Source organism: Nannospalax galili, unplaced genomic scaffold, assembly GCF_000622305.1.
Source record: "Nannospalax galili isolate Female #2095 unplaced genomic scaffold, S.galili_v1.0 scaffold833, whole genome shotgun sequence".
Lineage (NCBI taxonomy): Eukaryota > Metazoa > Chordata > Mammalia > Rodentia > Spalacidae > Nannospalax > Nannospalax galili.
In genome coordinates, this window is record NW_008333374.1 from 463,761 (window position 1) to 533,930 (window position 70,170).

General features: G+C 48.4%; 3 protein-coding genes across 5 annotated transcripts in view; 1 reads left to right on the forward strand and 2 right to left on the reverse strand.

Moving 5' to 3' along the window:
- Positions 1-28,298: 28,298 nt before the first annotated feature.
- Dmkn (dermokine) lies at positions 28,299-46,330 on the reverse strand. Of its 2 annotated transcripts, XM_029561088.1 has the most exons (20): positions 45,687-46,330; positions 45,367-45,543; positions 45,218-45,274; positions 44,977-45,027; positions 44,692-44,841; positions 43,592-43,636; positions 42,908-42,964; positions 42,663-42,713; positions 40,298-40,345; positions 38,773-38,823; positions 38,585-38,632; positions 38,443-38,490; positions 35,325-35,381; positions 34,305-34,349; positions 32,706-32,744; positions 32,547-32,597; positions 32,085-32,153; positions 30,123-30,146; positions 29,967-30,014; positions 28,299-28,610 (listed from the first exon to the last, which is right to left on the reverse strand). In XM_029561088.1, the coding sequence occupies exons 1-19, from the start codon at positions 46,158-46,160 to the stop codon at positions 29,967-29,969; spliced, it is 1,590 nt and encodes a 529-aa protein (XP_029416948.1). In that variant the 5' UTR covers positions 46,161-46,330; the 3' UTR covers positions 28,299-28,610. The 2 variants fall into 2 exon arrangements, with proteins under 2 accessions (XP_029416948.1, XP_029416949.1); XM_029561089.1 differs by lacking the exon at positions 43,592-43,636.
- Positions 46,331-57,099: 10,769 nt separating this feature from the next.
- Positions 57,100-61,550, reverse strand: Sbsn (suprabasin). Of its 2 annotated transcripts, none has more exons than XM_008828020.3 (4): positions 59,771-61,550; positions 58,454-58,519; positions 58,286-58,330; positions 57,100-57,272 (listed from the first exon to the last, which is right to left on the reverse strand). In XM_008828020.3, exons 1-4 carry the CDS (start codon positions 61,397-61,399, stop codon positions 57,249-57,251), a joined length of 1,764 nt encoding a protein of 587 aa, XP_008826242.1. In that variant the 5' UTR covers positions 61,400-61,550; the 3' UTR covers positions 57,100-57,248. The 2 variants fall into 2 exon arrangements, with proteins under 2 accessions (XP_008826242.1, XP_008826244.1); XM_008828022.2 differs by having other exon boundaries at positions 61,046-61,486.
- An 8,036-nt stretch (positions 61,551-69,586) lies between these two features.
- The window catches only part of Gapdhs (glyceraldehyde-3-phosphate dehydrogenase, spermatogenic), a 17,767-nt gene continuing 17,183 nt past the window's right edge, over positions 69,587-70,170 (forward strand). The window contains exon 1 of the mRNA XM_008828019.3: positions 69,587-69,653. Within this exon, the coding sequence (XP_008826241.1) occupies positions 69,587-69,653 (67 nt within the window). The remainder of the gene's footprint in view (positions 69,654-70,170) is intronic.

Genomic DNA, 70,170 nt, shown 5'->3' on the forward strand with positions numbered 1-70,170 from the left:
ATCTTGGAATGTAGCTAGTTTGGCGCAGGACAGCCCCCAGTGAAACGTGAAAGTCAGGGACGTTGTCCCAGTGAGGGAAACAAGACTTGACCCCAGGAATCACACAAGGTCCTCAGGAGACTGGAATGACTTCAAGCTTGCTGTGCAATCCTGCTGCCCAACTTGGATTCTGCCTGCCCCCTCCTGGGCGGATAGGCTATTACGCATCTCAACAGCGAGGAGATCAGGCCCCACCCAGACTATTGCTCACATTCAGTCACAGATAGCTCAGACGCAGGTACTTAGGGAGGCAGAGGTGGCAAGAGGTCTACCTCCTTAATCCTGCATCTGTTCAAGATGATCTTGATGCTCTGGTTTGGATAAATGCCCCCAAGAACCATGTGCCATGTGCTAAGGGCTTGGTCACCAGCCTCTGGCAACAGGAAGAGGTGGAACTTTTAAGACATGAAACTAGGGGGAAGAAGTTAGATCACTGAAGGTGTGACCTGTGGAGACATTGAGACTCCAGTCTCTCTCTCTCTCTCTCTCTCTCTCTCTCTCTCTCTCTCTCTTCTCTATCTCTATCTCTATCTCTATCTCTCTCCCCCTCCCTCTCTCCCTCTCTCCTCACCACACCCCCAAAAGTATCAGGGCCAACTGAAACATCTAAAACTGTGAGACAAACTTTCTTTCTTTCTTTCTTTCTTTCTTTCTTTCTTTCTTTTCTTTTCTTTCTTTCAAGTTGATATTCTCAGGTATTTTGTCACAGTAATGGAAAGCTGACTAACGTACTTAGTAGAAAAAGAGGTTCACAAGGTTACAGTAAGCTACAAAAGCAGTTTCCATACAATATAAAGAAAACAGTACTGTCTATAATCCTAAAATAAGCATATATAATAACAACAGATGAGTGTTCTCGAGACCTTATTGTGTGTGAGTACAGAGCTAATCCCTCTGTACACAGCACACAGTGATTCCCTAGCAAAGCATTGTGAGGAAGGCATGGCCATAACTTTTCTTTTGTTGTGTTTTTATGTTTTGTTTTGTTTGAGATAGAGTCTCACTTTGTATCCGTGGCTTGCCTGGAACTCACAAAGATCCGTCTGCCTCTACCTCCCAAATGCTAGGATTAAAGGTGTGCACTATCATGGCTGGCATAACTTTTCTTTTTATAGTAAGAAATGTTGAGTCTCAAAGTGATATCCGAACAACTTTCCAAATATCTCACAGCAACTGGGACTGAAGAGATGGCTTGGCAGTTAAGAGTACTGGCTGCTCTTACAGAAGACCTGGGTTCAGTACCCACATGGTGGCTAACAACCATCCATAACTCCAGTTCCAAGGGATCTGACACCCTCTTCTGACCTCCACGGGCATTGCATTCATGGGTGCACTTATATACATAGAGGCAAAACACTCATACACATAAAATAAAAATAAATGAATAAATAAAATGTTTAATCTCATAGCAAATAAGTAGCAGAGGTAAGATTCAAATCTGGATCCTCATGACTCACATCACAATTTACTCACGGAGAACATGAATGGGCATGGAGGCTAATGGATTGGATGTGCAATTTTGAAAGGCTACTCGGTAGTCAATAGTAGGATTCCTTTCCCATTGATCCTGGGGATCAAATTCAAGTCATTGTGTTTGCATGGCAACTGAGCTCTCTCCAGTCCAACCTTGAACTCCTGATCCTCGGGCCTTCACTTCCCAAGTTCTGGGACTACAGGCGTGTATCACCACTCCTGGCTCAACATTATTATTTAAGGAGTCGGGGAAAGGAGAGAGTGATGGTTTTGTTACAGCCACAAGAACAGTAGCAAATTCAGAGAGACAGGTCAACTTTTACTTTCTACTTTACATAATTCTGTACTATTTAGATTTTTCCAGTGAGCTCATAGTCTTTCATAAGAAGATAAAGACTTATTAAGTTGATTACGATTACCCAATATCCTGCTAGAAATTTTCAGTTATTCCAGCAGTCAAATTGTGTTGACTGAGCAATGGCTAGGGACTGTGCTGTGTTGGGTACTTGGCATCCAAGAGGTTGCTGAATCCTCGCGACCATGTGCACCATCTGTCTGGCACGCAGCACAGGGTGATAAATGACAGATCCTGGGAGCGGAAAGCACCACCTATAAATTTATTGCAGTGAATTGGGACTATAAGGGCACACGAGTGTATTAAAATCACATCAGGAACACCAGGCCCAAGAAGTTACTAGACACACCAGACCAAGGGAAGGGCAGAACTGCCTCAGGTAGACATCGTAAAGAAGTAGACATGGGGGCTGGAGAGCTGGCTCAGAAGTTAAAAGCGCTGGCTGCCCTTGCAGAAGACCCAGGTTCGGTTTCCAGCACCCACATGGCAGATAACAACCATCCATAACTCCAGTTCCAGGGGAATCCAACACCCTCTTCTGACCTCTGTGGCATTGTACAACACAGGTGTGCTGATACAATGCAGGCAATACACTTATACACAGAAAATAAAAATAATAAATAAAAGAATTTTTTTTAAAAAAGAAGCAGACACCCAGCACTACAACAGCGATGGCCCCACCAACCTGTCATCTGACCACCCCATGTGGGCATCCAAGACCAACTGGCGGAGGACTCCCAATTGTCCCAGAGGCTTCAACTCAGCTTATCCCCACCGTTGATGCCACCTACTCAAATTGTAGTCTGCCTGTCCATTCATCTGGACCTGCATTCTATCCATCCACCTGTTCGTTTGGGACCCATCCTGTTCTTCTGTCTCTGCACCTGGATGCAACTCTGGAGCTCAGCTCTGCCCCTGAAGCCCTGACTCTAACCACAACAGCTTCAGCATCTCATCAATACAAAGGCTCTTGTGTTCCTAGCAGTTGGCCATCTTTGAGTTCTCAAGCCTCTTTGAAACTCCTTAAAATTCCTTGCCACTTTAACTCTCTGTGGCCATTCTGTAACCTACAAGCATATATGAATATAGATATAATTACTGTGTGATGTGTGATCTGAGAGTTAATATAAATAATTGAGAATGGAGTAAAAGATCCCATGTCTGCCTCAGCCAGGGCAGTCATAGAAAGAGGGAGGACTTGGCAAATTGCTGTCAATACAACTGCCGTGCCTTACTGTTCTAATTTTGTTTCTGTTGACGAAAAGTGACTTAGGGGAGAAAGGGTTTATTTTAGCTGACGATTCCAGTGACAGTCCTTTATGGAGGGAAAGTCACTGCAGCAGGAGCTTGACACAGCAGATTGTAACACATCCATAGTCCAGAAGGATGTGAATGCGTCAGCCCTGTGTGGTGGCAGACACCTTTAATCCCAGCGCTCGGGAAGCCGAGGCAGGCGGATCTCTATGAGATCGAGGCCAGCCTGGTCTACATAGAGAGTTCCAGGCTAACTGAGGCTACAGGGAGACCCTGCCTCAAAAAGACCAAAAAAAGAATGAGTGAACACACAAACGAATAAATAAATAAGAAGAAAAACTCAGAGGAAGAATAAGGCATTTGCAAGAGCATGGGTGCAGACTTCTCAAAGAAGAGCCACATTTTATCGAAGACAATTTTTAGAAAAGATTTATTTTATTTAAGTGTGTATGTGTGTTTATATACATGTGTGCTGGTGGGCCAGAAAAGGGCATCAGATCCCCTGGAACTCGAGTTACAGATGGTCATCAGCTACTATGTGGGTGCCTTCTGGCTTGAAACTTACTATGTAGACCTGCCTCTGACTCCAGAGTGCTGGGATTAAAGGTGTACACTATCACTCACGGCTCCTCAATGACATTTTGAATCTAGATTTTAAGACCGGGGTTATGAGAAAAAGAAATACTCCATGAAAGAGTAAGACACACCACATGTGAGGGTGGGCCTCTCAAGGAAATCTCATTAAGTCTTAGCGGTTGACGGCTCTCAGGTTACATCTCAGAGTGCTGCTAAGAAACTTATTTTTCCCCTTTCTCTTTCTTTTTGGTAAATGGGATTATAGGGTGGCTCGGGAGGTGCCTCGGTGGAATACAAACGTGCTCAAGTAGAACCAGGAGCCACTAGACTTGCACAGGATCTGGGACATGGCTAGGACTGTAAAGGGGTGCCTGGGAAACTCCTAGAAAATCACGGGCTTATATCTGTAAAAAGAGAATAACTTTATGCAAATGTCATTAATCGTATGAAATTCTTGCTTCTCAACTGGTGAGAAGTGTCAACCAGATTCCTGGGTACGGGGCTCCTTTCCCACGTCCTCGTAATTTTCCAATTTTCTTTTCTGTTCTGTCTCAATTCCAAAACCTCAGTAATCTTTCATTCTCTCTCTCTCTCGGAGGCAGGGTCTCACTATGTAGCACTGGCTGACCTGGAACTTGTTATGGAGACCAGGCTGGTCTGGAACTCACAGGGATCCACCTGCCTCTGCCTCTGCCTCTTAAGTGCTGAGATTAAAGGTATGTGTCAAAGCCAGATGTGGTGACTCATGCCTTTAGTCCCAGCACTTGGGAGGCAGAGGCAGGTGGATCTCTGCGAGTTCGAGGCCAGCCTGGTCTACATAGTGAGTTCCAGGCCAGCTAGGCTACAGGAAGACCCTGTTTCAAAAAAACCAAAAAAATTAAAAAAAAAAAAAAAACACGTGTGTTACCACACCTCATACTCTCCATCTTCCCAATGCTGGAATGACAAGTGTGCACCCCCTGCCTGGCTCTCTGTCTTCTTCCTTCCTGGGCCTAATCTGTTGGTTCCAGTTGGCTCCCACACCCAGCTACCAGCACCGCAGTGGAAACCACTTCTATCTCTCACCTGAACCACCATGAAGATCTCCTCACTGACCTCCCTGCCTCTCGCCCCCTGCCTTGATAATGAAGCCCTTCAGACAGTGGTTTGACTGGCCTCGGTTTCCCTAAGGCAGGCCCTTTCTGGTTCCATCCTCCATACAGCAGTAGACAACCTAATTCATAACTCCTCATGGATGCCTTCTAGTCTCAGGGCTCCATACTGCTAAGAACTGGGTAGAGACAGTTGCAAAACTTTTGATCCCATGTCAGAGACGGGGGATCCTGAGAGCAAGCTCACTAGCAAGACTGGTGTGCTGGATAGCTTAGTTGTCAACTTGACACACCTGACCTTGGGATTTTGGGGAGGATTGTGAAAGTGTTTGGAAGCATTTGGAACTTTGGGCTGGAAAAGCCATTTGCTTAGCATTTGTTGTTGTGGAACTTGGAACAGTTATGATGAAAACATTATAGACAGTGGAAGCCTGGCTTGTGAAGCTTCAAAGAGAAGTGAAGACCATCAGGACTGCTTGTGTGATATCTTGAATTGAGAACCTATGGGTTCTGGTCAACTGGGGCTGAAGAATCAGCTGTGATTAAGAAGAGGCCAGAACCTGAAGTAAAATCTTTGTTTTACTGGGACAATTGATGCTGGTTAGCTGTAAGTAACAAAAGATCAGCATCACTGTGGGAAAATCTTCTGGGAAATATTTCCTCAGAGTCGGCACACAGAAGCTATGGTCCAGAGGGGATCTGAGCCTCCATCTCAAGCAGGAAGCAGGATTTGGTAATGCGTAAGTCTCCTGCATGGTTCTGATGTTGAAAGCCTGAAGGGGTCACAGAGAGCAGCTGAAGCTTGGCACTGTGAGAGGCCAGGAAAGGCCATTGGTGAAAGTGCAGCCTCAGTTGTAGTGAAGACCTCCAGGATCAAAAGGGTCATGGAGAGAATCTGAGGCTCTGCACCACAAGAGGCCAGTGAAGGTGCAGCCTCAGTTTCAGTGGAGACCCCAGCTTTTTGAAGATGTCAGGACTATGGGATGACACATGGAGTTCCAGCAGGTGTGGAATGGAGCCGGCCTGGGTTTGTGAGATGAGCTGTATGTGCTGTGGAAGGTAGTCAGAGCAGTGGAGCTGCCAAAACCCTTTGGAGCCCAGAAGATGGTGAGTGAATCCTAGATGTCCAGCCTCGAGCTACTTTTCTCGACCTAGATTTTGCTTAGGTGTGCAAAATCTTCCCTTTTGAAATAAGACAGCACTTGTTTTGGATTTTACAGGAGCCTGCAGTTAAGAAACTTTTAAAAGAGACTATGGACTTTTAAGTATTTGGATTTTTTTAAGGACTGTGGGACTTTTAAGGTTGTACTGTCTTATGTTGTGATATTGTTAACATCATATCTTGGGGACAAGAAATGGGAAGGTTGTGGTTTCATAGTGATGTTGTGTGTCAAGCTGACAAGGGGTCAAGTGTGCTGGATAGCTCTAGTTGTCAACTTGACACACCTGGGTAGAGGGAGACTCATTGGTGTATTGCCTCCATTGGACTAGCCTGTGGCCATGTTTGTGGGGCATCTCTTCATTACTGAGTGATGTTGGAGAGCCCAGTCCACTGTGGGTGGTGCCATCCCTGGCAGGTGGGTCTATGTTGTATAAGAAAGCAAGTTGAGCAGGGGCCAGGGGAGCAAGCCAGTAAGCAACATTCCTCCATGGCCTGTGCTCCAGCTCCTGCCTCCAGGTTCCTGCCCTGAGTTCCTACCTTGGGCTCCCTGATGAACTCTGACCTGAGAGATGTAAGACCTATTCCTCCCCGAGTTGGTAGTGGTCCGAGTGTTTTGTCTTGGCAATGGAGAAATAAATTAGAACAACTGACCATATCGGTGAGCTCTGGGTTTAATTGAGAGACCTTCCTTCATTGAATAAGGTAGAGAGCTATGGAGGACGATTCCCAATATCGACCATGAGCCTCTACATGTGTGTCCACACATGAATACCATACACACGAAAAAGAAAAAAGAAAATAAACTAGCTCATGTATTTTAAATTGAATTTAAAATTTTCCTTATGCATTTTAAGCTTTCCTTCATCTTCAAACCTTGTTACAGATTATATTGCTCAAGGCATCACCTGAAAGAGCCATGCATGAGCCACACGTTAATAAATTATGTGTGTTGCTGTCTTTGTCACCCGAGTGACTTCTCCCTTGAGAAGGCCACACCCATGTCTTGGGCCTGTGGCTGCCGTTTTCCTATGTGGCTATCTAAATACTTAATAAATTCACTGGCTTGGCTTCACTCTGGCTCACCCTGAAATTCCTTTTGTGTAGTACAGTAGAGGAGCCAGCTTGGCCTGAGTGGAGGGCCCTACCAAAGAGCTATTAGTGTGCTGTGCTGGACTGTGTCTGCTGGCCAACACTGATGATTTCCTATCCCTTTTGCAAGTAAGCAGTGCCTTTTCTTTCTGTGACAACAGCACTTCATTCCTCCTTTGGGCTTTCCCCTGTATATTCTAGGCTGTCCAGAGTCAGTTCCTTCTGTCAGTCACTCAGGTCTCCAAGCTCAGACAGGCCCTCCTCCACATCTTAGTTAAAGTGACATTGCCACCCTCTCTGGTTCCATTTGACAGCTTCTCTGGTTCCACTGACAATCTCTCTGGTTCCAAAGCTCTTGTTTCCTTGTAGCACGTAATTATCATGTTCTGAAATTTCCTTCTATGTTTATTATGTCTCTGTGAACTAAAGTTCTGAGAAAAAGCCACTCCTGTGTTAAAGACTCTTCATAGCCGATTGACTGATTAGAACGTCCTGATAATGGAGAGTTGGAGTGTTGCAGATCCAAAGCCAAAATTATCTAGAATTATCTTCATTTCAATAGCCATTTATTGCCAACTCTGTATCTGAACTAACATTTCTTTTTTTTTAAAGACTATGTCTCACTATGTAGCCCTGGCTAACCTAGAACCTTCTATGTAGACCAGGCTGGCCTTCAACTCACAGCAATCCACCTGCCTCTGCCTCCCAAGTGCCGGGATTAAAAGTGTGTACCACCACACCCAGACAATATCTAACATCTTTTTGACTATCACATGAGACCTTTTGGGTTGTATTATCTGACCACTAGCTTCCACCAACCCAAAGGCTAAGAATGTCATCAGATAGCCTCTGAGGCTTGCTATAGATTTCCCTGCTCTGCTGCAACCCACTTACCTGATGTTTCCACCAATGTTTTTCAAAAATGTCTTGATTTACGACTTTCTTTTGTCCTATAATTGTAAACGGTAAGGAGAAGTTATATCCTTATAAGCAAACTGTGTTCTTATATACTCTCCTTTCAAGCTTAAACTATTTTGTAGTTTCCTCTCGTTTTGCTTCCTGGGTGGCTATCTTGAAACACAACCCTGTGCGGTGATGCTTTATTGCTCTGTGACATCTTTTCTACCCTGAGATGTTTTATTGCTCTTCAGTATCTTGAAGCTCTGAGATGCTTTGCACTCGCCATGTCTAACTACTGATAAAGAGACGAAACTAAAGCAATGGGAAGTTCACTAAATGGTCTAATAAGGTAGCTGGTCCAGTTAGTCTAAGAAAACTGTAGATCAAACATGACAGCTATCTAAACTTCCTCCAGTATATCTGATTTTGTAAACTGCAATGACCATTTGACCGATTTCTAGCCCAATTAGCCTGGCCTAACTATAGATCAAAAAGCAGCAGATGCCGTGATCCATGCCTGGGATATCTACGTTGTAAGCTATGATGACTGGGTGAACTCAGGAAGGAATTTTTCCCGAGATAACATGTCCCATCATAAAAAGCAACATAGAACCCAGGTGCTGCCCACAAAATAATGATGTGGAAAGGGCTCTATAATGTCACTTGTATGCTGTTTTTGGCCTAGAAAATCTTGAAGCCCTTGTTGCTAATCCTGGGACCACATGCATGTGACAATAAATGATCTCTCCAACTCTCTCCTGGGCAATGTGCTTGATCTCTCCACTGTTCGAAGATTTTTTTCTGTAACATAAAAACTTGATCAAACTGTTACCACATTGGAACCTGTTTTCTGGGGCAACCTCAATCTGTGTTTCCAGGTCATGGTCACTCGTATTTGGTTCCAGAAAAAACTCTTATTCCCTTTGAGGCGGCAGGTGTGTTTTTGCTTTGACATCGCCATCATTAGAATCAAGCTCCAGGAGGTCACTGCTTTTCATAGGAAGCAATCTGTAAAACATGTTTACACAGTTTTATCACACATTCATTCTGGTCACTAGGTTAAGAGCTCTATAATGTATCCTTTAATGAAGCCCAAACCTGTGCAACAGAAATTCAATGTAAGCCATTTTTAAATCTTTGTCTAACAGTCCTATTAACAGATTTTTTTTTTGAGACAGGATCTCACTATGTAGACCAGGCTTGCCACAAACTCACAGAGGTCTGCCTGCCTCTGTACTGGGATTAACCACCATGCCTGGTTAACATATTTTTAAAAAATGAGATGAAATTACCATTAGTGATATACTTACATGCTCAGAGGTTTATAACTTCAGAATTGGTAAAAAGCTATTTTGAAGCTGAGCAAGGTGTTATATCAAGAAAGCCAAATAGGAGGCTAAAGAGTTCAAGGCCGTCCTGGGTTACAGAGTAAAGTCCTGTCTCCAAAAAAAAGCCATTTCACAGAGAGAGAGAGAGAGACAGAGAGAGAGAGAGAGAGAGAGAGAGAGAGAAAGGGTGTGGATATCGATACCTATATGCACTGTGCCCCCACAAGTGTCAGGGCTTGCCTCAAAGTCAGGATTTGCAGGACCTCAGGGCCTGGATAGCAAAAATGGGGCCTGTCCTTGAGTAAGGCTTCAAGTTCCTACTCAACCAGAACAGGTGCCACTAAAAGCCAGCAGCATGGCCCCAAGGCCAGGGGAATGGTGTTAATGGAAGTGGCTAGGAACAGGAAGGAAGTCCAGAGCTATGCTCAGCTGGAAGTGGAAAGGCAGGAAGTGCCCAGTGTAAATGTCAGGAGCTGAGGTGTTGCTGATAAGAGTCATGGGGACTGGAGGCCGGGGAGGGGGGGGCTGTAGTTTTGAATGTGAAACATCCTGCATAGGTTCATGTGTTTGAATACTTAGTCTCTAGCCAATGGTGCTGTTTTGGAAGGCTGTGGGACTTTTAGGAAATGGAACCCCACTGGAGGAAGTGCATCACATCAGGTCTCATAGCCAGGCCCCATTTCCTGACCACTCTGTGCTTCTTGACAATGGATGCAATGTGACCAAGTGGCCTCCTGCTTCCATTGCCATGCCTTCACCCCCCCCAGATGGACTGTATCCCCTCAAACTGTGAGCCAGAATAAACTCTTCTGCCCTTAAGTCAGATATTTGGTGATGGCAACAAGAAGATGAAGAAGGCGTGTGCTCTGAAAGCAATGGGAAGCCAGGGGCAGGTGAGGGGAAAGGGATGTACAGTAGCACTTAGCCATCGAATGGGACATGATCAGGTATCCTGTGGGGGATGGAAGGCTGAACTGTGAACATGGATCCCCTGGGTACAGAGGGCTGAGTTTATTTACAATAGAAGTGGAACATGGTGTCATCTAATCTTATGCCACACTCTCAACCCTACTTTCCCATGGAGAACTCTCTTACAAGTTGGTAACCACCATCCTGAATTTGGGGAGAATCAGTCTCTAACCCTCCTTTCTTCATGGGCTTCAAGTGTTAGTACAGACTCATCTGGAGGACTTGTTAGAACAGATTGCTGGGCTACATCCCAAGTAGGTTCAGTGTGGGGCCAAAGAAATTACATTGCTTGAAATTTCCCAGATGAAAGCTGCTGGTTCTGATGTCACAGGGACTCTGAGACTATGTTTGTCGAAAACACAGACTCTGCATTTAAGCCTGCAGATGTCTAGTGTGAAATAAGGGGAAGACAAAAGCTTGGTATTGTGCTATCTTTTGCACCTGCCTCCTTCACTACCTTAAACTTTGGGTCAGATTCATACTCAACTCTGCACATAGAACTGGTAATCATTTTTTAAAAGGCTTATTTACTTTTATTTTATGTGTATGAGTGAGTGTGTTGCAGACATGTATGTATGTACACCATGTGCAATGCCCACAGAGACCAGAAGAGGACGATACTTAGCATGCGTGGGTTTGATCACCACCACGGAAGAAAAGAGGACTAGAGGGGTGGCTTAGTGAGTAAAGGTGCTTGGTGTCAATACTGGTGACCTGGGACTCCTGGTCTCTGGTTACCAATTCATGAATGAGGAGTCCGCTTTCTTGCTTACTGTCCTTTTTAATAAAGTTTGGCTTTGCAAACCTACAAAACAAACAATGAAAAAAAAAAACAAAAACAAAAAAACAAGTATCTTCTTGAAGTCCCTCAAATTAAGGTAAAGAATAAGAACAAATCATTCTGGAAGAACGCAAAGGAAAATAGCTTTAGATAATTAAGTGACAATTGAATTTATTCTTATAATTGTTTTAATAGCTTTTGTATAATCTTCATCACTAAGGGAGGGGGAGAGAGAATTTTGTTTATTATAAACAAATAAATAAATGTAATTAAAATATTTTTGAGATAAGTTCTCACTATGTAGATCAGGCTGTCCTGGAACTTACAGAGATCCACCTGTCTCTGCCACCTAAGTGCTGCCATTAAATGTGTGCACCATCACACCCAGCTAAGAGGGGTTGTTTTTGCTTTTGTTTTTAATAGAATCTCTGCTGTGAGTTCAAAGCTAGCCTGGGCTACAAAGTGAGATCTTGTCTAAATGACAGATCATTCATCTACAGCTGGCGATTGTCCCCTTGAGGCTGGGAGCAGGGAGGATGGTAACTAACAGGCTTTTGAGATTTGTAGAAACATCATAATCAGTCGACCATAACTGCCATTGTTTATAATGTTCCATCCCAGGAGCTGCAGAGATGGGTCCGACCACCTGCTACAGGAGTATGAGGATCTGAATTCAGACCCCAGCACCCATGCAAAAAGCTGGCTGTGACTACACGTGTTTGAAATCCCAGCAGTGTGTGGGATGGAAACAAAGACCATGGGGTTTGCTGGCCACCAGCCTAGCTCCAGACTCAGTAAGACATCCCATCCCAAAGGAGTAAGGTGTAGAGTGATAGAGCAGGGCACCCCACATCCTCCTCTGGCCTCCACAAATGTGTGCTAAGATACACATATCTGCACACAAACATGCACATACACTGCATACACACACACCACACTCACACACGTGTATTCTCATTGTCTCTCCTCTGTCTCTGTCTCACCAAACAACATCCAAACCCCATGCAGAGCACAGAGCACTGGAAAAACACCAGCTCTATCTACTCGTTGCCTTCAATCTAGAGGAACTGACCTCACCTCACCTTTCTGACTCCTTCTCTCTGATTCATTCCCTTACAGTCATCTGGAGTCCAGGAACAATAGATCTGATGGATAAAGATCTCATGATGAGTCAAAACTACCCTAAGGCAGCAGTAACTTTCCCATTCCCAACAAAGCTCCACATGACCGTTCTGAAGTCATGACCAAGCAGACCACAGTTGATGGAGACTGCTGGCCTCCACATGCTTCTGCCTAGCTTCCTACTGTTCCTTTTCTGTATAACCATGAAGCTCCTGTCAGCTCCTAGACGTGGCTGAGGATGCTTGGTTTTCCCCTCCCCGGTCCTTGGCCCTTCCCGGTATAGCTGCACTGATAACTTCCTTTCCTACAGTACCATTACTTTCTACATTGGATTTTCCGGGGTAAGTGGCTGGACCTGATGTGTCAGATGCCTCCAGAGTTGGACTTCAGTCTTGGGAGTCCAGTAACAGATTTGGCAAGCCAACCAGGAGTCAAACCTGGAATGTTTGGACACTGGGACCACAGTCCATAAACTATTGCTCCATCCTGGTGATACTCTTAACTTGTATATGATGTCTCTTCATCCCAGGAAGGTAAAGGACAAAAAAGCAACACTGAACAAGCTCCTCCGAATGGGGCTGCGAAGACACTAGGGAAGCAAGAGAAATAACACTGTTCCAGTTGCTCCTGGAGTGTCAGCTTTGGCCCTTCCACCTTTGACGAAGGGATCCGGAAGGACATAAGCAATCAGACAATTTCATTGTGCCCAGAGGCCCCAGATGCATATCAAGAGGTCATTGGACTCTTGTTTTATGACTATTCTGTCTATAACGTCTTTTCTTTTTAGGTCTCTCTCTCTCTCTCTCTCTCTCTCTCTCTCTCTCTCTGGTTTTGTTTTGTTTTGTTTTGTTTTGTTGAGACAGGGTCTCATGTAGCTCAGGCTCACCTTGAACTCACTCTAGTGAGACTGCACTTGACTTCCTGATCCTCATCTCTCCGCCTCCCAAGTGCTGGGATTCCAGGCATGGGTTACCAAGCCCAACTACACATTCTTATCTCCTATTAGGCACCTATCTCCTTTCTTCTTCTCAACATGTAAACACTCACTTTTCCTGCCTTCCTTGGAAGACTGGTAGAGAGCTATCTGAACCAAGATCTCCTAAACATAATTTCTAAGGCCTCAAAGAAAACCGTTTGTCCTTTTGTAGTTTCTGAGTTTGGGTTGATCGGCCTCCTTTAGTTTCATTAGTCCTTCAAAATTTCGTCATCGAATAAAGGTCTTTTAAAGACCATGCCCCCCCTTCTTGTGCTCCATATTTTTTGGTCTTTTTGAGACCAGGTCTCCTTGTAATCCCAGCTGGGCTAGAACTCACTGTGCAGACCAGGCTGGCCTTGAATTCACAGAGATTTGCCTGCCTCTGCCTCCTGAGAGCTGGGATCTGTGCCATGTTTTTGAGTGCTCAGTCTTTGTTTCATATTTTAGTTGATTGTCTTAGTATAATTTAACCAGTCTCTATTGTTTTTCCTTCTCAGTTAACTGCCTCATAGATAGTTTCCTCACTTTGGTATGATCGTTATTGTATTAGTTACTTTTTGTTACTGTAAAACACCACAACCAAAGATGACTTAAAGAAGAGTCTATTTTGGTTTATGGTTTCAGAGGGAGAGTCTGGCAGCAGGTGGCCAGAGCAGGAAGTTGAGAGATCCTAGGAAACAGAGAACAAACCAGAAGTGAGGTGAGGTTATAAACTCAGAGCCCACCCTCCAGTGACATACTCCCTTCCCAGAAAGGCTCCATCTCCTAAAGGTTCCATAACCTCTCCAAACAGTGCCACCAACTGGGGACCAAGTGTTCAGATACATTTCTTATTTAAACCACTGCAGTTACTTAAGCAGAAGGAAGAGTATAGGCAGCAATTACATGACTTACTCATCTGGTCTATAAGCACCTTGGAAGCAGAAGCCTTGTTTTTTCAGTGGATGCATGAATAGATGTATGGATAGATGTGTGGATGCAGACATGCATGGATGGATGCCTGGATGGGTGGGTGCTGGGTGGGTAAATGAATGGATCATTGGATTAGCTTTCTGGTTGGAAGTGAGAGACTGGAGAAAGCAAACAATTGCTGGTGTCTACTAGGTGCCTGACCGGGGAATTTACTATTTACCTCTTTTGACCTTCATATAATACCACAAAGCAATTGGTAGCATTCTTGTCTATTTTCTCATTCATTTCACAGATAATTTCACAGAGGTTTGAAAAGGTCCAGAGTCATATCGCTAGTTTTCTTTCTTTATAACCTGCCTAATTCTAAAATGAAAGAAAAGGAAAAGATTTCCAATGGGGTCACAGGATGCAAGCTTGGATTCCCAGGCAGCTCTGTTACACAAAACTGTCACAAAAGCAACTACATTTTCAGAAGGCAAGTGGGGAGGGTATTTATAGTTCAGGGAGGAGGTCTGGATTCCTGGGCATCTCACTAAGAAGTGTATTGCTTCATCATCTTCCAGGCTGTCAGACAATAAATACTAAGGACCAAAACTACAAAGAGAACCTTGATAACCTTGTTTTATACCAAGTCCCCATAACAAAATTAATACATTGTTTCTTCTTTATAGGAGGCTTGAGACAGCTCCTTCCCAAGTTAAAGGGTTTTTTTGTTTGTTTGTTTGTTTGTTTTTGTTTTCAGATAAGATCTCACTATATAGCCCTGGCTGGCCTGGGACTCACTATGTAGACCAGGCTGGCATCAGACTCACAGAGATCCACCTGCCTCTACTTCCTGAGTGCTGGGATTAAAGGTATGCACTACCACACCTGACCCAAGTCAAAGTTTTGAAAATCAAAGGCGGGGGCTGGTGAGATGGCTGTCAGTAAAGGGCCTGCCTCACAAGCACTAGGGCATGAGCCTGGGTCCCTAGCACCATTCAAAGTTGGGCATGGCTGTGCATATCTGTAACCCCAGCCCTGGGAGGTAGGGTGAGGTGGGGAAAGACTAGAAGTAGGCCTATCCCCAGAGCTCACAGTCTCACCCCCAACTTTGCTATATGTGGCAGGTCTGATTCACAGTCATCCTGAGAATTTGCCTAGCAGTAACCAACTAAAATCACCAGCCTCTTCACTTGGAACTGCACAGGTGCCTGATGGATGGCCTTTTGGTCAGAAGGTAGGAAACCCCAACCCACAAGTGAGGCTGACATACCATTCTCTGAACTGTAACCTATGATGTGTCATGGACTCTGCTGCTGTATGTGCAGGTGGCTGATGATGTCACCTTCCTCATCTCCAACCACCATTTCCCGCACCTCAGACCACCCTGTTTCTCCACCCCATAAAACACTCCTAATCCTTATTCTTGGGGAGTCCCTCATCTCCACTTGACAGGTGGTACCTCACAAATAAACTGTGGAAACTTGACTCTCAGGAGATGCTCACTGGACAAAATGGGCCTGGACCCTTCCCATTTCATTCTCTTTCTCTACTTACTCTCCTTTCAGAATTCAAGATTTCTGCCCACCAGCTTTAATTCATCTCCAGAGCCCAGTAGGATAAGAACAGAAATAGAGTCAGGAATTGTTTGGATGGAAAACACTTTATTGCAGTTATTGAACCAGGAAAGATTTATGGTAGGATGGAAGTCAAATCCGGAGCTTGCCTCCTCTGCCCATGGGGTCAGTGGTCCTAGGTCTTAAACAGAATGGTCACTGGGAATCAGGAGCTGCACTTCTCAGTCCTTTCACCTGAAGGGCAAGGGGTAATGGTCAGATGGGGGATCCCCTGGGGCTGGAGCCCACATAGGAAAGCCAGTACAGAGTGGGACACTGGTTGGAAGGAATTCCTGGCCTGGTCCCTTAGCTGAGATTGCTCTGAGCGGTAAGGTTCATCCTCCTTTCTCTGTCCCCACTCTCCTTTCCAGAACCTTTGTTTCTTCCCTCATCCCCCAATCTCCTTAACCTCCAAATGAATACCATTCTTACCTTAGGAAAGTATTCCCAGTTGATGAAAGGAAATGCCTTTCTGACCAGCTAAAAGAAGATGAGAGAGGGAGATGTCAAAGGTCAGGTAAACTGGGATCAATAAGCACTCATTCAATGAAGGGGGATCAGTAAACACTCACTGAATGAGCAGGGATCAGAAATACTCATTGACTGAGCAAGGATCAGTAAGCACACACTGTATGGGCTCTCCAAAATGCTGTTTATAATTACATGAGAGCCTGGTAATAGCAGCTTTGAAGACCTGGTCTCATTTGGGCTTCCCAGCAAACTCTTGAGGTAGGTGTTGTCATCATCCCCACATCACAGATGAAGGAACTGAGACTCAGGGGACCAAAGATGTGTGTGGGTTGCATAGAAAGTACAGAGTGGAGAGATACAAGTTCTAGGTCCAGCTGTACCCTTGACTCGGCCTTCTAAGTTTGGGTAGACCTCAGTTTCTTCATGGGGCATAAAAAGATTCAAATAAAATGTTTTCTTTTTTGTTTTCTTTTTTTTTTCTTTTTCTTTTCTTTTCTTTCTTTTTTTTTTTTTAATAAATTCAAGTCAGGATCTTACTATGTAGCCCAGACTAGTCTTGAACTCAAAATCTTCTCACTCCAGCCCCCCAGTCCCACCCCAGGGCTGGGATTACAGGCACCCCCGGCTCACAAATAAAACCCCAGCACTTACATCTGAGAGGACATGCCAATTCAGGAAGTCATCGGATTTAAAGGCCTGTGAGGAAAAGAGACACCAGAAACAGGTCAGTTCCAGAGGACACCAGGGGCTTAGCCCAGCCCTCTGGAAAAGATGGAGGGGCAGGGGGCACAGCAACTTTGCAAGCTGTCTGTCTCCTCTGAGGGGTGGGCAGGCCATGGGGGCTGCACTAGGGAATTGTACTTACAGACTGCAACTTGTCAAGGTTCAGGAACGGACTGTTAAAGCCCTGGGCAAAAAAGCGGGTGTTAAGGAAGTGCTGAGGTGAACAGAGGTAGAGAGGACCTGCAAGAGGGTGTGGGGAATCGTGTTTACCTTCGATTCCGCATCATAATTGGCCACTGCAGCTTCCTCCTAAAGCGGGGCGATAAAGAGACTAAGGATTCTGTGAATTGCCAAGCTCCTCCCCCTATATCCCTCTTGCCTTCCCTGCCTTCATCCATAAACTGATCCCCAAGAGGTATCACCCATTATCCCCCACGGTGTCTGAATGCCAGCTCCTTCTGGGATTATTGATGCCCAGAGCTGGCACGTGTTCAAGGTGATGAGGAAGAAGGAAGACTTGGAGAATGGCCAGGGGAAGAATTTCAAAACCCAGATTCACCTCCCTGCTGGCAGCAGGTGAAAGGGTGGAGGATGGAAGCCTAGCAAACAAAGCCAGCTAGTGCTGTTCTGCAGTTGATTTTCAGTGTTCCAGAAACATCCAGGCTTAGCTGCCTGGCTGGGTGGAGATTAGCAGCTCACCATGTGCCAAGCCCCTGAGGCGAGCTGCTTACCATTGTTGGAAGGTAGACATTGGTTGAGGTTGGTTTGCCTTGTGACTGCTACCAATGTTGGAATCCCCATGCCCCTCTTCCCTTTAGTACCCAGGCTTCCATGTATCCATCCAGTCAGCTTCCTTATCACTTCCTCCCAAAGATGGAGGTCACAGACTGGGACCTCAGGCTGGGTCCCAATGCTCAAGTCTCAGCAATTCGACATTTGTTTTTCATTTGAATTAAAAATTGGCAGCGTGGGGGGGGGAGTGCGTTGTGCTGGAGAGATGACTTATTGGTTAAGGGTACATACTGCTCTTGCAGAAGACCCCAGTTCAATTCCCACCACCCATGCAAAGCAGCTCATAACCTCCTGTGATTCCAGCTCGGAGGATCTTATGCCATCTTATGCCCTCTTCAGGTACTAGCATTTACATGTACATACATACATACATACATAATTAAAATTAGAGTAAAATTGGAAAAAAAATTGAGGCAGGATCTAACTATGTAACCCAGACTAACCTCAAACTCATGATCCTCCGGTCTCAACTGCCCAAGTGCTGGGATTACAGGCGAGTGCCACCACACCCAGCTAAACATTCTTAATAAGGATTTATAAATAACCACAAATTTCCAGTTTCTCATAAAAATGTTAACGTTCTGATCGCCATGGGTACATTTTCCCAACTAAACCCCTTTAGACTGGCCAAATTCTCCCCAGTTCATCTGAGACCCAAGTGGACCCGTGCTTGTGGCATCAGGCCACATGCTCAGATCTGCAGCTGAAACTGGGACCCTCATCTTAGATTCTTCAATCCAGAATGAATTATCATCCCCTGCCTTACAGTAAGAGAGGGGCAGAGGGGTTTCAGGATTCCTTGCTGTCTGGGAACCAGATCATAAGATCATAAGAGTGTTGGATCAGAGGGGAGCCTGGAAGCCATTCAAAGGTTAAGAAAGGGAGGCTGGAGGGCTGGAGAGGTGGCTCAGGGGTTAAAGGCTCAGGCTTATAACCAAAGGACAGGAAAGGAAGATTAGATCTGGTTGAACCCTCATGACCCTCCTCCATCACCACCATCCACACTTTACCATTCCTTCAAGAAATGTAAGCATCTGGGTCCCTAGAATTCTGCCCAAGAATGTTCTAGTCCCTCCACCACTAAACTACATCTGCAAGGTGTTTCACTTTTTCTTTGCACAGAACCCCAGTTTCTCATCCAGCACCCAGAGAGCATCCGCTAACAAGGAGAGCCTCTTCTCCAGGAATGGACAGGATGGAAGGCACTAGGAGCAGCTGAGTAACAGGCCTAAGAAAGACCAATGCAGGCAGTGTGCTCACCTCAGCACCCCCCAGGGCAGCCCCCTGGGCGGTGTGCAGCGCCAGAAGAGACAGGAGAGCCACCACGGGAAGAATTGAGATCTTCATGGTGTCAGGTTTGGGGTGCTCTGAGGCGGGGCCTCCCCGGTGGCGCTTTATATTTCCAAAGAGGCGGCTATGAGAACAAATGGGGTCCCCACCCTGCTGATTCACCCCCAGATCATGTCGCCCACCCCTGGGGCTCCAGGAGGGGGAAGTGGATACTGTTCCCAGTCTACCTTTGATTTCTCAATCGGCATTTCGCCCCCGGCTCTTGCAAGGTGAGGCTGCTGTGGGTCTCTCCAAGGTGCACAGGGTGATGGGATGGGGACAGGTTGGACCTGTCCCTGCAAGGTTGACAGTGGCATCCCAGCAACCTCTCCTTTTTTTTTTTTTTTTCCCCCTTTTAGTTTTCATTCTCCTCTTTCTTTCAGAATTTCCCCCCACCCTACCAAGACTGGCATTGAAAGGCTCCACCTTTCACCCATTTCTGATTTCTTTGTAGGACACCCCATATGTTGCCCAAACTGAACTCCTTACCAAGTATACCTCCCACCTCCTCCAAATATCTCTGGCCAAGCCCCCCGACCTCTGTTGCCCTCCTTCCCTCCCTCCCTCCATCTCTCTCCTTTCTTTTTGTGTTTTGAGATAGGCTTTCATGTAGCTAAGACTGGCTCACTATATAGTCAAGGATGACCTCAAATTCTTGATCTTCCTCCTCAGCCTCCCAAGTGCTAGGATCACAGGCATGCACCACCATGTCCAGCTAAACTGTCTCTTATTCCTCAAATGGCTTGTTCTCATCTCCAGTTCTCAGAACTCAATGTCTACCCTAGTTGAAGCTTCCTTGATTTTTCTCACCATCCCATCACCTCCCTACCTTTCCCTTCTCAGAATTTTCATATTGTATTTCATTTGCATTTCTGTGCATTGTACCTGTGCGTGTACTTATATCCCCTTTCCTTCCTCATGTAATATCAAGTTATAGACCTCTAACCCAGGCTGGTCTCAAGCTCACTATGTAACCAAGGATGACCCCGAACTTCCGATCCTCCTACCTCTACCTCTAGAGTACTGGGATTACAGACTTGCACAACCATCCTGATTTATGTGGTGCTGGAGATCAAACCCAGGGCCTTATGCATGCTAGGCAAACATGCTACCCACTGAGCTATATCCCCAGCCCAGGAACTGTGTGTTAACCCTACTTCTATCCCCCAGCACCATGCTTTACACACAGTGCAGCGGAGTCAAAGGCGTTAGAGTCGAAGCATTGTCCACACATCCTTTGGTCAATCTCTGCACTTTCCTCTCTTGGGTCTGGAGCTCTCATATTATCTGAACACCAGTCTTTTACTCCTGGGTCTTCACATAGATGCCCTAAGAAGGTACAACAAAAAAGCACAACAAAGTGTTCTTGGGAGACCCAGCTAGAAAAGGATCGTAGCTGTTCTGACCTCTGAGCATCTGGCCCATTTCTCTGCACTATCCCACCTCCCACCCCACCCCACTCCTAGCTCTTGAGTGGGGATCCACTCAAAGTGACAAAACAGACCAATGAGGCAACCTCCACAATGACATTCAGGCGGCCCAACCGGTGTCACAGGGAGGTGCTGGAACAGAGACGGTGCTGTTGGGGCAAAGAAGCCCTTATCTGAGGGTGGGGCTCCTTATTCCAACCTGAGGTAGTACACTTGGTTGGCAGGCCTGGGGTGGGAGGGCTAGGTGTCATTCATGAGGAATCTTTATGAACCTCAGAGACTGGCATTGCAGTCCCCGGCCACCGCCACATCCCAGTCCCCTTTTGAGCCTCAGGAAGCCTTCTCTGTAGGCACAATGACATCTCCCTCTGCCGAACCACCCTAGGGCCCAGTCCCTGAGGAACATGACTGTGTGACAGTGGTGTCCAGTCCAGCTGTGCTCCTGGAGGGGACAAGAAAGAGAAAGACCGAGGCAGGTGGGGTTCCTCCCTGAGGGTTTTCTGGAGGACACAGTTTTTGTGTGCAGTGGATTTGTTTGCCTAATTAATTACGGGTGCCTGCAACAGCTCCTGAGCACCTTTCCACCAGAGGAGAGTCAACACCAGGAGGAGTAAAGATTCAAACAAAAGAGAACAGATGTTTTGCAAATAAGCTACATTTAGACATGTTAATGGAGGAATCCAATTTCAGCTGCGGTGTGGACACACCAGAGTACAGATATGCCAACACTGTCATCTATCTGCCTGGCTCTGGGTTCTGCTCGACGGTGGGTCTTTTGCAATGTACTGGCATCCCAGTGTTTTTCTTTCCACTTAATGGTGCCAATAATGTTAGCCAACTCCTACTATATGGCAGGCCCTATGCTAAATATTCTAAGTGCATGATCTCATTGAATTATCAGAGGCTCTGGAAGGTAGGCGCTATAATTATTCACATTCTATAGGTGGGAAAGCCACAGCACAGAGGTTAAATAATTTCCCTGAGGTCACACAGCCTGTGTGTGGCAGGGCCAGCATGAGGACCCAGGGATTCCAGGACCCGAGTTTGGTTTCTGTTACCTTTGTTGCTCTGTGCAGTAGTTCCCCTGAAAGGGCCTTGGCATTTAGCATGAATTAGACCCATAACCTGACACTTCAGGATAGACTGAATAGCCACTTCGACCAGATGTGTCCTGTGATGGCAGTTCCAAACATGTATGTAATTCATCTAAACGAATCAAACAAAACTCTCGGCAAATGAAAACAAAGAACTAGCCGAGCGTGGTGAAGGCCTGTTGTCCCAGGTACTTAGGAGGCCAAGGCAGGAGGATGGAATGTTTAAGAATTGTGTAGTCCCAGCACTTGGGAGGCAGAGGCAGGCGGATCTCTGTGAGTTCAAGGCCAGCCTGGTCTACATAGTGAGTTCCAGGACAGCTGGAGCTACAGGGAGACCCTGTGTCAAAAAGACCAAAAAAAAAAAAAAAATGTGTAGGCAACAGAGTGAGTTCAAGGACAGCCTGGGTAACCTAGTGAGAGCTTGTCTCAAAGTAAGTAAAAAAGGGCTGAGGATGTAACTCAGTTGTAGAGCACTGGCCTAGAATCCACCAATGGGGGGCTAGAGGTGTAGATCAATAGTAGAGCCACTGCCTAGAATCCCACAATGAGGGGCTGGGGGCGTGGCTCAGTGGTAGAGGCCCTGCCTAGAATCCCACAATGAGGGGATGGGCTGTGGCTCAGTGGTAGATCCCCTCCCTAGAATCCACCAATGAAGGGCTAAGGATATGGCTCAGTGGTAGAGCCCCTCCCTAGAATCCACCAATGAAGGGCTAAGGATATGGCTCAGTGGTAGAGCCCCTCCCTAGAATCCACCAATGAAGGGCTAAGGATATGGCTCAGTGGTAGAGCCCCTGCCTAGAACCTACCAGTGAGGGGCTCAGATGTGGCTCAGTGGTACAGCACTTGCCTTTAATGCACAGGGCCCTGCATTCAGTCCCCAGTGCTGGGGGATAAAGAGAGAGATTTGGTAAGTATGTGCCCTACAATGAACATGTAATTGCCTCAGTTTCCAGATACCTCAAATAGAATGACCATCTTCCCACATCAAATATGTATTCAAAGATAGTGTTGTAGCCAGGTGTGGTGGTATACACCAATAACCCCAATCTTCAGAAGCCTGGAGCAGGAGGATAGAGAGTCCCAGGCCAGCCTGGCCTTACATAGAAATATCCTGTCTCAAGAAACAAACAAAAACTTTTTTTTTTTTTTGGTCTTTTTGAGTCAGGGTCTCCCTGTAGCCCCAGCTGTCCTGGAACTCACTATGTAGACCAGGCTGGCCTTGAACTCACAGAGATCCACCTGCCTCTGCCTCCCAAGTGCTGGAATTAAAGGCGTGTGCCACCTGCCCGGCAGAAGAGAGGTCAAAAAACTTTAATCAAACAAAGATAGTATTCTAGTTCAGGCCCTAGTGCTTACCGCGTTTAATGACAGATGCTTTCTATATAATGCTTCTCAATGCCAGCCAACTTCCTCAGGTGCTCAGCCAAAGAAATTCTGTTTCCCTTCTGGAAGAAAAAGCTGGTTGTATTGGTCAGATGACTTATTCTCATTTAATGCCTTCTGGATGATCTAGTATTTTGTCTGTTTTTACAGTCCTGGGAATTGAACCCAGGGTCTCATACATGCTCAACAAGACTACTGATGAGCTACATCCACAGCCCTCTTTAAACTTAAAAAATGTGTGTGTGTGTGTGTGTGTGTGTGTGTGCGCGCGCGTGTGTGTTTGAGGTGAAAGTCAGAGGACAACTTGCAAGAATCAGCTCTCTTCTACCATGTAGGATCCAGGAACTAAACTCAGGCTTAGCAGCAAGCAGTCTTACCTGCTGAGTTTGTGTGTGTGTGTGTGTGTGTGTGCGCGCGCGCGTGTGTGTTTGAGGTGAAAGTCAGAGGACAACTTGCAGGAATCTTTCTACCATGTAGGATCCAGGAACTAAACTCAGGCTTAGCAGCAAGCAGTCTTACCTGCTGAGTGTGTGTGTGTGTGTGTGTGTGCGCGCGCGCGTGTGTGTTTGAGGTGAAAGTCAGAGGACAACTTGCAGGAATCTTTCTACCATGTAGGATCCAGGAACTAAACTCAGGCTTAGCAGCAAGCAGTCTTACCTGCTGAGTGTGTGTGTGTGTGTGTGTGTGCGCGCGCGCGTGTGTGTTTGAGGTGAAAGTCAGAGGACAACTTGCAGGAATCTTTCTACCATGTAGGATCCAGGAACTAAACTCAGGCTTAGCAGCAAGCAGTCTTACCTGCTGAGTGTGTGTGTGTGTGTGTGTGTGCGCGCGCGCGTGTGTGTTTGAGGTGAAAGTCAGAGGACAACTTGCAGGAATCTTTCTACCATGTAGGATCCAGGAACTAAACTCAGGCTTAGCAGCAAGCAGTCTTACCTGCTGAGTGTGTGTGTGTGTGTGTGTGTGCGCGCGCGCGTGTGTGTTTGAGGTGAAAGTCAGAGGACAACTTGCAGGAATCTTTCTACCATGTAGGATCCAGGAACTAAACTCAGGCTTAGCAGCAAGCAGTCTTACCTGCTGAGTGTGTGTGTGTGTGTGTGTGTGCGCGCGCGCGTGTGTGTTTGAGGTGAAAGTCAGAGGACAACTTGCAGGAATCTTTCTACCATGTAGGATCCAGGAACTAAACTCAGGCTTAGCAGCAAGCAGTCTTACCTGCTGAGTGTGTGTGTGTGTGTGTGTGTGCGCGCGCGCGTGTGTGTTTGAGGTGAAAGTCAGAGGACAACTTGCAGGAATCTTTCTACCATGTAGGATCCAGGAACTAAACTCAGGCTTAGCAGCAAGCAGTCTTACCTGCTGAGTGTGTGTGTGTGTGTGTGTGTGCGCGCGCGCGTGTGTGTTTGAGGTGAAAGTCAGAGGACAACTTGCAGGAATCAGCTCTCTCCTACCATGTAGGACCCAGGAACTGAACTCAGGCTTAGCAGCAACACTCTTACTTGCTGTGTTTTTTTAATGTTGTATGAGTGTATTGCCTGCATGTATGTAAGTGTATCCATGTCATGCTATGCCCATGGAGGTCAGAAGAGGGCATCGGATTCTCCTGGAATTGGAATTATGGATGTGGTTAGTCACCATATGGGTGCTGAGACTCAAATGTGGCTCCTCTACAAGAGCAGCCAGTGTTCTTAACCACTGAGCCATCTCTCCAGCCCCCTTATTGAGCTATCTTGATGCCCCCTCTTGACTTTCACTCAGATTTCCAGGCCAGAGGCTGAGGTGATAGTGCAGCCCATAAAGTGCTTGCCCTGGAAGCACAAGGGCCTGAGCTTCATCACCGGAACCCATGGAAAAAGCTGGGCATGGTGGCATGGGTCCCTGGACTGACTGACCAGCCAGCCAGCCTAGCCCACGTGGTGAGCCGTGAGAGACCCTGCCTCAAAAAGCAAGGTGGACTGCTCCAGAGAAACAACACCCAAGGTTTCCTTTAACCTGTGTGGGCACATACCTGTGCACCCACGTGAACACACACACACACACACACACACACACACACACACACGCTTCACAAGCTGGTCTTGAATTTGCCGTCCTCCTACCAAGCCTACCAAGTATCTGGGAAGACAGGTCTAGCTCCCTGGTAGATATTCAAGGGTGAAGTGATTTTTTATCCTGTTCTGACTTTAGCATCTCCCTTCAACTTCCCCGTCTACACTGCCTTGACGACTTTGTGTTCCCGATGTGTGTCCAGTGTCCAAGAGCCAGTGGGGAGCTGGGGAGAGAGGAAGACAGTTCTCAGTGGAGAACTGGAGACTCATCCTCAGCATCCCACTTGCCTTGAATGCTTACACAGGGCGATGGCATCCCACTGGCTCTCTGACCCCATCTCCAGCTCTATTTAGCCACCATTCCTTCTCTGAGAAGATCAGGAAAGCCCTGTTTTCTCGCAGCCTGCCCCCACCCCACCCCAAATGTGCCAGAACTTGAATGTGGGTAGGAGATGAGGCCCAGCCCTGATTGCTACACCGTGGCACACACAGGGCAAGAGTCAGCTTCCTGAGTACTGGATTGGAGGACTTAAAAGGATGGACACCAGGTGTTCAGGGACTTTGGGAACAAGGGGGGGCTCCCTGAAGAAAAAGAGGGGCTGGGGTCTCAGAGGAGGGTGTGGGACATTTAGAGGCAGAACTCAGGGCAGAGGCTGCCCATCATTCCACACTCACAGAAACAGCTGCATCGCCAGCTTGCCTCCCACACTAGCTGCCATTTGTATAAGCTTCTCCCAGGAAGACTTCCTGGATTGGGCCCACGTAACTCCAGTCCCTCCTCCCATTGGCTAATCCATAGATATTTCTTGAGCAGTCACTTTGGTTCTTGGTATTGGGAAGTTAAGATAGACCAAGCTCCCTGCCCTATGGTGTTTATGTTCCATTGGACACTACCTAACAAAAAATAAATAAACAAGATAACTCACAGGTGCTAGGGGGGAAACTGGGTGGTGTGGTCGGTGAAGACTACCTAGGGAGGGGCCTGTGAACTGAGACCTGAAAAGAAATAAACAAAGAAAGGAAGAAGCCAGAAGAGAGAGATAGAGATGGAGATCGCTGGACCTGGTGCCCAGGGTGGGAGGACAGCAAACGCAAAGCCTGTCTGTACTACAGAGTGAGTTCGGAGTCATCATGGGCTACTCAACAAGAACCTGCCTCAGAACAAAAAGAAGGTGCCTGTGAGATGGCTCGGTGGGTAAATGTGATTGCTGATGACCTGAGTTCAAGCCCTGGGACTCACATGATGTAAGGACTGTTTCCTGCCAGGTGTCCTCTGGCCTCCACTCTATACGTGCACTATGGTACACGCATGCATGTGCACAGACATAATGAAAATGAAACAGAATTTTTTAAATTAAAAAGTAAAAAATGGGGGCTGGAGAGATGGCTCAGCGATTAAGAGCACTGACTGCTCTTGCAGAGGACCTGGGTTCAATTCCTAGCACCCACATGGCGGCTATGAACCGTCCTTAACTCCAGTTCCAGGGGAATCTGAAGCCCTCTTCTGACCTCCGTGGCATTGCACGACACGGGTGCACTCACATACATGCAGGCAATACACTCATACACATAAAATTAAGAATAATAATAAAATATTTTTTAAAGTAAAAAATGGCGGGGCTGGAGACATGGCTCAGGGGTTGAGGACACTGGCTGGTCTTGCAGAGGACTCAGGTTTGGTTCTCAGCATCCACTTGGCGGTTCACAATGGTTTGTTGCTCTAGTTTCAGGGGATTTGATGCCTTCTTCTGGCCTCCATCGTATCAGGCACACATATGTGGTGCATTTACATACACACAGGCCAAGCACTCATACACCTAAAATTAAAAATAAATGAATCAAAAAATTAAAAATAAAAAGTAAAAAGAGGGCTGGAGACATAGTTCAGGTGGGGGAGGAGAAAGAGGAGAGAGACACAGAGAGAGAGAGAGAGAGAGAGACAGAGAGAGAGAGATGGGAGAGATCAATTACCCTATCACTTTGAGGGCCTTCCAACCAGATCCTTAACTTTAGGGGAATGGGTACATATTCTAGGGTTAATGGAAAACTTGAAAGTTGGGAGTTCAGAGGTCCCTATAAACACTCTCAGGCTACAGGGCCCCTTTATCCCAGACAGCTTCCCGTGTTAAACTTGAAAGCCCTTTAAACCAGGAACAACCCCTCAGAGTCAGGAGCCGTCCAAGTCTACCTCTCTGTTGTCCCTCAGTCCCTCAGGGACTGGCCCTAGGAGACAGGAGTTCCCAATTGTTTCCCATTCCCCACCCACACAGCAGAAAGCTCTGTCAGTCACCAGGGTAGATCCTGTGCCCTCTTTAGGACAGCCCTGTGACCAGCCCCGTGTGGCCACCACGAGGTACTGCAAGACTCCCTCTCCAGCCCAAAGCATGAGGTCAGGAAGGGAGGTTTGATCAGTTGGCTTCCCCAAGTCAGTTTGGAGCCAAGTTTCTTTCATTTATTCATGAACTACTTGAGCCTTGTGTCTAGTGACATAGAGATGCAACCAAATACAGCTGCGGAGCCCTCAGTGGACTTGCAACTGGGAGGGAGTCACTAAGTGCTTCATGTCTTTCTTTTACTTCCTGCTCCCCTCAAGGGATGTTGAGGGGACACAGTGATAGGGGCTTCTACATTTGGGCACACTGTGCCAGTTCCATGAGATGCAGAACTCTCTGGCCCTGACTCAATGGCCCTTCAGCTTGTGGTCAGTTCAGGCCCAGCCTGTGCCCAGAGCCTGTCTTCCACCAGTACATGAATGGAGTAGTTTCCTGCCTTCCTTCCCCAGTCTCCTGGAAACTCAGAGCAGCTATTATATGCCCCCTGCAACACCCAGCTTCCTAAACACATCCACCCAAACTGCCCTCCTTACCCAACTTTAACTGTAGTCACAGGCACAAACATTCTCTACCAGCCCTTACTGCTCTGTCCTGTGCAATCCCTACCCTCACCCCCACCCCCAACTGGTTCTCTCTTTCTTATTTTGGCTTTTTGTTGTTGCTATTTGATTGTCTGGGTTGGATTTGCATTGGTTTTTGAAACAAGGTTTCTCTATGTAGTTCTAGGTGATCTAAAACTCACTATATAGACCAGTCTGGCCTCAAACTCACAGAGATCCACCTGCCTCTGACTCACAAGGGCTGGGATTAAAAATTTGTGCCACCAAAACACCTAGAGCTGCAGTAAGCACGGCATCCACAAGTTAGGCAAAGATCACTTTTTGCAAATGGAGAAACTGAGGCATGGAGACATCAGCTAGCTGCTTCCTGATATACCAAAACTTAAGCCCAGGTCTCATCTCTCTCCAGCCAACCACATTTCCATGATCAGAAGAAAGGCTATCTACCCCAGCCTACCTTCCCATTCTCCCACACCCAGGCCAGGAGGGTAGTATTAAACAACACAATTTGAGAAAGTCTTGGGAAAACAAGATTCATGTTTTATTTCCACAGAGAAACTCAAAAGTAGCAAGCTTCTACTGTAAATGGTCACAGTGACTTCCAGTCACAAAGAGCAGAGGGGGAAGAAAGTGTCGGGGTCATCCGTTGAGGCGGGTGGTCAGACACATTACAGTGCAATGGGAAGAACAGATAAAGCAGGTCCCCAGCTGGGAAGATGGGGGTGTCAACACCCAGGCGGGGCCTCACAGCAGAGAGAGCTGCAGGGAAGCGCAGTCAGACTCCCTGAAGACCGGTGTTCATGAGGTCTCAGAGTGACTGGAAAGAATTTTCTAGAAAGAAAAAAGAAGAAAACCAGATGATAGAATGTGGCCTTTTCCTAATCTGTGGAGACTGGATACACTTTCCTGCAGTTTCCTGGCTTCTTAGCTGTCCTTCCCAGGGAACCCTTCAGTTCCCTCACTTTCACTCCCATATAAAACAAATTCACTGTCTCACCAACTTCATGACCACTTCCCAGGCCGGGGCCCATGGTGCACACCTGTAATCCTAGCACCTGGTGGCCTGAAGCAAGAGGATTAAGAGTTTGAGGACAGATTGGACCACACAATGAGACCCTGTCTCAAAAATACAAAACAGAGGGCTGGAGAGATGGCTCAGTGGTTAAGAGCACTGGCTGCTGTTGCAGAGGGTCCAGGTCTGGTTCCCAGCACTGGCCTGGCAGCTAATACCCATCTGTCTATAACTCCAGTACCAGGGGATCCAAGCTTCTGGCCCCTCTGGGCTGAAAGCATGTCGTGCGTTTACCTGCATGCAGTCAAAACACTCACACATAAAATAAAAATACCTAAAAACGTATTTTAAAAAACACAAACCAACAAAAATATATTTCCCTTCAGGAACCTGCCTCTGAGCCCCCATTCCCATGCTCACCTCTCCGTAAGTGCCCCAGACCTTCCCATCCTCCTCTCTGTCCTTCACCCAGCATTCCATCCTTCTGGTGCTGTGCCCTCAAGGTCCCCTCAATTCACCTCATGGGTGTTGTACTCGTGTCCTGGGATATTTTCTAAAATGTCTTTCGCAACACCCCATAAAGGAACCTGCTTTTATTTTCTTTCTTTAATTTATTTATTTATTTATTTATTTATTTATTTATTTATTTATTTGTCTTTTTTGAGACAGGGTCTCCTTGTAGCCCCAGCTGTCCTGGAACTCACTATGTAGACCAGGTTGGCCTCGAACTCACAAAGATCCACCTGCCTCTGCCTCCCAAGTGCTGGGATTAAAGGCGTGCATCACCACGCCCAGCATTTATTTATTTACTTTTATGTGTATGAATGTTTTCCCTCCTTGTATGAGTGCACCGCATGCATGCAATGCCTGATGAGGCCAGAAGAGGGAGACGGAGCCTATGGAATTGAGGTTATGGGTGGCTAAATGTGAGCTGCCTTGTGGGTGCTGGGAACTAAACCCGGGTCCTCTGCAACAATAGCCAGTGCTCTTAACCACTGTGACATCTCTCCAGCCCTGAACTTACTTTTATTTATCCCTCTTCAGTATCCCTCAGAGGAAACCCGACTTTATATGGTTGCTTAGAGGTCCAAGGAAATGCCCAGGTCCCAGTCTGCCCCAGAGGGCAGCCTCTGCTCCTTGCATGTGGCCCTTGTATGGCCCACTCTGACACTTACCTACCAAAACTTCAGCCACTTCAGTAGGCCTGGCTGTGCTCGGGAAGCCTTCAGGACAAGGAGAATGGCAAGTGGACATCACATTGTTTCCTCCACCCTCTCCAGCCTGGAGCCCCTTCCATCTCCAATCAGATTGTCTCTAACCCCCCTACTCACCGAGGATGAAGTCGTGACTGCTCCCTGGAAAGAGAAGATCAGAAAAGGTGACATAAGGCCACTACAGCCCTCCTTGGGCTTTGCATTATCAGCAAGCCTCCATTATCATCAGCAAGCCTCCATTATCAGCAAGCCTACTTTATCAGCAAGGTCCTCCAGGCTGTGGATATTCAGTGTGCAGATTTTTTTCCACAGCATACATTTTATCCAAGATAATATTGACTATGCCTCCCCAACACACAGGGACCATGGGGAGTGGAAACAAGAGAGGATCCCTTTTGCCCACAGGCTGGAGAGAAGCCAGCCACGGATAGTGGACAGGTGACACATCTACAGGCGGTGCTAACTTTGTCTGCTCCTCCTTGTCCTTAACAATCTTCTTTATGTCTTTGTTTTGCTTTGGTTGTGGCTTTTGGGTGCTGGGAAATGGAATCTAGAGTCTCATATATAGGCAAGTGTTCTACCACTGAGCTACATCCTCAACCGTGTGTGTGTGTGTGTGTGTGTGTGTGTGTGTGTGTGTGTTTTGAGACAGGGTCTCCCTGTAACCCAACCTGGCCTGAAACTCACTATGTAGACCAGGCTGGCCTTGATCTCACAGAGCTCTGCCTGCCTCTGCCTCCTGAGTGCTGGGATTAAACTTGACCTTTATATTTTGAGGCAAGATTTCAATACGTTTCCCAGGCAACACTTGAATACACTCTGTAGCCCAGGCAAGCCTTAAACTTGTCATCTTCCCACCTTAGCACTACCCTCTGCCCCAACCCTAGTAGCTAGATTATAGGCTTGTGCCAACATGCCGGGGCTTCTCGTATATTAACAGAATACATATAATATTTACTGTCCTGAGAGATGGAAGGGAATTCCTGGCCTGGGTTTTCTTTGCAAACCTAATCGGTATCTAACATATTCTCTTTCTAATGTTGTAATATTACTTTATTTATTTCTTTCCTGGTTGGTTGGTTGGTTGAAATGCTGAGGCTGGAGCCCAGGACCTTACCTGTGCTACACAAGAGTTTTACCACTGAGCCACACCCCCAGCCTCTAAGACTGCCTTTTTATATGTTATTATTTTTTATTTTATTTATTATTTTTATTTTATGTGTATGCTTGTATTGCCTGCATGTAGGTAAGTGCACCCATGTTGTGCAATGCCCAAGGAGGTCAGAAGAGGCTGTCAGATCCCCTGGGACTGGAGTTATGGACAGTTGTTAGGTGCCATGTGGGTGCTGGGATTCGAATCTGGGTCTTCTGCAAGAACAACCAGTGTTCTTAACTGATGAGCCATCTCTCCAGCCCCTTATATATTATTATTATTATTATTGTTGGTGTTGTTGTTGTTATCATTACATTTATTTGTTTATTTTGTGTGGGAGGGTATGTGCATGCCACGGCCCATGTATGGAGGTCAGAGGACAACCTGAAGGAATTGGTTCCTCCTTCCATCAGTTGAGTCTCAGGGATCAAATTCAGGTCATCAGGTTTGGCATCAATCACCTTTAGCCACTAAGCCATGTCGCTGGTCCCTAAGACTGCCAAACTTCTCAAGTATTTTCTTCCGTTTTGTTTCCTCTGAGACATGAAGCCTGCTGTTTCTCATCAACTAAGAGTTCTTAAACTAGCTTCTCAGAAGTGCTGGTCTGCTTCCCACTGCCCTAGCTGCTCTCAGCAGAGGGAAAGAGAGCAACCCTGTGTGATGTGCCTCCTTGTGCCCAGTCCCTTGGATGTGATGTGTTCCAGCCGATTCTTCCCAGAGCATCATGATGTCCAGTTTCTGTCTCATACCAAGGCTGCTCTTTCAGCCTTCTCTGAGAGGGTGGTTATATGGGGTTTCTATCCCCCACCCCCACCCACATCCAAGCTGTGGAAGCCTGGCTTTCCAAAGGGATGGGGGAAGGAGGTAAGTCTCTCTCCCGACTCAGCAGAGAGCCCCAGGGAAATAAAAGGTTTTGCAAGACTCACCTTTGCGGAAGTCTTGGCATAGTACTGCCAACTATAAGTAGGTTGCACCTGCTGGTTGTGATAGTAGTTCTGAGGGAACAAAAGGGGGTGGGGGAGGAGTTATAGAAGAGAAGGGATGAAGGCATTCTGCTGTATAGTAACACCCTACTCCCCTGACCAGACCAGAGGTTTCTTAAAGTCCTTGTTTTGTCCACCTGCCTTTGCCTCTGGAGAGTTGGGATTAAAGGTGTGTGCCACCGTGCCCTGCTCTATGACTTGGATTTTCTTTCATGTCTATCCCACAGGGCCAGCCAGAACCCACCCCATCATCAGCCACTTAGCTGTCTACTCTACAGGGCCTGCCTTTTCCTTCCCTAGTATCTCTCCCAGCTCCTGAAGTATGACTTGGGAGGTGAGGACAGGAGACCAAAAGAAAAAGTGGCATTTAAGTCAGGTGGTCGGGTTTTGGGGACAGACTCTTACCTTAGCAGTGACAGCTGCTACCTCGTGCCTTCCTGTATCAGGCTGGGAAAACTATCAGATGGGAAGGTTAAAAGAGAGACATTCAGATTATCCAACGCTGGGAACAGGGCTGAGAGGGACCCAGGGCCTTCCAGGGGAGCCTGAGGACAGAGAACCCACCTGATCAGCGCCACCTGCTCTCTTTTGCAGTGATGAGGCCTGAGAGGAGGACAAGAGCCACAGTCAGCACCTCCACAGTCCTTGAGGCCTTACCAGATGTACACAGCATTGGTGTTGCCTTGGCTCTGCCTCTCTTGGGGCCCTGACACCTCACCAACCACACCCCCGTAATGACCCAAGATAAAGGGACTGGAGGATGCTGATGGCCCAGATAGATCAAGGAAACAGATCCCCACACTCAGGGTTGGGGAGTGATGGTAAAGAGCTGGGTTGAGCACCACCACCACCTCCACATGGGTTGGCAGCTCAGGCTATAGCTGGACTAGAATAACAAAGGAGTTGAACCCACACAGGGCCCTCGGCCCCAGCTAACCATTTGCTCCCGTATGGGCCTCTTAATTCCTGTGCACAAATGCTATTCTCCATAGGTCCCTGGAGTCAAGAAATGAAGGAACATTTAAAGCACTTTGCAGGTGCACAGATGCCATAGCCTTTCCCACATTTGACAGAGATGCTAGCTAGGCACCTTGGGCCATGTATATGCTATGCAAGTGCTGTACCACTGAGCCACACCCTAGACCCTCACTAGGGGATTCTAGGCAGGTGCTCTACCACTGAGCCACAACCCCAGCCCCCTGACACTGAATCTTAACTCAGTCTTGACTTCAATGAGATCACAAACTGGTCACTCATGGGCCTCTAGACATTTTTTTGCTTGGTCTGCTCAGAAAAAAATTAAATTAGTTGCAAATGATTAAAAAACAGATTTCTAGCAGGGCATGGTGGTGCACGCCTTTAATCCCAGCACTTGGGAGGCAGAGGCAGGCGGATCTCTGTGAGTTCAAGGCCAGCCTGGTCTACATAGTTAGTTCCAGGACAGCTGGGGCTACCCGGCGACTCTGTCTCAAAAATAACCCCCCCCCAAAAAAAACCAAAAAAAACAGATTTCTAGCTGTTTTTGAAAATACACACTGTAGCAACACTGATCCTAAGTATGTGTGCATGATGAACACTCGGACAGCCCTGCCTCAGTTCTGGTTCCCAAAGGCCACTAGCCATGAAACACTGAGGTATGGCTTTCTATAGGATCCAGCAGACCTACTCATCCTCCCTGAGACTCAGCCAGTCAGGCCTTCGGCACCTTCCTGAACTTGATCTTACCCTCCTTTCTCCCCTCAGCTTTCCTCCCCTTCACCCCATTTCCATCACCTGAGAGCTGACCTCAGCCCTTCCCCACCTTGTGGTCCTCCACCACACACACTCCCCTGGTGCCCACCCAGCTGTGGCTGTCTCCGAGCCAGGCCAAGTCCAACAGGACAAGCAGTAGAGCAGAGGCAGTGACGGGCTTCATGGCTCTGTTTCCATGGAGTCCCTAAGCCTGGAGTCCTGGGGTTTTATCCTAGGGAGTCCCTCCCACTCTACTCCTTCCATCCACTCAGGGTTACATAAAGCAAGGAAGATGGGACGGGAAGAAGGCATTCTCTCCATCAAGGGAGGGACAGGAGCACCAGCAGGTCACCTGTCAAGGACTCCAAACCTAGAGTTCCCAGAGCTTAACTGCTTCACCCCAAAATAAGACATTCCACCCCATCCCCTTACCTCAATTTCTTTCCAGTTGAAGAAAGGAGTTCTGCGTTTGAAATTCTGGAGGGAGAAAGAAATGAAAGAACCCCCAAGGAGCCAGAACTCAGACAGTAGGAGGTGGCAGCACAGCGGCAGGGTTCCAAGTGGCCATAGAAAAGGCTTACAAGGCCAGGTGTATCTTGGGGTTGATGATAATCATACAGGGAAATTAAGGGTGTTCCAGTTTGAGGTGGTGATAAGACTTAATGAGATGGCCTATCTCAAAGATGAAAAGAGTTGCCAGGTGTGGTGGCACATGCCTGGAATCTCAGCACTCAGGGGGCCAAGACAAGATGATTGTGAGGTAGTTCCAAGCTAACCTGGCTTACATACCTAATGAATTCAAGGCCAGTCTGGGTTTAGCAAGTTCAAAGCCAGCTTGGACTATACAGTGAGACACAAAAATTAAAAACAGGGGGCTGGAGAGATGGCTCAGTGGTTAAGAACACTGGTTGTTCTTGCAGAAGACCCAAGTTCAAATCCCAGCACCCACATAGCAGCCAGCAACTGTCCATAACTCCAGTTCCAGGGGATCTGACGCCACCTTCTGTCCTCCGGGGGAATTGCATGACACAGGAGGACTTACATACAGGCAGGCAATACACTCATATAGCTGGGCATGGTGGCTTACATCTCTAATTCCAGCACTCTGGAGGCAGAGGCAGGCGGGTCTCTGGGAGACTGAGGCCAACCTAGTTTACATAGTGAGTTCCAGGCCAACTGGGGCTTTAAGGAGACCCTGCCTCAAAAAACACAATAACGAAAAACAAAAGAAAAATAACAACAACAAAAAGGTAGGCTGGGTATGTAGCTGAGTGGTAGAGCACTTGTCTAACATATGCAAGGCTCTGGGTTCGTGCCAGCACTGCAGAAATGAAATTTTGTAAAAGGAAAAGAGGGAAAGGGATGATGATGGCTGGAGTTGAAGTGGTCACTTTGAGGGAGGGACAGCACAATGTGGATCCCCAGGTCTTTGGAAAGTGGGGATTTTCCTACCTCCCAGAGCCGGCGGAAGTACAGCAGGGCTCGGGTGCTGGGGCGCGGGGTACGGCCCTGTGAATGAAAGATGGGGGACAGGTTAGCAGGGAGTAGGCCACTGCTCACCTGAAGCCTTGACTCTCGCTCCTGCCTTTTCTCAACCTTCAGAGTTAGTAACAGAAGTCTGGGATGGGGGGGAGGCGGGTACTAACAGCCCCTAGGAGTAGAAGCTGAATTTAGACTCAGAGGGAGAGACTGGCTAAACATCTGAGCCATCATGCCTCTCCTTGACACAACGTAACTGTCACAAACCCTTCAGGACCCAGAACTTTCTGCCTTTGCACCTGCCAAGGTCGCCAGGCATCTCCCCATTCCCATCCCTGGACAACAGTGGTGACAAAGAAAGGAGCAGAGACCAGCAGTGTGGGGCAGCTACAGTTTATTTCCAGGGAGAGGGATAAAATTTAGGGGTGACGGAATAGTCGGGGACTCCCATCCAACTGGTAACTCCTTGTCTGGAGGTCACGGTTTTCCAGGGCTCCCCTTGTCCTGAGCAAAAAAATAGGTTCTAAGAGGATGCTGGAGGGGTGGGGATCCTTGGGAGCAATGGGCTCAGGCAAGGTGGTGGGGAACCCTACTCTCAAAATCTCAGCTGTCCCAGATTAAGCTTGACAAACCTCTGTCCCTGGCCAGGAATAGTCCACAGAGCCCTCCCTTCATCCGTTACCCTGGCTGAAGTCCTCAGCTAGGCTTCTGCCCCACTGGCAAGGACTGGAGCTACGTTTTCTTTCCTGCCCAGTTTGACCTGCCCCTGGATCTGCCCCTCTGGGAAGCCACTTCCTATGTATCCCACCTAGTTAGTATTCCCCAGATGGGAAAAAAATGCCAGTCAGTGCCCTGGCTCTCTTATAAGACCCTTGGTCTCCAAGGTTCAAAGCAAGGAGGGTTGTTCCTGCCAGAAGCTGTTTTCAAACAACAAACAAACAAAAACAAAACAAAAAAAAAACCCCAGAGTTCTCATCCAGCATCCAGGTATAGTAGTACATGACAAGAATCCCAGCATTGAGGAAACTGAGGCAGGAGGATTGCAAGTTGAGGCTAGCCTGAGCTACCTAGTGAGTTCAAGGCCAACCTCAGCTACATTGGGAAACTCTGTATTCAAAATAAATAAAAAAAAACAGAATTTATTTTATTCATTCAAATCAGAAACCCACGACAGCTGGGAAATATTTCTCTCCTATCTCTCATACCCATGGTTCATCCTCCACAGGGCAGCCTCTTTTTCCCGAGGTTTGGGTGATTCTTCTCCGCCACCCCTTCTCCCATAAAGACCCCAAGTCTTGGGAAGCCAAGGATACCAGTTTTCATTATTTTAGACTAAGTGTCATATCATCAGCTGCTCACAAGGGCCAGTCAAGTGGCTGGAATGCCTAATGGTCAAGGTCCACGTGGCCTCTAGAGAGACCCACAGCAAAAAGAAAGGCCACTTGGCCACATAGAAAGGGGGACCCAGAGTGGCTAAATCTTTCCAGAAAAGCCAGCCAATTTTTAAACTTTGTCAAAGAATTCATAGTCTTCTTTTTTTTTTTAAAAGTGTGTCCCTGTGATTCTTGAGATGCCCATGCCTATGCCTTGGATGTGGTCTGTCTTTTTCTTAATAATACCCAACTTTTCAGGGCCTGGTGGCTAAGGCCTGACATTCCAGCTACTCAAGAGACTGAGGCAAGAGAATCTTGAGTTTGAGAATCTTGAGTTGTCCCTCCTTGGACAACTTAGTGAAACCATGTCTCAAAAAGGAAGAAGAGACAGGGGTGTAGCTCAGTGGTAGAGCACCTGCCTAGAATCCCCCAGTGAGGGGCTGGGGGCGTGGCTCAGTGGTAGAGCACCTGCCTAGAATCCCCCAATGAGGGGCTGGGGGCGTGGCTCAGTGGTAGAGCACCTGCCTAGAATCCAACAGTGAGGGACTAGGGGTATTGGTCAGTGCTAGAGTGCTTATGTGGCACTCTTGTGGCCCTAGAATCAATCCCAAGCATGCAAAAACTAAATAAATAAAGCATTAAAAATAAACCCCAACTTTGCTAAAAAAAAAAAAAAAAGAAAAAGAAAATGTAGTTTAAACAAGGTGCATCAGGCGCCTGCAGTCACAGTTTCTGCTTGGGGACTTTGGATTGTTCTTTGCCCTTCATCCTCTCTCTTTCCATCCAGCTAATCGTGCTGTCAAATCATCCTGGCCAGGGGAGGGGCCCTGTGAAGGGGGAGGGTGCAGCAGGGAAGAGAGAGGTGTTCTAAGTCCCAGCTGTGAAGATTATACATGAACAAGGTCATGACCAAAGCCTGCCACCCATCAGGTACTCAACAGCTGTCCCTGTCCTTTTTTCCCTTGTCTCTGAGTAAATGGTTCTTCATGTGGCCTCATAGCTCTACCTGACTCCTTTCTCAGTCTGTCAGTCTATCTCTTTTGTGTGGTGCTGGTGACTGAACCTAGAGCCTCACACGTGCTAGGTAAACACCCACTGAGCCATACCCTAGCCCCATACTGGGGGATTCTAGGCAAGCGTCCCACCTCTGAGCCATGTCCCCAGCCCCTCACTGATGGATTCTAGGTAGGTGCTCTGCTTCCCTCACCAGTGGATCCTAAGCAAGCACTCTACCACTGAACTACAGCCCTGGCCTTTTTAAATCTTTTTATTATTATTTTGAGATATCACCTCCCTAAGTTGCCCAGGCTGGCTGTGAACTCATAATCCAGGCTGGCCTTGAATGTGCTGATCTTACTGCCTCTGCCTTCCAAATAGCTGGGATGACGCACCTACACCTGTAATGATTAGCTCTTAACTTTCTCCTTAACTTTATGGGTCTAAAAGGGAAACAGGTTGAGGACTCACTGGATTCCGCTTGTTTCAACATTAAAGTTAAAGGAGGTCTAACCCCTCTGCTCATCGGTTTCCAAACTGTCCTTCTCTTTCCCAGTCTCCACTGGCTCCCTGTCTGCCAACTCATTTCGTCTGAGCATTCACTTAAATACCTTCTCAGTGACCATCGTCACTGTCCCCCTGCCTTACCATGAAGAGCTCTAGCTCTCTTCTCACTGTTCCTCTGGCTCTCAGATCGGTTATGCACGGCCTTCCAGCCTTACCTTGTCCACGGCATCCCAGTTAATGAAACCCATCTTGGACTTGAAGTTCTGCACAGAAAAAGAAATGACCAAATCAGATGAATAGAAAGGGGCTAGGGAGTTGGTTCTCCCAAGGAGAGCAGAGCCATCTTACAGAACTCACCTCCCAGAAATTGTCAAAGTTGAATGGTGTGGAAGACGTCTCAGAGTTCTAAGGAATGGATGAGAAATGGCAGGAGGTTAAGAGTTCACTTTGTGAGCAAGAGGCAGGGGCCGGAGATGTGAGTGCCAGGAGGAAAGATAAAGTGTGCCTGACACACCAGTCCCAGTCCAAGGAGGAACAAGGCTCACCACAGTGTTGACTCCGTTGATTGCTTCATTTCTGCCACTGTCCCCATGCTCCTGGGTGGGGAAAAGGGGACTGATGTTCAAGGCTTATGTTTCCTGTCATACAAGCACCTGTCAGCCTGTCGCTGTCCCACCCATCTCCACCGGGACCCGAGTGTCTCTCCTCCTCTCTGTAAACTTTTTCTCTTTTTTCTTCTGTACCTGCAATTCCGACTCAAAAAGCCATTTCTCTAGACCAACTTTGACCACCTAGTCTTGAAACAGAGCTGGCCTCAAACTTGTGGTAACCCTCCTGTGTCAAGCTCCGGAGAGCTGGGATTACAAGGATCTACCACCATGTTTGGGCGTGGTGGCTCACACCTTTAGTCCCAGCACTCGGGAGGCAGCCGGATCTCTATGAGTTCAAGGCCAGCCTGGTCTATATAGTGAGCCAGCTGGGGCTACAGGAAGATCCTGTCTCAAAAAGACCAAAAAGTAAAAAAGAAAAAAAAAAAAAAAAGGACCCACCATCATGCTGATTCTTATATTCATATCCTTGCCTCCGCCTCCTCCTGTTCCCCCAGACACCAGTGGTAATGACAATGGGTGATCCCACTGTGTGCTAAGCACAAAGCCTTAACCTGCCATAGGACTTTATTTATCCAGAGGTGGCCAGCAGGTGGCGTCAGGCTCTGTCTCTATGCCAGGACCCTGCACCACCTTGATCTGGTTATGATACAGAAAACTCTTCTGTAGCAAAGGAAGGTTAACAAATCAGGCCTCCTTGTCAGCACCTTACACAAGGAAGCCTGGGTTCAAAGAGGTTAACTGAGTTGCCTGAAGATGCACAGGTGCCAAGGGATAGAGTGGACGTTTGAGTCCCCAGCTTCCAAAGTCCAGTGAATTTCCACTTCTCTACACTGACTTATTAAGCACATTTAAAAGTATGTGTGTATGTACATACATACATATATGTGTGTGTGTGTGTGTATATATATATATATATATATATATTCCCTCATCTTTCTTTTTTTTTAGTACTGAGAACTGAACCTAGAGTCTCACCTATTTTGAGCAAGCTCTCTACCACTGAACCATGCCCCCAGCCCCTCACTGAGGGATTCTAGGCAGGTGCTCTACCCCTAAGCTACCCCCCTCAGCCTTCTTTTACTTTCTATTTTGAGACAAGCTGTCACTAAGTTGCCCAGGCAGACCTTGAACTCACTCTGTAGCCCAGGCCATTCTTTTGCCTCAGCTTTCCCTTCCTGTAACTGGGATTACAGGCCTGTGCCTCCAGGCCTGGATCCCTTTGACGTCTCTTCTGTTACTTTGGTCTGATTTCCCTGTTGCCATCAGTATGACTCTGATCCCAATGGAAAGAGGAAGGGACGAAGTGATGGAGGAGGAGAGGGAAGTCCTAGACCTCCATTTTAGTTTCCTGATAGTCACCCAGTCATTTCAGGGCAATTTACGAGAATAGGTATTTTTGTCCCTTGGCAGTCTGTCCCACACTGCACCATCCCTTCTGCTAAAGCTACCCTTGGCTTACCTCATAGTCATGGGGGCCCCCAAGGAGACGGCTGTTCTCTCTGCTTTCCTGGGGAGACAGAATGTGCAGAAGTCAGTGAGGGAGAGAGGGCAGGACAGAGTGCAGGTGGGGGCGCTTCCCAAAGCAGGAGATGGAGACTAGAGTTTGAGGTAGCTCTCTCTCAGGCAGCTTCACCAGATCTGGCTCCCTTATGTTTACAAATATATCTCCATCTGTTGATATTTCTGCAACTTGCCCAGAATCCTGCAAGAGGTGCCTTTGCCCCTGGTCAGGCTGCTGGACTGAACTGAAACAAACTAGAAACCCCAGATGGGCTGGTGTCTGTGCCAGGCAGAAAGGGGATGGCAGCTGGTGAGTCAGCAGGACCGAGGTGTGCTAGGTGAGTCAGCAGGACCGAGGTGTACTAGGTAGCCACCGCCTACTGATTGGCAGCTCCACTGTTACTGATTGGCAGCTCCGCTGTCTCTTCCTCTTTCCCAGAAGTAGCCAGTAGACCTGGCTTGGATGCTGGGCCACCCGCCTTGTTAGTATTGCTATAGGAGACTGGAGTCTATTGTGTTCTCTGTGGGCACAGTCTCTACTCTCAAAGGTTGTCATCCCCCTGCCCTCGTGTCCCCAGAGGCCCCTAGTGCCTCCCTTTCTCTGCTGAAGTTCTGGAGGGATAAGAGAGTAAAAGCCTCCTGTTGTAAAGCTGGAGGCCAACTTCAAAACTGTGTGTACTGGTATAAAAGATTCTTCTGGGTGGGAGCTGGAGAAATGGCTCAGCAGTTAAGAGCACTGGCTGCTCTTGCAGAGGACCTGGATTTGGTTCCCAGCACCCACATGGTGGCTAACAACCATCTGTAACTCCACTTACAGGGGATCCAACACCCTCTTCTGGCCTTGTGGGCATTATGCTCACTTACATGCAAAGTAAAACACCCATACACATAAAATAAATAAATAAAATGTTCAAAAAACTAGAAACAAGAGTTGTCAGCTGGAAGAACTTTACTTAAAACCCGGGACCCATAAAAGTGAAACCCTAATATAGCAGGGCTTCAGAGCCAGCTCTGCTCGGCTACCCCTGTCTTCCAATCCCATCTTGCCCCTTGCCCATTGGGCCTCTAGGGAGCCAGTGTTCCTGAATCCCAGCCCCACCCCAGATCTTCTGGCTCAGCCTGCATTTTGCACAAGACCTCTAGGTGTGGACAGGAGTGCCACGCTTAGTCAGCATCACAGCGAGTGCTGACCCTACTGCCCAGATTTCCAGAATAACTGGGAGGACGTGTGCAGTTCACTTCTCTGTCCAAGTTCACTGGATCTGTTCACTGGCTAGGGATGGGACCTTTGAAATTACTGTGCTTCTAAAATGGACTGAAATCAGAGAGGGCCTTGTGGTGCATGTCACCCCAGCACTTAAGAGGCTGAGGTATGAGGATTGAAAGTCTGAAGTTAGTTTGGGCCGCAGAGCAAGACTCTATCTCAAAATAATTAACTAATCAGGGACTGGAGAGCTGGTTCCATGGTTAAGAGCACTGACTGCTCTTGAAAAGACCTGGGTTTGATTCCTAGCACCCACACAATGACTCACAACCATCTATGATTTCAGTTCCAGGGAATCCGATGCTCTCTTCTGACCTCCCCAGGCATTGTATGACATGGATGCACCTTCCTACATTCAAGCAATGCACTCATACACATAAAATAAAAAATAATAAATAAAATATATTTTTAATTATCTAATCAACATGCTACACAGAGATTTCTCACATGCTCACATGAATACAAAACAAGGCTTAACGCTTAAGAGTTTGCCATCAAAGTTCAAGGCCTTGATGAAGCATGCCTGTAATCCCAGCACTCGTAAAGCTAAGACAAAAGGATTGCTGTGAGTTTGAGGGCAGCCAAACCCAACCCTGCCAGTGAGACCCTGCCTCAAAAAAAAAAAAAAAAAAAAAGGAAAAAAAAGCTGGGGAATACAGATCAATGTAGAGCACTTGCCTAAAATCTACCAGTGAGGGGGTGAGGGTGTGGCTCAGTGTAGAGCACTGGCCTAGATCCACTGAGAGGCGGGGAGTGTGGCTTAGTGTAGAGCACCCACCTAGCAAGGTCAAGGTGCTAGATTCAATCCCTGGTACCACAAAGGAATAGAGAGATGGCCGTCTATAATCTCTTTGGAGATCGTAGGTAGTTTTAGGGAACTATGGTTGGTTTTGGTTTCTTCTTCCTTAAGTATGGGTTCCCTTAGATGGTTGAATAAGTGCGGACATCGGGGACAAGGCTGAGCAAAGTAGGACTCTGAGGAACACAAAGTGGGCTCCTGAGGCTGGACACAGTCACAGTGAAGAAAGGCTCTCCCTACACACATGAGTTGGGCACTCACCTGACTCCCAGATCCTCCAGTCACACGCATGTCATTCCCTGAGTTGTCACACTGTGGGAGGAGGAAGATTTTTCTCAGTGCCCTCTTGAATAGCAATACCAGCCCCCAAAGGGCAGCACTGTAATCAGATCCCCCTTGGAGCAGACATGCGGGGCAGTCTTGCCCATGTTCAACTAAGCCCACACAGCCCAGCCTGACCCCCCTCTTCCAAGATCTGTGCCCACGTGGGCTTCCTGGCCACTGACCTCAGGTCTGTTTCCTCCACCACTGCCACCTCTGCTGCCTGAGGATGAGCCAGTTCCCTACAAGAAAAGAGTCCATGTAACGTCTTAAAAGCTTGTGCAAAAGAACCAGGAGCTCCAGCTATCTCTCTAGCTTCCGTTTGTTCCCCATCTTTGGCCATCTGGTTGCTGGAAGAAGTTCAACTTGAGTTAAAGTGAGTCAGGTATGGCCCAGGATGTCTGGAAATGTACAGTGACTTTAAGAATCTGAACTGTTAGTACGCCATATCTCTCTCTCTCTCTCTCTCTCTCTCTCTCTCTCTCTCTCTCTCACACACACACACACACACACACACACACACACACAGAGTTACACATGTAGTTATACACACACACAGAGATTCACATACACACACATAATAAAAAAATAATTTTTTTTGCCAAGTGTGGTGGTGCATGCCTTTAATCCCAGCACTTGGGAGGCACAGGCAGGCAGATGTCTGAGTTCGAGGTCAGCCTGGTCTACATAGTGATTTCCAGGCCAGCTGAGGCTCCTTCTCAAAAGACCAAAAAAAAAAAAAAAAAAAAAAAAAAAAAAAAAAAAGCTTTTTTAAAGAAGCTGCCACTAGGGGGCAGGCTGAGGCTCATTCCACCCCAGTCCTTCCTCATCCACCCTCTCCTACACAGAAAGACCCTAAGAATCCTTACCCTGGAGACTGAATAGCCTTCATCAAAATTGGAAGTTTCTATGTCCTGGGTGGGGAAAAGAGGATAGAATCAGGCTCTGCATAGTAAGCCACTTATGATGTTAACAGTGGTTTTTATTTACTTGGTCCATTTTTTTTTTTTGAGACTGTCTCATATAGCTCAGGCTAGTCTTGAATTCACTACACAGCCATGGGTGACTTAGAACTCCTGCCCCTCCTGACTCTACCTCCCAAGTGCTGAGATTCCAGGCATACATCACCATGTTGGTTTATGTGGTGCTGGTTCTTGAGCCCAGGGCTTTGTGCACAGTAGGCAAGTCTCTTACCCATTAAGCCACAGCCACACATGTACTTGCCTCTTTTATTTCGTCTCCCTGTAGCCCCAGATGGCCTGGAACTCTTTATGTAGTCCAGGAGGCCTCGTTCTCACAGAGATCCTCCTGCCTCTGCCTCCTAGTGCTGGGATTAAAGGTGTGTGCCACCACACCTGGTCACAGTTGCCTCTTTTGACTGACATCATTCTCAGACCCCCAAAGAGGTCCATGTGGTCCCTGAGTCTGGACACCCTCTATTGGAGTTCTGTGAGGTGGCCCCTCTTACCTAGCACATGAGGGCTCACATGTGTGCCACAGCTATTAGTGTCTATACCACAATTGTTCTGAAGTTTCCACAGAAACCATACACCCCCATTCTTCTGAGGGTTTTGTTTTGTTTGTTTGAGACACAGTCTTGCTGTAGCTCTGGCTGGCCTCAAACTCACAGCAATCCTCCTGCTTCAACCTCCCAGGTGCTGTGTCATATTATTCCAGACCTACCTGTCTTCTTCCCTCCCCTCACCCCCACCTCTACTCAGCAAGCAGTAAAGGTTAGACCAGAGCCAGAACTGCCCTTGCCAAGGTGGCATAGATGGGAAGGGAGCCGGCAGAGTGAGAAGTCGGGGTGCCTGTGTAAGGAGCCCTGTGGTTGGTACTGGAAAGGTGGAGACAAGGGCTGAAAAGCCCAGGTTGATCACTGTCACTGAGGCCATCTACTCTAGAGCTGTGGAAACCCGAGAGCCCATGTCTTCAGGACCTTCACCCCATTCCAAGAAGCAAAACTTACCCTGGACCCAGTGCTGCTGCCACCATGGCCACTGTTGCTGCTGCCTTGGTTGTTACTTCCATGACTGCTACTTCCATCGCTGCTGCTACCACCGTTGCCATGGCTACTGCTGCTTCCGCCGCCTCTGCCACCACCTCCACCACTACTTCCCTTAGGGGCACGAGAACCCAGCAAGGGCTAAGGATAGGGACTCAAGATTGTGTTCCTCACAATCTTACATATTCCCAGCCCCATCTAAGGATCAGAACATCCCAGTGTTGAACCACAGGATATGTCTCCTCTTACCCCAAAGTTGTTGGAGCTTCCACCGGAGCCAGAGGGTGGGGGATTAGTACACTGTGAAGGGAAGAGGAGGAGCCTGTAAGGTCAGAGATGTCAAAGCTACCTCCACAGGCATCTCTGCTCCCTTCCCGCCTTGTCCTCCCAGTTCCCACCCTCTTTCCCAGCCTGTGACCCCCATCCCTCTTCCTTTCCTCCTTGTCCCTCCCCTAGTCTGTCCCATGCACCCAGATGCTCATTCTCTTACCCCTGAGTTTTGGTTGCTGCCTCTCACTGACCCATAGCCAGGCTGAGCCACAGCACCCTGCAGGGAGGGTGAGACTCAGTGTGGGATCTGGAGGATCAGGAGGGGTGGAGAGGGGCAGGGACCAGGGTGGGTCTCAGTAGTGACTTTACCTGAGCATTAGTTTCATAGTTGAATGACCCACCATCAACACCTTGACCCCCAGAGCCGCCCAGAGAGTTGGTTCCAAAGCTGCTTTCTGAGTCCCAAGGAGTCCCTGAAACCCCAGGACTGCCCTGGGCTCCAACGCCACCCTGAGAACGAAACATTCCGTGGCCTCCAGATGTGCCCTGCAAGACAGTAGTGTAGCCATCTCTAACAACTATGGGGGGGGCATGGCAGTAGAGGTAGGGTGGGTGACACCAAAGAAAACTGTCCCAGACGGCCACCCGTTCACCCCTTGAACCATTTCCCAAGCTTCCCAGTCACTCACCCAAGACCCAGAGGTGTGAGCGGCATCTACCCCACGTCGAATGACGTCCTCAGCCTGTCTGCCGGCCTCTCTGCCGGTATTCTCCAGAGAGTGTGCTGCCTCCCCAAGCCTGTGGCTGAAAGCATCCCCCCTGGCCCCGCTCAATGCAGAGCCGCCTTCTCCTCCATGCCCTTGACCAAAGGCATCCTGGATTCCAGAACTGACTGCTTCCTTAGCCCCTTGGCCAACCGCCTCTTCAATTCCAGAGCTGACTGCGTTTCCGCCCCCATGGCCCGCGGCCTCCTGGATTCCTGAGCCAGCTGCCTGGCCAGCCCCTTGGCCCAGAGCCTCCCCAACTCCATGGCTAATGGCATCCCCAGCTCCCTGTGCAGCACCTACCCATGGGCCCTCTCCTCCATTCTGCAGGGGGTTCGCGGTCCCGCTGCCCAGACATAAGGCCAGCAGGAGACAAGCCAGGGACCCCAGTAGCTGCATCTCTGCCCAGCTCCCTCTCTCTCCCCTGAGGGTCTTCTTTCCAACCCAGTCTACTTCCTGTTGCCCTTCTCCCTTCCTCTGGTCGATGGGTCCTCCTGCCTTCTGTCTCTCTGCTTTCTGGTCCTACCTCCCTGGGGACCCACAGCCTCTCTGTTCCCAGACTCCCCTGCTTTCCCAAGCCCTCTTTCTGGTCACTACCCCTTATACTGTAGGTTGGGAGAAGGTAACAGGGCTGGGCAGCCCAAGATCCCTCCCCCAGTGACTCAAGGCTCGATAGGGTAATGAAGCTTAATTGGGAGAGAGCCTGTGTTGAAACAGAGGGAAGCGGCCACCCGGGAGGGAGGAGGGGAAAGAGGATGAGACGGATGCAAAAGTGTTCCAGTTGCCCAACCCCAGGAATTTGGGGCGCAGGGTGGGGACAGGAGCATCTGAGAGTTGTGCTGGTGTCTTCTGGAGGTGGCAGGGTGGGGGTACTTAGGAAACAGGGCTCACATGCAAGCAAGACCCCAAGGGTATAAGGAAAGGTAGAAGGGGACCCATCCCAGGTAAGCTCAGAGGGGTACTAGGAGAAGAGGTGACCTTTCTTGGTCCCCTCAAGTTCAGTGGCCATTTACTGCGCCCATCTCTCTCCCTGAATACTGCCATCTACAGACAGACTGTACCTGCACTCTTCCAGACCCTCCAGTCCAGGAGGCATAGAACTCTGGGGCTGCAGTTAAGTTCTGAGGTTCTAGGAAGCTTGGGTGTTGAAGGAATGGCACACCCTTGAGTGGCCTCACATGCATTTAGGGAGCTGTCATTGAGAGCGAGGGTTCCTTGGGTGGGGAGCAGGGGAGCTGGGCGGGCCAGCCACCCCCAGGGCAAGAGTGGGCGGGAAAGACCAGGGTGGGAGGAAGACCAAGGCAGGAGAAGCTGACCCAGACATGCATCCTGTTTACCTGGATAGAGGGGCCACAGTCAGGGGAGGGACCACGGTGGTGGCCCACCACCTGCAGCCTCCCCCACGGGAGACCAGGGAGAGAGGAGGGGTCAGCACAAGATCAACAGTCATCCATTGGCACCATGGCCCTCACCCCAGTTCCAGTTCCATCCGGAACCGGGGCATCCTCCCCACATCTCATCCCTGCTTGGCAAGTGTGACTGCTTTTCAGTTCCCAGGGCCCCCAGTTCCTCCCACTTGGCACGGTCTTGGTCTTGTATCACTGGGCTTCATCACCTCATTAGGAGGGGCCAGTTTCCATCTGCCTTTCTCAAGGTGTCTCAGTCAGTGGCTCCCTTCAACTCTCTCCACCCCAACACCCGCACCCCAACTTGTAACATCCAATACTTGTCGACATGTAAACATCATTCCTGATGGTTCCTTGGTTCCCACCTCACTGTTGTTCCATCGCTGACTCTTTCATGATGGTTATAATCGTGAAAGCAATAATACTAAAAATAATAATCTCAGCTCCGGTTTATAAAAGGCTTTCTGTGTACTAAGTGCCTGAAAGACGGCTCTTTTTATTATTAGAGACATAGACACTGTGGCTTAGAAAACCCAGAAGAGTTTGTAACTGTATCAAGAGCCAAGCCCAGACCTGCCTCCCTCTGAGCCCAGACACCCAAGCCCCGTCTGTTACTTCTATGTGTCACATCAATCCTTACCTGTCTAGATAGGCTTAATTTTGCTTTTATTCTAGAGCTATGTGGGAGGAGGGGTTACAATAGGAAATCTGGACCCCCCAGGATGAGTGCTGGAGCCTCCAATCCCTGAGCCCACTCCTCTCATCTATGGGTCAGGACCCTGAGTGGAGGAGGAGCCCAGGGCAGAGCACTCACTGACTCTAAAGCTCTTTCCCGGGTTCCCCAGTCAAGTTTCATCTGCCTGGTTCTGTGTACCTGCCCTGTCCTTCTCCATCAATGATCTTTTATACACCAGCTTACTCTCTTAAGAATACGGTAAGAGGCCAGCATAGTGGTACACACCTGTAATCCCAGCACTTGAGAAAGTGAGTCAAGGTGGATCATAAGTTCAAGGTCAGTCCAGGCTACACAGCAAGACCCTATCTCTAAAATTAAAAAAAAAAAAAAAGGTAACCCAAAACAGAATTTTTTAAAGGAAACACTTTAGGGGTTGGCAAGATGGCTCAGAGGGTAAAGGCATTTGCCACCAAGCTTAAGGACCTGAATTCAATTCCCAGGATCCACATGGGGAAAGGAGAGAACTGACTTCTGCAAGTTGTCCTCTGACCACCACACATGCAACACAGACACATTTAGAAAATAAAAAAATTTAAAATTTTTAATAGTTTAAATCATGTAAGCGGGCATGGTGGCTCATGCCTTTAATCCCAGCACTTGGGAGGCAGAGGCAGGGATTCTGTGAGTTCGAGACCAGCCTGGTATACATAGTGAGTTCCAGGTCAGCTGGGGCTACAGGGAGACCCTGTCTCAAAAGGACAAAAAAAAAATCACTCATGTAACAAAAATGCCAGAATCACCTGTTCCTTGGTAGAAAGTACCAGAGAAACACAGAGAAAAGCCAGCAATAACACTGCAGTATGGCTGGTTGTTTCTGAATTCCCTTTATTATAAGGAAGGTTAACAAATACAAGAAAAGGGATCCAGGCACAGAGTCCTAGAAACTGCCTTTCTCTTTAGGTTCTCTAAGTCTGAAAAGTTCAAAGAAAATGGAGACATTTTTCAAGGGTTCATTATTCTTTTAAATATTTTATTTATTATTTTTTTTATTTTTATGTGTATGAGTGTTATGCCTGGATGTAGGTAAGCGCACCCATGCCATGCAATGCCTGTGGAGGACAGAAGAGGCTGTCAGATCCCCTGGAACTGGAGTTATGGACAGTTGTTAGCTGCCATGTGGGTGCTGGGATTCGAACCTGGGTCTTCTGCAAGAACAGTCAGCGTTCTTAACTGCTGAGCCATCTCTCCAACCCCAATTTAAATTATTTTTATTTTATGTGTATATTTTGCCTGCATGTATGTAAGTATATCTGTGTCATGCAATGCCAATGGAGTTCAATTTAACCACTGAGCCATCTCTCCAGGCTCTTTGAGTAATAATGTGGTTCATTATTATTCAAAGCCATGTCCACAAATCACCTAAATTCTCCCAAACTCCAATGTCCTATCTTCTGCAATAAACCGGACAGTCTGGCCCTGGAGCCACCTGAGGTCCAAAAGTATCTCGGTTAGCATCCATGTCAAAGGTCAAAGCCTTCATAGTGGTCCCTGAGTCCCCAGAGGCCCCCTTTCCTTCTCTGACTCTAGCTTTTCCCACTCCTCCCCTCCTCCAACCAGAATGGTCCTCAAGTAGAATAAACATACTCCCACCTCAGGGACCTTCACAGTTCAGTCTCCCTGTATATTTGTTAAACACTGAACCAAATAGACTATCAGGCACTTTCACATTCAGGACCTTACTTGACTTTCATTACAACCTCAGGAGGTCAGTGTTGCTCCCACTTTACAGATGAGATAGGTAACTAAGGTCCAGAGTGGTTAAATACCACATACAAAATTGTACAGGAAAAGAGAATGCCAAATTAGCTAGGTGTGGTGATGCACACCTATAATCCTAGCACTCAAAGCAGGAGAATCCTGAGTTAGAGGCTAGCCTAGGCTACATAACAAATTCAAGCCCAGTGTGGGTTACAAGACATGATCCTAGCTTGAAAGAAAATTGACTGGGAATATGGCTCAGAGGGTAAAGGATTTGCTACACAAGCAGGAAGACCTGAGTTTGAATCTACAGAACCTATGCAAAGCCCCGCACAGTAGCAAATCCGCCATCCTAAAGCAAGATGGGAGACAGAGGCTGAACACCAGGAAGCCCATGGTGCAGCTAGCATGGGCACACATCGGTGAACAACAAAGAGAGTTCTGCCTCAAGGTAGAAGGTGAGAACCGACACCTGAGGTTGTCCTCTGACCACAAGAGGGTGCTGGCATTGGGTACATCTGCATTTGCACACACAGGCATACATTCCCACATATCATACACACATTCCTATCATACACAAATAAACAAAGTTTAGGAAGAAAAAAAAAAGCCTTAGCAGAATAATCAGATCAAAATGTGACTCAGGGGCTGGAGAGATGGCTGAACGGTTAAGAGCACTGGTTGCTCTTGCAGAGGACCATGGTTTGGTTCCCAGTACCCATATGGCAGCTAACAATCATCTGCAACTCCAGTTCTAGGGGATCTGATGCCGTCTTCTGGCCTACACAGGCATTGCATGCCCGGGTGCACTTACAAACATACAGACAAAAAAAATCATACACATAAAAATAAAAATAAATAAATAAATTTTTTAATGTTACCCAGATGTGACACCAGCTGGTTCTGCAACATTACTCAATAGCATCATGTGTGAGGCTTCAGCATCTCCCCAACATTTCATGCATTGATATCTATCAAATACCAATCAGGATTATAAAGAAAATCGCAATGGGGGAGGCATAACAGTGAAGACAAAGCAGGTTTGTTATTTTATTTATTAAATCTTTGAGATTTTTATACAGTACAGTTTGATGGTATTAGGTTCCCCTCTCTGCACCTCCCCCACAGCCCCCCAACCAATTTAATGTGCTTAGAGTCTGATTTGTGTCCTTAAATGTCTTTCAGTGTGGGTCCATCCACTGGGCACACCAAGAGTCCCATCCCTGTAAGACACTGTCTTTCCTCCTCCCAGCAGCCATCAATTGCCAAAAGTTCCTCAGGTTGGGTTGGGATGTCTTACCCACTTCCCCATGTCTATGCTGGGATTTTGCCTGGTTTGTGCTTGCCTGGGACTTGTGCGTGCTGTCACCATTGCTGTGAGTTCATATGTGTTACCGAACAGCTGTCTGGAAGACTGTTTCCTTTGTGGTCCACCCCCTCTGGCTCTTACAATCGCTCTACCTCCTCTTCCACAATGATCCCTGAGCCAGAGGTTTGAATAGGTGTCCTACTCAGTGATAAGCACTCTGCAGCCTCTTGTTCTCTGCACATTGACCAGTTGTGGGTTTCTGTGTTAATCACCATTTTCTGTATAAAGCAAATTCTTGTTGAGAGTTGAAAGATGCATTCACCCTATGTGTAGAGGCTGGAGATGTCTCACTTATGGTTAAGCATCTTATAAACACTTGTTCTCTGCATTTGACCAGTTCTGGAATTATGTATGCAAAAAGAAGCATCTTTGATGAGGGGTGAAAGGTACACTTGTCTCGGCTACTCAGGCACTCTCCAAGGTAGGTATTTTAAGCATTAAAGCTAACCAGGGGACAGTTCTGAGATGTAACTGATGGGTTGAGACTTGCAGGAAGGAAGCAGGCCTGGGCACAGAGTCTTCAAGCAGGACAGCAGTGCAAAGGTCCTGGGGCAGGAGCTTGCTTACTCTTCTTGAAGATCATAGTGAGTGACTGGAGCAGAGGGGAGGGAATGGGAGGAGCTAAAGTCAGAGAGGGAAAGGGAGGGCAAGGGCTAACAGAGTTCCTTTAGAGAGTATGCTGGGGAAGTGGGTACACAGAGACAAGTGGGGGGGAGGCCTCAGGGAGAGAAGGGAGGCTGGACACACACAGGAAGATTAGCCTTAGGTCTACGTGAAGTCTCTGCTTCCTTCTTTTTTGAAGAGTTTCTTCTTTTGGTCTTTTTGAAACAGGGTCTCTCTATAGCCCCAGCTGGCCTGGAACTCACTATGCAGACCAGGCTGACCTTGAACTCAAAGAGATCCGCCTGCATCTGCCTCCCAAGTGCTGGGACTACAGGCATGCCCCAGCACACCCGGCAAGAGTTTATTTATTTTTATTTTATGTGTATGAGTGTTTTGCCTTCATGTATGTAGGTGTACTGTGTGTGTTCAATGCCTGTAGAGACCAGAAGAGGGCATTGAATCTTCTGGAACTGGAGTTACAGACTGTTGTTAGCCACTATGTAGGTGTTAGGAACCAAGCCCCAGTCCTCTGCAAGAGCAGCCCGTGCCCTTAATTGATGAGCCATCTCTCCAGCCCCTCTCTGCTCCCTTTTATGAGTTTCTGGTCTCAGACTGGGATGCTGCATCCACTTTGTCTCCTGTTGGATTTGGTAATTAATCGCAGTATATCAATCCATCCACAAAACAGTTTGCTCTTCTGTAAAGACAGGTAGATCTGAGGACAGCTGCAGCGAATATGAAAAAGCTTTAAAAAGTGCACCATTGGGGGCTAGAGAGATGGTTCAGTGGTTAAGAGCCCTGGCTGCTCTTGTAGAGGACCAGCTTCAGTTCCCAACACCCACATGGCAGCTAACAACCATCCGTAACTCCAGTTCCAGGGGATCCAACACCCTCCGGACTATTAGTGCCTCTGTAGGCATTGCACAACATAGGTGCACTTAGGTACATACAGGTAAAGCACTCATACACAAGATAAAATTAATTAATTAATTTTAAAATGCACTAATGGTCCAGAGTGGGTTCCCAAAGCAGCTGGGCCTATTGATGTTACTGAATATTTTCTTGGCAATTGTTTTTGTTGTTGATTTTTTAATTTTTTAATTTTTTTATGTGTATGTGTGTATTGCCTACATGTAGGTAGGTGTACCCGTGTCGTGCAATGCCTGCCTGTCGGATCCCCTGGGACTGGAGTTACGGACAGTTGTTAGCTGCCATGTGGGTGCTGGGATTCGAACCCAGGTCTTCTGCAAGAACAACCAGTGTTCTTAACTGCTGAGCCACCTCTCCAGCCCTGTTGATTATTTTTATTTTTGTTTTGTGTTTTTTATAGCATTTACTCTGTGTCTGTGTGCACACGTGCATGCGTGCCTGTGTGTGTGTGTATTGTGCGTGCGTGTGTGTGCGTGTGTGTGTGAGTGTGTGTGTGTGTGTGTACATGTGTGGCGCTCAGAGGACAACTTGTAGGAGTTGATTCTCTCCTTCCACCGTGTGGGTCCTGGGGATTGAACTCAGGTCATCAGGCTTGGCAGTAAGCAATTTTATCCACTGAGCATCTCATCAGCCCTGCTTTGATGTTTTATTTTGTTTCAAGATTTATTTTAATTTAAAATATCTCTATGCATGTGTATCTGTGTATGGGTATTTCCATGTGAGTGTAGGTGCCCATAGAGGCCCTAGGCCTTGGATCCCCCTGAAGTTGCTGGAGTTGCAGATGGCTGTGAGCCTCCCGACCTGGGTACTGGGAACTGAGTTCATTCCTCTGCAAAAGCATCAAGCTCTCTTAAACTCTGAGCCATCTCTTTGGTGTTTTGACATACGGTTTCATAACATAGCCCAGGCTAGCTTGGAACTCACTATGTAGCCCAGGCTGGTCTCAAACTCATGACTTTCAGGCCTTAGTTCTATAATCCCTAGTGTCAAGATGACAGGTAGGTATGTATCACCACATGCTGGCTCACAGTCATTTGATTACACACACACACACACACACACACACACACACACACACACCATTTGTGATGTGATGAGGGCCTTTTCTGATTCCTTGCAGGTCACAGGGAGGCAAGCCACCTCCCAAGTTTCCTGACTAGCAGGGAAGGGCTCCCATTGCTACCTGGGTGTCCTCAGGCAACTCTCTCCCTCCCTGAGTCTCCTCTCCATCATCTGTGAGGGGGATAATGACCATACCTGCCCCATGGGGTGCTTGTGAGGACAGAATGAATCACATCTGTAAAGTGCTTAGCACAGACCCAGTAAGCACCCAATAAAAGATGGCAAAGACTGTCCCACCCAAATTCCTCATCCTGTTCTTAGGCATCTGCAGAAACTGGCCCTTCCTCTGTTGCTCCCCGGCCTGGCTCTGCCCTTCCCAGCAAAGCATATCTCCCAGTCAGTCCACATGCCAGATACTTGAGTCTGGCCTTAACCTTGTCCCTGGAACATCTAGTCTTAAGGGGGAGACAGAGGTTAAACAAGGAACATTTGTGCTACAGTTACAAATAGTCAGGTGTGATGGCACAGACCTTTAATCCCAGCACTCGGGTGGTGGAGGCAGGTGGGTCTCTGAGTTCAAGGCCAGCCTGGTCTACATAGTGAGTTCCAGACCAGCCAGAGCTCAACAGTGAGAGCCTATCTCAAAAATCAAACAAACAAAAATAGCCACAGGCACTATGAAAGACAACATCAGGGTGTCATGAGAGATGATGGCAAGTGGGAACTGATGTTCAGGTTGTGGGGAGGAAAATCGAGGCAGCTGGGGGCTGAGGAGTGAGGGGGAAAACAGCATGGAGACACCTGAAGACAGTGAACACTCCAGAAGAGGACGTGCGTGCGTGCGTACACACCACACACACACACACACACACACACACACACGGTACCCAGGTTGAGAGAGAGAGAGAGAGAGAGAGAGAGAGAGAGAAAGGCTCTATGAGTCTCCTTGCCCTAGGCTCAAGCCTCAAGCTTCCCTGGACTAGAACCCTCCAGGATTATGCCTGGACACCAAGGTACCTCAGGACTCCTCATGTGAGCAAGGCTGCCAAGAAAATCTTCATAGAAATAGTAAGTGCTGGGGGCTGGAGAGATGGCTCAGTGGTTAAGAGCACTGACTTCTCTTGCAGAGGACCCACATGGCGCTAACAAGTCTGTAACTCCAGTTTCAGGGGATCTGATGCCCTCTTCTGGTGTCCGTGGGCATTGCATGCTCATGGTACACTTATATACACATAGGCAAAACACTCATAGAGATTAAATAAATAAATAAATAAATAAATAAATAAATAAAAGAAAAAGAGATAGAGAACACAAGGACCAATGAGATGGCTCAGCAGATAAGGGGGCTTGTCACCAAGCCTCACAACCTGAGTTTAATCCCCAGGACCGATGTGGTGGAAGGAGAGAACTGACTTGCAAGTTGTCCTCTGACCTTCCTCTTGTTCACTGTGGCACATGTGCCCACACAAGTAAATGAACAAACAAACAAATAAATGTAATTTTAAAAAGACTTAGTGCAAGCGTTTACTTGGTAACAGAATACTGCCTCTGGAAAACAGCACTCTAGGGCTCCTACTATAAAGGACAAGTCCGGTATTAAGAGTCCACTACAGAGAAGGCCTTCAAGTATCTGGCGTGAGCAAGTGACTCTATTTGCCAAACTGCAACCCACAAATGTCAGCAATGTTCTTTGAAATGCATTTAAAAATATATTGATGGGGCTGGAGAGATGGGTCAGCAGTTAAGAAAACTGGCTGCTCTTGCAGAGGACCCAGGTTCAGGTCCCAGCATTGATATGGTGGCTAACAACCATCTGTAACTCCAGTTCCAGGGGATCTGATGCCCTTTTCTGGCCTTCATGGGCATTGCATGCATAGGCTCCTTAAAAGCACAAAGGCAAAATACTCATACACACAAAATAAAATAAAAAATATATCAATGCCAGGTGTGGTGGTACATGCCTGTGATCCCAGCAATCAGGAGGTAGAGGTGGAAGAGCAAAAGTTTTTGCATGGTGGTGTACACCTTTAGTTCCAGCACCCAGGAGACAGAGTCAGGTGGATCTCTATTAAGTATGAGGCCAGTGTGGTCTACCTAGAGAATTCCAGGCCAGCCAGGGCTATAAAGTGAGGCCCTGTCTCAACAATAACAAAACAACAAAAAATCAGATGTAAAGCCGGGTGTGGTGGCACACGCCTTTAATCCCAGCACTGGGGAGGCAGAAGCAGGCAGATCTTTGTCAGTTTGAGGGCAGCCTGGTCTACATAGCAAGTTCCAGGCCAGCTGGGACTACAGGGAGACCCTGTCTCAAAAAAGATTAAAAAACAAAAATCAGATGTAATAAAATGATGATATTCCACAAAATAAGAAAAAAGGTGGTGAATATAAAGTGTTGGGACTATCTCCTTCACTGGGCAAACATAGGCTCTGGTGAGCCCTGGGGTGTCATTTAGTTGTGAAGTGGTGCCAGGGTGAGGGGGTGCTAAGCAAACACTGTGCCACAAAGCTGCATCCCAGCCTATGGTCTTGCATTTCTTTTCACAGTCTCCCCAGAAAGGCCGGATTCCCCTGGGACAAGCACCCTGTCTTAGCCATATTCCTAGGAGGGCTGGACTTGGGAGACTGGAAGTGTTGATTGTAGCATTTGCCTGCAGACACCCTCACCTGCTTGACACAGGAGGAGGCCTGCCACAGCTGCCTTGGACTACATTGCAGCCCTTCTCGCACCCAGATTGGGATTTGGGGAAGTGGGAGGGAGACCAGGGCAACAGTGTGGGGCGATGTTCTGTGATATACACACTGGGGCCCAGATGCATTCTTGTAGGTAACCACAGAAAAGCCCTCGCCCTGAGGAGCCTGTTTCCTTAACCACTTGATGGAACGGCTACAGACTTGTGTTAGGTTATGAAGCAAATGGTCATCCAGAGGCTTCACATGTGGTGACCCCATGTTGGCTGTTCTCATTACTCCTCTAGGTTTGGGTGGTCCATGGGTCTGAACCCCCAGGGCCTTCTGTGTCCCCACCCGTGCTCCTTCTGTCTATCTCCCAAACAGAGGAGAGTCTGCAACTCTGAGGCTGATTCTCTCTCTCTACTAACTGGCTACTTAACCTTGGTTGTGTTTTCCAACCTGAGCAAGCCTCCACGTGTCTTCCTATTAAATGGGGACAGTAACAGAACATTTACCTAACTGGGTGCTTGGAAGATTTGATGAGGTCATGCCTGGAAAAATCCCAGCACATCTTCATTGTGCAAGGAGCACAAGCTTCCATTGTTCTACCCTGGGTACCACACATCCCACCAGCAGTCACTTCCCTACCCGGGTGCCCATCCTAGGACTGAGCACAAATTTGTATGTTAGCCAAGTATGGTTCACCCCTGGGAACTGCCCTCTTCAAGCCTGAAGTCTCCAACTCTCCATCTAGTTAGTGCAAGCAGATTCCCAGCTCCTTTAGCCCAGTGACAAGAAAACATGCCAAGTCCCTCATTCCCACCCCCACCCTGCCGGTCCCTCTCTAGGGAGCACAGTCAGTCATGATGAGAGAGGACAATATGTCACGTTTATTCACAGAGCTCAGCGTAGCCCACTTAAGGACCCCCAGGAAGCTTGTCCCCCACCCCCAGCTCTTCCAAGCCATGTCAGCTGATGTGACTACAGGAGTGTTCTATTGCCTGGGCATCAGTTTAGGGCATGATGTTGGCGATGCTCTGGAAGAGAGGAGAGAAGGGGTGAATACAGGTGCACAGCCAGAAGGGGCTTGAGATCTTCCTCCAAGTTCCACTCTTGAGAAATGATAGGGAGACCAGCTGTTTATTTGGGGGACAGTAAGGAGCCAGGCCTCCCAGGGAGATAGGCTAAGGGAGGTCGTTAAGGAAGAAGCCGTCCATTTCACCTCAGAAGGTCCTTGACAGTCCCTGTAGTCCAAGGACAAAGGAAAGTGGGTCTGGAGTAGGGACCAGGATTCCATGGGGGCTTTATACTCTAGCCAGGGAGAAGGCAGAAGTCCCACCACCTCAAAAAACAACCCCTCCCGCTCCAACCCGCCGCAAAAATGCCAGGTGTGGCGGTGCAGGCCTTTAACCCCAGCACTCAGGAAGCTGAATTGGGTGGATCTCTGTGGGATCAAGGCCAGTCTGATCTACATAGCAAGTTTTGGGCTAGCTGGGGCTACAGGGAGACCATGTCTTAAAAAAAAAAAAAGAGTGCCCAGTACTTGCCAAGCACCCACTACCCAGCACAACCACACAAGGCAACAGGGCAGGGTAGCAAAGACATTCACAGGAGGGCTGGTAAAGAGGGAAAGCAGCCAGCTGCTGGGAAGGAGAGGGTGATGAAGAGCCCCAACAGGCAGACAGGCACGTGAAGGATGGTTACTGCAGCCTTGCCCTCCCTGTCTCCCAGATGTGCAAGTGCCTCAGAGCTCATTTCTGCCCGCTTATGTTTGTTCAGTGAGACTGGAAAGCACCCAAAACCTGCAAGCTGGTGATGAAAGAAAGGATCAGAGCTGGGAGAACAGGTTGGATGGTCTCTTGCAGAGACTGAGTCTGTCCAAAGGGAAGCTGTCCGAAAGCAGGCTATGGTGAGGGGACTCAAGATGGGAGAGAGCAAGAACGAGAGAGAGAGAGAGAGAGAGAGAGAGAGAGAGAGAGAGAAGAGAAAGAGAGAGAGAGAGAGAGAGAGAGAGAGAGAGAGAGAGAGAGAGAGTTGTGTGGGCTCTCACCCTCCACAGAGCTGAGAAGTTGATGAATGGCTTGTTGACCGAGGCCTGGAATTCAAAGACAAAGTCAGTCACCGACCTCCATCCAACCCCTATCCTGAAGAGAACCTCAAGTGATCTCCACTCCCCTCTCTACCCCAGTCCTAATCCAAGTCGCACCCAGAGACTCACCCCAGATGCTGCTGTAGTGGTTGCGGCCCCTCCGTGCTGGCCTGTGTACCCGCCTTGATGAGCGCCCTGTAGACAAAGCCCAGATCATCACTGCCAGCCCTCAACTCTTCCCTGGGAGCTCCATCGCCCCTCTGGGATGACTGGGGCTGGAGTGGGAGGCCCAGGCTAACCCTCTGTGTCCCTCACTTGCTGTCCTAAGACAGAATCCAAAGCTCATGTTGTCATGGGAATTGTGAGACCTGGGTAGAACTCTAGGGATGGTGTCTGTCTGCTGCTGACTGGTCTCTCCCAAGCTTCCCTTTACTTCAGCATTAGGGAAATGTTCCCCATCTTAAAGAAGGGGGACTCAGAAGACCCACACAAATACCAGAACCTCTATTTACCTTCATCCCTGACTTCTAAGCACCCTTCTATATGGTCTAGCCTCAAGTCTAACTCAGCTCATCCCTGCCCTTGACCTCATCATGTCACTGGACAGAACCTCCCCAGCTGCACCCCCACTCCCGGCTGCCTCCACTTGGGTGGTCTCACACAGTATCCTCCTCCACCCAAGGCTCTTTCCAATCCTCTCCTCCCCTACCCAACCCTCCCTGGCTTCCTCTGGGCAGCAGATGTGGCTCTGGGCTCTGATCCCCAGACCCATCCTAAGGATGGTGTCCCAGCTTGCTGATCCCAGTGGCTGCTTATGGAGTATGGAGAACGGGCATCTGGGCCATGAGGGAATCAGCCTGCTGCTGGTCCCCAGCCTCCCCTCCTTGGTGTCCACTCCCTTGTGAATGGTGTGGCTTGCCTGACCTCCAGGATCTGTTCTCTCTACAGAAATGGGTAGGAGAGTTCTCCAGAAGCCACCCACTACCCACCCAGTCAGCCAATCAGAAAGTTCTGAGAGAGAACTCCATATCTGCATCTTACCAACTGGGCACTCATCATGTAACCTTAGCAAAGAGTCCCCTTAAGTCTCTCTGAGCTTTAGTTTCCTTATCTAGGTATCTGAGAGTCACCACCTTTACGCTGACTGCCTCATAGGAACATGTCTGGTCCCCTTATCTAGGAGGAGAGCTCCCTGATGGAGGGACTGGTCCCTTTCACCCTGTCTCAGGTGGGGTTTTTGCAAATAAGATGGTCAAATCCATCTGACCAGCTGGCCACCAGCTCTGTAGTAATGGAGATGGGGAAGGAAGGAGAGGAAGAAAGTATTGTGACTGCCCAAGCTTCTTTCACCAAACCAAGGCTGCTTGGGCTCCCCAAATGTCCCAAGTTTAGCCTCTCCCTCCCCGAGCCCCCTTCTTCCCAGTTTCCCCACCTCTGTTCACCTACATTCAGCAGCTGGTTGGCCTCCTTGCTGGCTTGGTTGACCCCATTATGAACATCTTGCTGCAACCTGTCCATTTCCTTCCCGGCCTGGCCAGCAGCATGGTGGACGCCTTGGCCAAGTTTCTCCGCTTCCTTTCCGGCCTGACCAGCAGCATAGTTGACCCCTTGGCCAACTTTCTCTGCCTCCTTCCCGGCCTGGTTGAACCCAGTGTGGACCCCTTGAATCACTTTGTCTGCTTCCTTTCCGGCCTGTTCAAAGGCATGGTGGACACCCTGGCCAAACCATTCCATGTCCTTCCCAGCCTGGCTAATCCCAGGATAGACTGCTTTGTCTCCCTCTTGCCTTGCCTGCCCTGCCACATAATAACCATGGCCCTGGCTATGGCCAAACTGTTGGGCCTCCATCGCAGCGTGGCTAAGTCCCTGATTGGCCCCCTGAACCACTTTGCCTCCCTCCTTCCCAGCCTGACCAAAGGCCTGGTGAACTCCCTGGCCCAACTTCTCTGCCTCCTTCCCAGCCTGACCAAAGGCATTGTGAATCCCCTGACCAACCTTCTCTGCCTCCTCCCCAGCCTGACCAAAGGCATTGTGAATCCCCTGACCAACCTTCTCTGCCTCCTTCCCAGCCTGCCCAAAGCCACTGTGGACACCCTGACCAAACTTCTCTGCTTCCTTTGAAGGCTGACCAAATGCATGGCTACCATCCTGACCAAACTTCTCTGCTTCCCTCCCAGGCTGACCAAAGGCATTGTGAGCCCCCTGACCCAACTTGTCTGCCTCCTTCCCCGCCTGACCAAAAGCATGGTGGGCCCCCTGGCCAAACTTGTCTGCCTCCTTCCCGGCCTGACCAACAGCATGGTGGGCCCCCTGGCCAAACTTGTCCGCCTCCTTCCCGGCCTGACCAAAAGCATGGTGGGCTCCCTGGCCAAACTTGTCCGTCTCCTTCCCGGCCTGACCAACAGCATGGTGGGCCCCCTGGCCAAACTTGTCCGTCTCCTTCCCGGCCTGACCAACAGCATGGTGGGCCCCCTGGCCAGACTTGTCCACCTCCTTCCCGGCCTGACCAAAAGCATGGTGGGCCCCATGGCCAAACTTGTCTGCCTCCTTCCCGGCCTGACCAAAAGCATGGTGGGCCCCTTGAGCCAACCTCCCAGCCTCATTCCCAGCCTCCCCCGTGACATGGTGGGCTCCCTGACCAAACCTCCCTGCTTCACTGCCCGCCTGATTGACCCCATGGTGGACCCCATGATGAATCATTTTGTCTGCCTCCTTCCCAACCTGTCCAGCAGCGTGGTTGACCCCATGGGCAAGCTTCTCTGCTTCATTTCCTGCGTGTTCGACGCCATTGTTGATGCCATGGGATACTTTGTCCAAGCCGCGTTCCACCTCCTTGCCGGCCTGGCTCCCCATGTTGCTAAGTCCATTAAAAACTTTCTCCACTTCCCTTCCAGCTTGAGTGATTCCGTTATTGATGCCTTCTAGGGCCTTGCCCACCTCTCTCTCTGCATTGCTCAGCCCTCGGCTGAAACCTTCTATGACCTTCTCAATGGGGTCATCATGGGCTGCCCAGGCAGGCAGAGCCCCCAGGAACAGTAGGAGGCAGCAAGACCTGAGAAAACTGTTGAGATGCATGCTGCTGGGAAGGTGTTGAGGATGCAGAGAGCAGCCTGGGGAGTGACGCTCCTATTTATCATCCGCCTCCCTCTCTTTTCTCCACCCCTCATGACTCAATTACCCTGTGAGACACTGACTTCGTCCCCAGTCAGGGAGGTATTTCCCAGGGAGATTTGGGATTGAGCAATTAAAAGGAGGAGGAACACAAGATGAGTCACACTCAGAGAAGAGCCTGGCATCTTTGCTGTATGCCCAGCTCAGGTCCTCCACCCCAGAAGATAGTTCTGCCCTGCCTAGCCACCTCCTGTTTTCCATCCTCAGTGACTGGCCAGCTCCTGGTTCTTTTTTTAAAAAAAAAATTTTTTTTTGGTCTTTTTGAGACAGGATCTCCCTGTAGCCCCAGCTGTCCTAGAACTCACTATGTAGACCAGGCTGGCCTTGAACTCACAAAGGTCTGCCTGCCTCTGCCTCCCAAGTGCTGGTATTAAAGGCATGTGCCACCATGCCTGGCTAAAATTGAGCTTTTGTGTATTTCATGATCAAATTTAGACCCCCTCCCCAATCCATACCCCTCCCACCCAGAACTCATGCATTCTGTCATACATGTTAAGTCCTATCCAGTCAAGCATTTGTACCCAGATGTCCTTCTGCAAAAGTTCATCCACTGTAGTCTAGTCAGCCTATCTGGAGATCGATTTATTTATTTATTTATTTATTCATTTATTTATTTAGCCTTTTTGAAACAGGGTCTCCCTGTAGCCCTAGCAAGCCTGGAACTTGCTATGTAGACCAGATTGGCCCCAATCTCACAGAGATCCACCTGCTTCTGCCTCCCAAGTGCTGTGTGCCACCATGCCCAACCTATACAGAGATCTTTTTTTTTAATACAGCTTTAATACAACTGTCACCTACTCCCCATCTTCTCTATATAGAGATCTTAAGGAAGATCTACTCCCTCACCCAGCAGTAATCAGTTGCCAACAGTTCCCAGGCTAGGGCCAGCCCACTGTCCATTTCCCTTGATCCACTCTGGGCCCTCGTCCAAGTTGGCATGGGTCTTGTGCATGATGCCACCATTGCCTCAAGCTCACATGAGCAAGCTTCCAGTGGCCTGAAAACCTCTGTTTCTCTGTGTTCATGGACCAACCCCAGCTCTTACAATCTTTCTGCCCCCTCTTCCAAATGGTCCCTGAGCCATGGGTGGGTGAGGTTTAATATAGGAGTCCTATCCAGGAACACACACTCTGCAGTCTCTAAAACTTCCAAGAACCAGTTGAGGAAACAACCTGAATGTTCTTCAACTGGCTCTTGATCCCACCTTCAGGCACTCTCCATCCTTGACAACCCCATGGCCCGTCTTAGGGATCTAAGCATCCAGCTTATCCAGCAGGAAGAGTCTGGAAAAGTGGGGAGCAGTCAGGGAGGAGAAGAGGCCTCTAGGAGCTGGGGGCAGTTCCCTGACCCTACCTCTCTCTCTGCTTCAGTCACATGGGCCTGGCCTCAACACCTCAAACACCCCTCACTCATTGCTACCCCATGGCTTTGCACGTGTCTAGAATGTAGAAGTCAGAGTTTCACGTGGCTGACTCTATTTATTCTGTACCTGGTTCAAAGGCTGGCATCTCAGAAAGCCTTCCCTGACCATCCCTAAGCACAATATGGCATTACAGGTTTGACGATTATGCTCTGTAATATCAGCCTTTTGTTTCCACAGCACTTATCGCCATCTGAAATCATATTTACTTTTTATAGTGTGTCTGACCTGCCTGATTGTAAACTGCCAGCAAATAAGGCCTTTGTGTTGGATACTGCTAGAGTCCCAGTTTCTGGAACATTAGCTGGGGCATGGTAAATATTTATAAATGAAACACATAGATGGGTTAGAAGCCAAGGGAAGAGTCTAAGCCTGTCTCACTGGGTGCTGGAGGAAAAGGGTACCTGAGTCCCTAGAGCAGCATGGGATCTCTAGAAGAGGGCTGCAAATTTGGGAACCAGGATCACATGCTCATGACAGAACCCAGGTCTCTTGCCTCCCAGCCCGTGGGCAAGGGCAGGGGGCTAATTGCCATGAATGGGAGAGGACGCAGTGTCACCTGAAAAGCCGGTTGAGGCAGCCCCGGGGAGGGGTTCGGAGTCCTGCTGCATCGGGGAGCTGTCTCAAGCACGTGGGCTGGGGGCCAGGACCTTTTCCTTCCTGCCTTTTTCCCAGGGGGCCTCCAAAGCCCTGACCTGAAGCCTCAAGTGTTGCCCTGTTGGCTCAGATTATGGGGAAAATGGCTGGGAGCCTGGGCTGGGGCCTGAAGTGCATTAAAAGGAATAGCATGCGGTGGCTGGCAGGTGGCTACCTAGGGACTAGTTTGGAAGGAGGCAAACAAGAGCCAGTGGGTGGGAACAGTTGGGTGCAGGGGAGAAAGATATTTGGGTTTTAATGCCAACGGTGAGGCTGAGCAAGGGGGTGGCAGTGGGCAGGCTGGGTATGAACGTGCAGGGTGTGTGCCAGTGGGGGTGGTAGAGTTATGTGTGTGGGTGTCCAGGTGTGGCTGAGAATCAGCACGTGTTTTCAGGCTCTGCTCAAACAAGGACACAAGGTGGTCCCCTCAGAGAACTAACAACTCCACCCAGAATCAAGCATCCTGGATCCTGGTGGAGTTTCTGCCCTTCCCCAGCTCTGCCAGCAGAGGGTAGCTAGCTAATCGGGCCACCTCGGTAAAGCTGATCTGCTTCCCAGTTTCACATTCCAGTGACAAAGGCAGAATTCTGGGCACCCTCAGGTGTGGCTCTCCCTGTCCTGAGCATCCCTAATGATGGAAGGTCACAGACCAGGAAGTCACCAGGCAGGGAAGGCTGGGGGCTGTGCTTCAGCATCCTGACCCACCCCAAAATTGACAGGGAAGGCCTGCCCTTTTCAAATACACCCCATCTTTTCTATTCTTGGCTTTATTTGGGGTTTTGTATTGTTTTTTTTTTAAATGAGGCCTTGAGTAGCCCAAGCTGGCCTCAAACTCATGTAGCTGAGGCTGGCCTTGAATTCCTGATCTTCCTGACTCTGTCAGCACCGACTGCTAGGATGGGAGACATACACCACCACTCCATTTTTTTTCTTTTCTCTCTTCTCTCCTCTCTTCTCTCCTCTTCTCTCTCTCTCTCTCTCTCTCTCTCTCTCTCTCTCTCTCCTCTCTCCTCTCTCCTCTCTCCTCTCTTCCTCCTCCTTCTACCAGCCCCAGCACCTCTTCTCAGCCCTCTATTCCCATTTGCTAAGGGATTCAGGACTTTAACATCTATATCTCCATAACTGAAACTGGTCTGTGATTATTTCTCCTCTTGACAGCAGCCTCTGTTGGCATGGGTAATGTGATTATGCTGGTTCCTTAGTGCCAACGGAAGTTCAGGAGTTTGGCCATCACACCTCACGTCACAGCACCCCACAAGAGTATGAAGCATGTGTTCACACAGGGTATTTGCCCATCCAAGGGTGCCCTACCCAGAACCCTCTACACAGTGGGGCTGCCTAGGGCTTCCTGGCTCAGGCTAGAAGGGCTGCACCTGGCTTCCAAGCTCTGGCTAAGGCCAGGGTCTGCCACAGTTAGTAGAGTAGGTGCCTAGCTAGTAAATGGGAAATACTTGTTCCCTGATAGTGGATCTACCCATTGCCTTAATCTGAACCAGCCCTTGGGAAAGTAGATCATGACTCTTTCTGTTTCTTCTCTTGTTATTTATTACTCAGATCTGTCATTTCTTGCACCCAATTTTTGAGAGTTATTTGTCAGTTTGTTTTGTTTGAGCCAGGGTCTCATACTGTAGCCCAGGCGGGTCTGGAGCATATCATGTAGTCCAGGTTGTCCTTGAACTCATGACAATCCTCCTGCCTCAGCCTCCTGAGTGCTGGAATTATAGGAATGAGTCACCATACCCAGTTCTTGGGAAGTTTTTTGTTTTGGTTTGGTTTTATTTTTAATATTTTATTTTTTATTTTTATTTTATGTGTATGAGTGCATTGCCTGTGGAGGTCAGAAGAAGGTGTCGGATCCTCTAGAACTGGAGTTATGGAAGGTTGTTAGCCACCGTGTGGGTGCTGGGAGTTGAACCCAGGTCCTCTGCATGAGCAGCCAGTGCTTTTACCCACTGAGCCATATTTCCAGCCCCCTGGTTTTGGTTTTATGAGACAGGATATCTCTATGTTTCTCAGGCTAGCAGAGAAGCTGGAATCCCTGCTTCAGCTGCTGGGATGATAGGCATGTGCCACCACACCAGGTTTTTTGTTTTTATTTATTTATTTTTATTTCATGTGTATAAGTGTTTTGCCTGCATGTGAGTGTACCACATGCATGCAATGCCCAAAGAGACCAGAAGAGGGCACTGAATCCCCTAGAACAGGAATTATGGATAGTTGTTAGCCACCACATGGGTAATGAAAACCAAACTCAGGTCCTCTGCAAGAGTGGTCAGTGATCTTGACCACTGAGCCATTTCTCCAGCCCAAACAAACCAGTTTTGATCATTTATACTTTCAAAGGAAAATTTCCCTAATGGCATCTAGATCACACACACCCTCCCTTTCTCACACATGCTAAGGCAAGTGTTCTACCACTAAGCTATACTCTACCCATTTACATTTTTTTAATTAAAAAATGTTTTTGTGAGACAGGGTCTCACTATATACCCCTGGCTGGCCTAGAGCTGATGAGGCTGGTCTGGAACTCATGGAGATCTACCTGCCTTTGCCTTCAGAATGAGACCCTACCTTCAGAATGGTAGTGTTAAAAGCATGCATAACTGCCAGGCATGGTGCTATACACCTTTGATCCCAGTACTCGGGAGGCAGAGGCAGGCAGATCTCCCGAGTTCAAGGCCAAGCCTGGTCTACATAATGAGTTCCAGGCCTGCCCCACTACAAGGAGACCCTGTCTCAAAAAGACCAAAGAAGAAGAAGAGGAACAGGAGGAGGAGGAAGGAGGAGGAGCAGGAGGAAGAGGAGCAGGAGGAAGAGGAGGAGGAGGAGGAGCAGGAGCAGGAGGAGGAAAGCATGCATAACCACATCCAGCTAATTTATTAATTTATTTGTTCTTATTTTATGTGTATGAGTGCTTTGCCTGCATGTGTGTAAGTGTACTCATGTCATGAAATGCCCACAGAAGCCAGAAAAGAGCATCAGATTCCCCTACAACTGGAGTTACAGATGGATGCTAGGAGCTGAACCTGGGTCCTCCAGAAGAGCAACCAGTGCTCTTAATCACTGAGCCATCTCTCCAGCCCCTATTCATTTATTTTTAAGATAAGATCTCATGTAGCTCAGGCTCTCCTCAAATTCAATGTGTAGCCAAGGATGGCCTTGAGCTCCTGATCCTCCTGCCTCTGCCTCCCAAATACTGAGATTAGAGACATGCACCACCGTTCCCAGTCCTTTTACATTTTCTTTTGAGACAATCTATGTTGCCCAGGTTGGTACTGAACTCACTCTGTAGCCCAAGCAGGCCTTGAACTTATGATCTTCCTGCCTCAGCCTCCAAGTAACTGGGATTACAGGCACGTGCTACCATGCCTGGCATCTTCCAATTTCTTTTCAATTTAATTCTCCAGAGCCATCCATGCAAGGGATGACCTCACCAATCCCTGTCCCATGGCTAGTGCTTGACAACCCAAGTTGCCATTGGTGTTTGGACAAGGAAGAGATTATGTCATTATGTGAGATTTTGACTTCCACCCTTCTTTCTAGGATGGTGACTCCTACCTGGAGCACAGCCCCACACCCCCTTGGTCACAGCTGCGTGTCAACCGGCCCTGCAGGTGAAGGTGCCATGCCTGTGAGTCACTGACAAGCCCTCACCCTAGGGCTTGAGGGGAGACAGCCATTTGTCCCCTTGCTCTTTCCTAGGCACTTCCTGAAAGCCTGCTTCGTAAGCCGGGCATGACAGTGCAGGTCTGGAATCCCAGCACTTTCGAGGCTGAGACAGGAGAATCAGAGCAAATTAAAGACCAGCCTAAGTTGGGCTCTTGCAGAGGCCTGGGGTTTGAGTCCCAGCACACACAGATGGCTTACAACCGTCCAACTCCAGTTCCAGGGGATCCGACACCCTCTTCTGACCTCAGCAGGCATTTCATGCCCTGGGTGCACTTACACACATGCAGGCAATACACTCATACACATAAAATTAAAAAATAATGAATAAAATATTTTACGATCAGCCTCATACGTAGTGAGATCTCGTCTCAAGAAATGGAGGAAAAGAAAGAGGCGAAAGAGGAAGAAGGAGGAAGAAGGGGAGAAGAATGAAGAGAAGGGAAAAAAGAGGCCTGTTTTGTGTCAGACCCTTTCCAGGGGCTGGAGACACAAGTGTGACTACACAACCTCCATAATACACAGCCAGTGGGCACTTGGACCCCAGTGGGGGAGACACAGAACTAGGAAACCAGTAACTAGATGCTAACTAGAGAAAAACCAAAAAGAAAAGAACAGCTGCTGTGAGAAGACATGACTTAGAGACTACTTTAGAACTGGGGACTAGGGGCTGGAGAGATGGCTCAGCAACTGCAAGCACTGGCTGCTCTTGCAGAGGACCCAGGTTCAGTTCCCAGCACCCACATGCTGCCTAATGGCCCAATGGTCCATAACTCTAGTTGCAGGGTATCTGATACCTTCTTCTGGTCTCTGTGGTTACAGTGCACTAACATGCATGCAGGGAAAACACTCATAACACATAAAAATAAATAAATCTTTAAAAAATTAAAACTGGGTATCAGAAAATACCAGAGAGTGCTGGAAAAACGGTTCAGCCAATAAATGTGCTGGCTGTCAAGCCTGATGACCTGAACTCAGTCCCTGGAACCTACATGGTGGAATGTAAGAAACATTAAATATTAGTCTTTTCTTTCAAACTCTGTAAAGTAAAACTGTATTATTGATCGAGTGAACATTCTCTAGTGTCCAACTCAATGTGACATAGAAGTGACAAAGGCAGACAAGGTCCCACCCCTTTCAGTTTGTGGACACAGGGTGTCTTTTGCTGTTTCTAGGTGCTGTGTACTCCAGGCTACCTAGTCAACAACTTCTAGACAATTCCCCTGCCTCCACCTCCCAACTCCCATAGGAGTATTGGGCTGCCAGATGCCAGACACCAATCTGGATTTTTTTGTGGGGGGGGGATCTTTTTGAGACAGGGTCTCTCTGTAGCCCCAGCTGGTCTGGAACTCACTATGTAGACCAGGCTGGCCTTGAACTCACGGAGATCCACCTGCCTCAGCCTCCCGAGTGCTGGGATTAAAGGCGTGTGCCACCACGCCTGGCCCCAATCTGGATTTTTTAATATAACATTTTATTGCATTTTTTGAGAATTCCATATATGCAATGTATTTTGGTGATATTCATCCTAGACTCCTTCTCCTAACTCCTCCCAGATCCACCCCCAAACTCCCAGTCCCTCCAAACTTCCTGTCACCATTTTTTGTTAAACCCACTGATTCCAATTTGTGCTACCCATAGACTCATGGGACTGGTGCCATCCACTAGAGCTTGGTCCACACCCTTCAAAAAAACTGGTCTGCCTCCTCCAGAAGCTATCAACTGTCAAGAGCTCTTCAGCAGGGGTGGGGGATCCTGAGCCCCTCCCCCATCATGATAGAATGTTGACTGCCTTCATCTTGAGCAGGGAACCAGAGCTGCTGTGAGTTCCTGAGCACAGCGGTCCTGTCATGGCCAGAAGACACTGTTTTGCTCCTGTCCTTCCTGACTTCTGGCTCTTACAATCTTTCCTCCCCTTCATCTACAATGGTGAGAAGGGTCTCTCTTAAAGGACAGCATCAGAGGGAATCCTAGGTAGTCGAAGGAAGATTTGGTAGGGGTGGAGATGGGGGGGACGGGGAGTTCTAAGCATTTCTAGCCATAAGGAAAGGGCTAGAGTAACTCCCCAGAAAGCCAGGAATACCATGGAGCAAATGTAGCAAAGGAGCAAAAGCAAGAAAGCAGCTGTGAGGGTCTGTGACACACAGGTAGACTCCCCTTCAAACTCAGAGGGCCGCCTTGAAGGGCCCACTGTGGGCTCCTCACAGACCTCAGGTAGGCAGGAGCCTCCAGCCTGTGCACCAACCCCTCTGTGACATCACCGGGCAATGTGACATCATCAAAAGCTCTGGGACCACTAACCCCTGGGAGAGTCACAGCTCAGAAACACCAGAGGGGCCCAAGGCACCCAGGCCATGAGATCTTAGGCCATGCAGAAACGTGACATTGTCCTCACCAACGTCACTGTTGTCCAGCTACAGCGACAGCCATGTCCGGGTGAGGGAGACTTTGGGGGAGACCCTGGGAAGAGGAAAAAAGGGGGGTCTGGGAGTCCCTGCAGCCACACACAGGCCATTCACAGAGTCCTGACTCCCTCTCCTCAGTGGTTCTGGTGGGATGGGGACTCTGCTACCAGGGCTGGCTGAGCTTTGGGCTCCTAAGAGCTGAAAGGGGAGCAGCAGAGGCCGAGACAAGGCAGGAGCTGGGAGAGGACTGTTCACAGGAGCATCCAGGAGGTCTTAGGCAGGTGTGTTTCCCACATGGCACTGATGTGACCAACACAGGGGCTGCTTTAACTGCTGGTGGGCTTTGTCCTCCCTGCGTTGCAAAAGTCAAGGACAACTGCAGCCTTCCAGACCAGGCTGCTAGCTTTACAGGTGTGTGGGGCTTGTGTTCACAGAAGCCTCCAGCCACCAGGTGATGCCTGGGTGTTCCCTGTTAAGAGAGGTTAAGAGAGGGCAAGCACCTTCCTGGTCTCCCAACCCAGGACTGGTGGAGTAGGGATTCTCCCCAG

Bases quoted from the DNA above. Each gene is read 5' to 3' on its own strand.
- Dmkn (XM_029561088.1), bottom strand. From the start codon at position 46,160: ATGCAGCTACTGGGGTCCCTGGCTTGTCTCCTGCTGGCCTTATGTCTG. The intron at 44,842-44,976 runs GTAAGAGGAGAC...CGTGCCCCTAAG, and splicing joins GAAGCTCCAACAACTTTGGG to GGAAGTAGTGGTGGAGGTGG. The intron at 38,824-40,297 runs GTAAGCCAAGGG...TTCCCCACCCAG, and splicing joins GGGGCCCCCATGACTATGAG to GAGCATGGGGACAGTGGCAG.
- Sbsn (XM_008828020.3), bottom strand. From the start codon at position 61,399: ATGCATCTCAACAGTTTTCTCAGGTCTTGCTGCCTCCTACTGTTCCTG. The intron at 58,520-59,770 runs GTAGGTGAACAG...CTTTGTCTACAG, and splicing joins AGGCCAACCAGCTGCTGAAT to GGCGCTCATCAAGGCGGGTA. The intron at 58,331-58,453 runs GTGAGTCTCTGG...TTTGAATTCCAG, and splicing joins CCACTACAGCAGCATCTGGG to GCCTCGGTCAACAAGCCATT.